The sequence below is a fragment of the Varanus komodoensis genome, unplaced genomic scaffold (assembly GCF_004798865.1).
Source record: "Varanus komodoensis strain SLA01 unplaced genomic scaffold, ASM479886v1 scaffold9, whole genome shotgun sequence".
Lineage (NCBI taxonomy): Eukaryota > Metazoa > Chordata > Lepidosauria > Squamata > Varanidae > Varanus > Varanus komodoensis.
The window spans coordinates 30,685,166-30,757,254 of NW_025336598.1; the positions used below are offsets into that span (position 1 = coordinate 30,685,166).

The following is a 72,089-nucleotide window of genomic DNA, read 5'->3' on the forward strand; positions in this document are numbered from 1 at the left end:
GGCAATTTATTTTGGAACACTGAGGGTACTGTGGTGCCTAGAATCAGTGACCAATCCATGTTATTTGCTCTCAGAATAAAAGCATCCAGCGTTTCTTTCTTCTATAGTGCTTCTGTATCTGGGTTCCCTTGAAGTCATACCATTAAAGCAAGAGATGCAAAGAGTAGGTACAAAGAAGGAACACTAAAGGCGAGCAACCTGAGTGGTTCCTCCCTCCTCAAACAGAGTATGCAGGGGTAAAAATTCAGTCCCCTTTTCTGTTCCTCAACCAGAGAACTGTGTGAGTTGATATGGCTCTGGGGGAACTGGGGCAGGGTGCCTTATTTCCTTTGATAAAAGAACTTCTTGGATCTTGCTGAGATTTCTATCAGTAAGAGTTCCTTGCAGACCTAGAAGATACTGTTTGCCAACAACAACAACCTTTGAAGTACAGGCTCTAGCTGCTACTGATTCTGTGGTTGGATAATTAGGTGAAGAGGCAAATAGATGTTTTGAGAAGTGGAATGGAGAAGGGGGTGGAAATGATGTGGAAAAGTACAGCTGCCTGCATGGCCAGATGTAGTACACTTTTCCCCAAAGGCTCACATAAATAATCCCTTAACCTTGGAAGTATGGGGTGGGGAGACTTGTTGCTTCTTCATGGGAAGAAGTGGTTCTGCTCCCCCAGCCTGACTCTGCCTTGCGGGTCAAATGTCCAGGCTGACCTGGTGCTCCTAAGAGCCTAGCTCCTGTTGCTTTTCATTCCTGCAGTCTAGTCCTTTTCCCCTTCTTTCCCCTCTCCTCTGCCCCAACCCAACATAGCAAGACACTCCATGCTCCACAGGGTTTGAGGTGGAAGTTTGTTGCCGCAGGTGCCTCTCCCCACCACCAGATCAGATTACCCATCACAGCAACAACTCTCACAGCACACTGGCTCCCCTCTCTGCTCCCTGGGCCAGCTGGGATCTGGAGGGAATTTTGCATGGAGCAGCCAACAAAAGCAATTTTTAAATTTTATTTTGTTGAAATGGTTTAAAAGCCACCCATGTCCTTCTACCAACATGGCAGGGAAAGAGAGCAGTGCCCACAGCAGTTACTTGAACTTGATCACCGTGGCAGGAAAGTGCACAAACTCTCACTAGGCTTCAGAAGAAGACTAAATAGATGAAGTGGGGACTTGCTCAAGAACACATGAAATTGGCACTGTATCAACAAGGGGCACCAAGTCTTAGAAGGGATGAGGCTCAAAACTAGCCACCTCTACTATTGCAGACCTCTCAGCGGAGGAAGCACTAAGCCAGTTTTCTGTGTGGGTCCAAAGGGCCCTGCCAGATTCTGGAAGGGAAGACTCCTGGGAGACTTGCGGTGCAATCCCATAGCTAGGTGTTGTAGGCCTTTTTCTACCCAAGTATGCCAAAGATTGTAACTTAGGTGACTTCTCTACTCTGGACAAAAAGCAGTAATGTGGATTTCTTTCCAAATATTTACTAAGCATGCAACATCTGGATGTAGATTCTAATACCAAAAGTCTCTTGGAACCCCCCTTTAAAAGTCACTTTTCTCTGTTACGTCCCAAGGTCAGGAAAGTCCCTCCATGAGCTGGTAGAGAAAATAGAAGTTTTATTTACTAATAATATCTATTTTTGTGTCTTACAACACAAAAATAGATATTGTAATAGATATTGTTTTGCCTGGCCTTTCTTTGGGAACCCACACAGACTTTATATGTGGGATTAGGTGACAATTTCAGCCAGCACCAAAAGTGATGGTGGTTAAGTGGAAAGCCCTGGGATGAGTTTGCTCCCATTCATGTATGGTTCAGTTTGCTAGTAAACAGTACAGTTGTGTTTGTTTTCAGCATGGGGTTGAATGGCTGTCTACCAGTCTGGGAATCCCATCAAACTCAAAGGAAGAAATTTTACAGGGATCAAAGTCACATTAAGCATTCTATTATGTTGGATGGCTTATGAAATAAGAAAACAGAATTGTCAGGCTGAAGATGAGAGTAACCAAGGTGGCGATGAAGCTTGGGTCCACAACACAGTGATTCTCCAGTGGACCCATATATTGGATATAACTTTATAATTTACCAACTGCACTGGTTACCAGTTGAAGTTCAGGCCCACTTCAACGAGCTCAAATTGAAGTATAAAACCCTAAATACCTTAAGGCCTGGATATCTAAAGGAACGTCTCCTCCCATAGACACCTACCCAAACCCTAAGATCATTTACATCTCTGTGAGTCACTGCTAAAAGAAGTAAGGAAGATGGCTATGAGAGGAAGGGCCTTCTTAGTTGTGGTACCTTCTTCGGAACCAACTCTCTAGGAAGGTGTGCTTGACACCAACATTGTATACTTTGTGGTGCCAGGTCAACCCCTTTTTGTTTTCCCATTATTTTAATTGTTGAATAAATGGTTATGATTTTATATTGGTTTTTATTCAGATAATGATTAGTTGTTGCAGATTAGTGTCTTGTGTATTATTATTTTTTCCTGCTAATTTTTATTATTTTTGAATTGTTAAGATTCCTCTGGATATGTCATTCACTTTTATGCTGTAAACCATACTGAGAGTGTTTGCTATAGAATGGTCTATAAAAACTTTAAATAAATAAACAAGGGTAAGCAAATGATTGTTACCAAATTCTGCTGTGCCATGTAAAGCCTTTTGATTCCTGGGACTTTCACAAAGGATTTGGATAAGGAGGATTGGGATTTGATGTAGCAAGGCACTCTTAGTATTCCTACATAGGAGTGCTTAGGATCAGCTGTATTCACTCAAAGCAGTAGCTCTGTTAAGAAAGAGATACCTCATTAATATTGTAACTTAAGAAGGTTTAGGATGTGTGCACAGAGTACAAAAGAGACAGAGGTTGATGTAACGTAGAAACTTGATTTATTTTGTTGCAAACAAATGGACAATAAATATATATTGTACAATATATAGTAAAAATACAGCATAATACGAGTGCCACTAAGAAAAAAAATAACCTAATTTTAAAGACTTATAAATGCTTATTTTGTAATATATACATTGCAGAAATAAGCCACAATAAATACATCAAATTACATATCATTCATCATAAATATTGAAAATATAAATACAGAAAGATACAGTTAAAATAAAGGTTACAGCATAAGGTCCAGGTTAAAATTTTGTTGCCTACGTTACCCTTTTGGTATCTGTGAGGTTGCAACTTAAAAGCAAATTGTGTCAGCACATGGAGGGTATAATAAGACGGCATGTATCCTTTGCGGTTCTTTAATTTCTAGTCCTTTGCCATGAATGTCCCATGGGAGTGCAACAGGAAATGCTCTAGCAACAGAAATCTGAAGTGACCGCCAGAATTTGCACCATGGAAGGCAGGGGTAGGCACCAAGTAGCCCAAAGGCACCTTCCAGGGCTCCCCCCGGGTGCCCCCTCCCTCTTACTAACACAGCAACAATACATTTGCTTACTGGCAGGCAGAAGTGCTGTGAAAGTTTTCTGTGGGTACTGAGCCTGGGCTCCCATAAATTGTTTAATCTGTTGGAGCTCAGCGCCCACCTCTGCCTTGTCCTCAGTCTGTGGGGCAGCTCACTTGTCCCTTGCCACACTTGGCACAGCGGCCGTTCTGTGGGGGTACCCTGGATATGTTCTCAAATGGCCAAATGTGCCGACTCCCCAAACAGATCGCCTAGGGCTGATGCCTGTGATCATCCTGCTTGGAATAGGGATCCATCACCACTGAATGGAAGCTATGTTGCATATTGTCACTCCGTAAAAGGCTGCAGGGGGAAGGAGTGCGTCATGGATGCATTAGTTTTGATCAAATAATGGCCCTATAACAGAATGAGCATACATATCTGCTTAGAAGGTAGTGTGGCCATTATTTCTAATTTTCCAGTTGCTGTAATTAAACAGAATCTGCACCTCTGTCTTAAAATAACATTTTGAGCCATTCTCATTCTCGAAGGACAGCTCAGTGGGAAAAAAAAAACTATTGGACCCATGGTTGTATGCACTATTTATTTCATTTATTGAGAATGTTCCAGATCACAGAGTTACAGATGAGCTTTATCAATTTCTTTCCATACATCATGGGCTATTGAAAGAGAAACAAAAGGAAGGGTGTAAGGCAAATGATGTACATCACACACAGCGCTTATCTGTTCAGAGAGATTTCTTTTCGGAAATGTGCCTTTTGTGACAACTGTTGATTGAGTTTGTTAGTGTCCAATGTACAAGCCAGTATAACCTACATCATTCTAACCAACAGCTGTGTTGCCTCTGTGGGTTCGTTAATGCTTTTTGCCAAGCTGTTACAGCAGCAAAACAATTAAATGAAAGGGAGTAGGAACAGGTTAGTTTCATGATACTGAAGATCAGGTTCTTGGGGATAAATTGGTGTTGTACCTTTACGTACTGTTAAATTTCTAGTAAAAAAAAAAGTCCATACAATAGTTTACATGTGTTTTTACAAAGTCTATTTCAGATTCATTTATCTGGAGACATCTGTAATGAAAAAATTTCACTGAATGAAAATCCAACTAAGATTACTTAGCATGGACGAAAGTACTCTGGCAGTCTTAATGAACCAACAGGTATGAAAGAGTAAAAGCTTTAAACTCCTTTATAACTTTAGGCACTGAGCAAATGTTTTTCAGGTTGCCTAGAAATTTTCCTCTACAGATAAAAAGAATGCCCCATTAACCCTATATAGTTAAAGAGTTCGGTTGGGAGGGGTTGGGAGGGAAGTGGTATTACCGCAAATAAAACACAACCTCCAGAATTAAATCAGCTGGCCTGCCATTCCAATCCTTTTTTTCTTAAACTGCAAAGACTCAGTGACCTACTTTGTACAACATAACAGCATCTAAGTCATCCATAGAGGCTGCTCCGTTGTGCCCACTGCCCATGGGTGCCAGTTGTGCACTTTCTCTGCAGGCAGTTGCCTTACTGTGGGTCATTGTGTCATGCAGGCGCAGACACCAGGGGCTACGAAGAACCCCTGGCTAGCTGCCCCACCCTCAAGCAACGGCAGCAGCTCCTGTGGGTAAATTAAGCCAGGGTGGGCTGTCATGATGTGAATCAAGCCAATTAAAGTAGCTGCATTGCACTAGCTGAGGCATGCTTCTTTCAAAGGGGATGTTCCCAACCAGATCGCTTCCACTTCACTTATCTTTTCCTTTCTTTTCAGTCATGGCTCATGCACTCTACCCATTCTGTCACCATTTGGCCCAACGAGCCATAAAAATAGCTTACAAAGCATGAGATGAGCGCCTATGCTGATTTTGCACAACTAGTAGGGTGGGGTGAAGTAGAAATGTTAAAAGCACTTGATAATGCTGATTCCAGGTATGTAATACTTGCATGGAAGTACACGGTTGCCTTAGGCACTGGTGCTAGGATGCTGAACGCTCACTGTAAGATAGATCTCTCTCTTTCTTTCTCTCTCCCTCTCCCCCCCCCCACTACAGTAGGAATATGTCAACAGACATCAATATTGATATATGGAGATAGTCCTGCTGCAGAAATGACAGTATTTGCACTAGCCAGACAGCCATAGAAAACCATTCTGCTTGCTAATATACACATTTTTCCTCTCCTGCATAATCCTGCATTCTCTAACACGGTGGTCAAAACATGTGGCGCCATGTGCCCCATTGCTGTTTTCGTGTCTCCCCCCACCTCCAGTCCCCAATGAATTTGCTGTGGAAGTAGCAAAAACATGGCAGCTCTGCAAGGAAGCAAGGAGCATGTCTTGATTGCAAGCAGAAATGCAGCCCAGAATCGCCCAAAAACATGATTCTGCTTGCAAACAAGACGGCTACCTCACCAGGGCGAAGTGCACTCCCCAACATACCCCTGTTCTAGACAGTAAGGATAATACCAGCGTTTATCTTCAAGAGTGCCACTATTTTCTTTGACAGGTACATGCTTCTGCAAGAAGTCTGAACAGAAAGTACTCAGCAATGCTGTGCAATTTGTGCCTCCCAGTTCCAACCCACACTTCCCAATCACTGTCAAGCAAGATAAATTGCATTCAGTCTGACTGTAAAATGTTGTTCCCCCCACTCCCAATATTCTCCTTCAGGGCCTGCTTTAAACATGATCCTATTTCCTGTGCAAACTGACAGGTAGACTAAAGGAAATGTTTAAACAAAGGAAAAGTAATTATTATTTGGATTGGATTTTTTTCCCAAAGATTTACAGTATTCCCTGGTTTAAGAAAAATTCAGTCATTCTCATCTAGGAGAGTAATCCATATGCAGAGCGCTTTCACACTGGACCCCACTGACAGAAGGATGCAATGTACGGAAAAATCCGAACCAGCTCTTTCTCACACTTCATCCGTGAATGGGCTCTGATATGAAAAGGGCCCCGTGGGCAAAATGTAGCTCTCCATGTTTTTTTTTAACTTAAAACTCCAATATTCCTGACCATTACACAGGTGGGAGCAATGGGAAAGTCCCAAACATCTGGAGATCAACCTTCTGCCCAGCCCACTTTACTGGATCATGACTCCGACAGTAGCAATTGCCTGTTCGCAATCTACTACAACAGTGAGTTTACAGGGTTATCTAAAAAGCCATGTAAAAAAAAAATGAAAAGTCACCACAGTGCAAATCCTCGTGCTTAAGGGTTTATGAAGTACGACATAATCAATGCCAGATAGCTCCTGTCCACTGCAAAACTTTCACTAGGGCAAGCTAAACAATATTTTTCCAGACTCTTTTCTATTCAAGTGAATAACAAAACAGTTAGTATTCACCTGGAAAAGAGTGTGACTCACTCTCATTACATTAAGACTGCAGTACTGACCCAACTTCTCTATTTTAGCTAGAGAGTCCTCCAACTAATCTGGGCATCCTGCTGCACCAGCATGGTATGATTCAGTCATTCACAGGTTTCTTTCTTCACATGTCCTCTAATGCCAAAGAAAACCTCTCATAACACCAAGAACCACTGGATTATAGTAACACAAAATCATAGGGAGATTCCGTAATGGAAGAATTCAGAATAGAACATTCCAATCTACCATTTTTCCCCTGGAGCAGGATCAAATGATTCTATTCAGCACTGGCCATCTGCCAGCAGAACAGACTTCCCCTCCCCTGTGCAATCTCGAGTCTCCAGTCCTCTTCCTAAACTGTCCCATATAGTTGAAGGAGTTTTTGAGACACGGGAGAAAACCAGTGGGAAGTCTCACTGCACAGACAGATGTCTGCTCACACAGTGTTGGATTTGACACAGTCATATATGCAGGCACAATTTAATTGTATGGGACAGTGCCTTCCACTATTTTTCTTCCAGCCAGATGACTATAATGTGTTAAATGATTTGTTTTTAGACAGGAATGGGCACCAAGAATGTGCTTTTCCAGTAGTAAAGTTGTATTCTAACTTGCTGACTAGCAGCCAAACCTAATTGGCATCAACTATCTTATTATGCATGTAAATTTAGGATATCTTCATTATGTGTGCAAGAGAGTCATTGTGAAAATTAAAATATAACATGCAAAACTTGCACAAAACACATTCACTGTTATTCGTCATTTAGTCACAAGAATTCTTTTGGCACACAGAGGTAAGTTTCACATATATAAAACCAAAGGCTAATAATGCAAGAAGTACAGCATTTAATTAACTGAAACATGGGAGTTTAATTCTTTTTTCTCTCCCATGTGTTGTGCTATAGGTGGCCAAAGGGAGACAGGAAAATAAGATTCAAAGAAATCCACAGAGCTGTCAAATACAAGAGGATTACAGATAGGATGCAAGCTTGACTTGTTTCTGACATCCAGGCATCTCTTGGCCTTGCTGTGAGGCTGGTGGAAAATGCAGGGGAGTTAAAATCAGGAACAAAACTATTAAGGAAGCTTAAGGCTTCATGCATTTTCAAGGCATTTGCCTTCTTGGACCACGAAATGGTTGACAGAAGGGACAGGTCAACCTTCCCAGGAGCAGCCAGAAAAGTGTGCTCTCACTTGCTGAACTGTGGAAACATCTTGGTTTAAGACCATACTTGGTTTAAGTGAAGTGAAAATGCATTTGTCTACGATATGTACAAGCTTGATCAACTTTCTGATAGGGCTATAATTTAAATATTGTTATTAAAAGATTAATTTAGTTAATTATTTTTATCACTCTGTCATGCAAACAAAGGTGCTTCCTCAATAGCAAGTCTTTTTCTAAATTAGGCATTTATTTAAATTGGTGCAATTATCCAAACAACAGAAGGGATAAACTGTACCTTAGATCACCATTTAAATTTAAAACGTTGTGTACAAACATTTTAAAAAATGGATGACCTCGTAATTCACAATTCTACTAAAGTAAAGATTCCAAAGTTTTCTTTTTAAATGGACAACAGCACCAGAATGAGGTGAAACTCTGACTCAGCTGTTGAGCAGAAAGCCAGAGGTCAGACTTTTGTACTTTGGGCTGCACTCAGAGGCGGTGTCCTTGGGACATAATGGAAGATCACGTACTGATGTAGTCCATTTGGATCTACCTGATCTGGACATTGCTTACTGGTTGGCACACAGAGCTAGACCCCGCCTGGAAGGAACCTCCTTCACTTTATTGCAGGAAGAGAAACTGGCCAGCACTCCTCTGCAGGCACAGAGCCTCTCCCTCCACAGAAGTCAACGGATGATGCCTGCCCCTGCAGGAGCACCCCACAGTGCTGCACCAGCTGGTCAGTAGCAGTGAAGAGTGGTTGCCATACAGAGCATCTTGTTGATTCAGTCAACATTCAGTCAAAGCTTTAACATTTATATATCACCGAGAGTGGATGCTTCACCTGCACCAATATGAACAGCCAGATGGACACAGCCCCCTGTCTAGGATCCGTTTACAAGTGCTCAGCGCAGGCCATGTTCTCAACCAACAGAACGGTGCTGCCCCTCACTAGTGCCTTGTTTAAGCATTCAGGACATGGCTAGGAGAAGTCGGCAGAATCTCTTCTGGTAACTTTTGCAAGATACACGGTACATTTGAAAGATGATGATGATGGTGGTGATGGTGGTGATGACGACGACGATACCCCACAGTCTGGCATGACTCCAAGACTTTTCATAGCCTCCACAAGGAAATGGAGGCACTAAAGTGCATTAGTTAGCTTTATGCTTGCAGGGCAACAAAGAGATGCATATGCCCACACTACAACTTTGCGCTCAAAAGGGAGCACAGAGGACACAGTCCACCAAAGGGTAGTTGCAGCTACGTCCCGCTGGAAGCAATGGGGTGAGGCTTGCAAGTAAGCGGAGCTTCACTTATTTCACTGGCATTGGTCTGCCTTTCCATTACCCGAGTAATATGGTTTCTATTTCCATGTGGCTGCTTCTCATATCATACCAGCACTCAAGGTAACAGGGAGACGATATGCAGGAACTAGTGAAGAACCAGAGGGCCACTATGGGGTGGCAATTAATGCAGGGTGGGCAACATGCAGTCTGCAAGTGGCCCCCAAAACCCCAGAGGATGCCCTGTAGCCCCTTGCTGTTCCCGTTCAGCTAAAATAAATGGTGATAAAAACACTACTGGTTTTCCAAAGATTTTGGGCGTCAGTCAGCTGCACGGGCCACGTACAGCTTATTTTCAAACTGAATGTGGCCGCCATGGGGTTCTGTTGTGAAAACCCGCCCCGCACCAGCACAGAATCCTGCACGGCGGCAGCTCTGTGAGTGCAGTCCGTGAGGGGACAAGGAGGCAAAAATTGCCCTGACTTCCTAAAACTGCCCACCCCTGAATTAAGAGTGCCGGGCCAGTAACTGCACCACCATATATTACTCATAGGGCCCAAGCCAGTTCTTCCATTAACAGAATAAAGAGTCTCTTAAGATGGGAAGGAGCTACTGGGACCAAGGGGCTGGTGGTAAGCAAGTTCCCTGCTTGACCAGTGTGTGTGGCAGACAGTAGGAGAATGATATGAAAGATGGTTGGATAGTGGTCATTTTTAGTATTGGGCATTCCCTCTGAAGAGGAAATGGAATGATACGCCCTCCATAACACATGAACTAGAAGCAACTAAATTTTGTTGGACTCTGCCCAGCTTCCTGATTATGTGGGTGTCATTATTTGAAAACAGGATTGTCCTACGTTTCATCTTTCTCAAAAATGTACGTATAGAAGGTGGAGCTCCTGCATGCCCTTTACTCCTTTCTTGGAAGATTAAGCAGGAACTCCGACAAGAGCTCCACAGACATGCCACTGAAATGAGAGAAGCTGGCCCAGCTGACAGTCATTCCTGGGCTGTCCCTAGGTTCACAGCTGTAAATCTGAACAGACCCTTGGGAAGGCCAAAGGGCGGGTGAGTTCATGGCAGCTTAGACAGCCTCACAAAAGGTGTACACAGAGCTTGCCTGAAGAAAGTTGCAGTGGCTGTGCTGTTCTGCTCAGAAGGTCGGCTCCAATGAACATGCTGTTCATTTTTATCAAGACAGGACTACTAAGCTATAATAAATAAAATATACACTAAAACCAAACAATTCAGGTTTTCTGTCATCACATCTACATTTAAAAAGTCACCATATCGTCAAATAGGTGTGAAAATTTAGTACTCTAAACATGAAGTATAATCGGTTCATTATCTTGCACAGGCCCGACAATAAAATGAGAAGCTTGGTGTAGGAGAGTCCAGCTTCACATAGTTTGACAGGTAGGCTGCTGTCTTTTTTTTAAAGTTTTGCTTTTGTTTTTTTAAATCTAGGTATTTTCTATCAAAAGACCATTTGATTTTTTTTCCTTTAAATTTTACTTTGTACACGAACTGTGTTTGTGCAATGGCTACAACCAGTATAGCTTGAAAGGGAAAACGAAAATCGAGACATTAACCACAGTCCATCCCCCTCACCTACATTGTTAAGGGGGGGAAAATGGTTCCAGGGAATCCACTTCAAATAGAGTGCATTTAAACATAGGGAGTCAGTCCTAAAATAATTTAAACAGGTACCGTTTCCATGACAGGTGATTTGATACACTCGTCATGCAGTCTGCTCTTTTCCGAGAGGCTGAGTGACTTCTCGGCAGGATGGTCCTGCAGGTGAGCGCCACCATTCAGAGCGGAAACAAATCCATCTTGAGCAGGGCCTTTCAAGTACGAGGGAAACTCCACTTGGGAGTGCCGTGGCCGGTGTTCCGCGTATAAACCGCTACATGGGCCGGCGTTATCGTTTTCTGAAGATGAACAGCACACTATGACAGACGGATTCAAAGAAGGATAAAGTGAGCTGCCGTAACTTTCCTCCGATTGCCTTGTGTAGTCAATAAACTGTTCCGAGGTGGGATTATAAGGCACCAGGGAAAGGTTACCATTCTTAACAGTATCCCTTTCAGAATAAGTCTCGCGCATCTGATTAGGCGTGCCCGGGCCATGGTTCTCTATTTGGTAATACAGCGATGAAGAGTTGGCGAAGTAGGAGGAGGCCTTGGAGTGGTTTTCATGCATGGTGGTGCTATCGGAATAGCAAAGGACGGAAGGAAGTGCTTGTACCATGTCGGTATGAGCACCCAATCCTTCCACAAATTCATCAACTTTTTCTTCCTCCTCCTCTTCCTCCTCCTCCTCCTCATCTTCCTCCTCCTCCTCCTCATCTTCATCTGTTTCACTGGGCGCTAAACTCTGTGTGCTGGAATCAGTAACTCCACTGCAGAAGCTGCTAGCATCTTCCTCCTCCTCCTCTTCCTCCTCCTCCTCCCCTGGGCAGTCCAAGTCGTCAGCTGACTGCAGATGCATCACTGTCGCCCGAGGTTCTGCTTCCATTTCAAAGGTGTCTGGAACGGAATACTCTCGTGGGTGGGCGGCGGGCCCCATTGAACTGCTGTGAGCGCTGATCTCCCCATGGCAGCCATTCAGTGCCGGGACTTGCTGCTCCCTGTTTTTCTCCAGTTCAAGTTTCATGATGGTGTGCAAAAAGTGAGTCCGGACACGGATGGGGTTGAATTCAATCCTGCCTGCTGTATTGCTACATCCTTCTTTAGTGCAACCACATGGGAAAGACATTCGATCCACCTTTAGAAAAGAGACCATGGATTAACAGGGCGTGCCCTGGGTGTGGAGAAGACAATCATACGCCAGGCCCTGCACAAACTAGAACTTGGCCATAAAACAAGGGCCTTCAGTTGGCAACTTGGAAGCATGGCTGTAGGGCATTGTATAAAATAGATGAAATAAAAACTGCTCCAATGTCTGGCCGAAACTAAGCCAAAATAGGAAAATCCTTAAAATCAATAGCTCTGTCAAAGGCACAGACAACAATGCAGATGTAAATGCTGACTGCTTGCTTGAGAGGCAGTGAAGTTTTAAAGGGAAAATTACGGCTGTTTTCCCAGGCTTTCACAGCATAAAGCCGCCAGATGCATAGGACGCCACAAAGCTCATTGGCCTGTGAGGAATGCAGGGATATCGTTGACTGAACACCCATCTCTGAGATCTAAAACGCCGTAGAAATTTGGAGAGGAACATTATTTTTAAAAATTCAGATAGTGATATTGCACTGTTATGAATGTGATCGCTGTTTCCAAAGCGAGGTCTGTCAGCAGGCGGGGTTCAAATATGATAGGCGGCAGAGCAGTACCGTGGTGGGGGCATGGCTGCTGGGGAGGCCCTTGTTGCACCCATGGAAAGCTCTGCAGACAGAGAGCTACCACCAGCAGTAGCCCCCAAACCAGGGCGTTCTGAGGGTGGGATGGGGGCAACTCTGAACCCACTAGATCTGACATCCCTCCAGTTACTAAAGTGGTTTCCAGAACAGCCTCTCACTGCTTGCAAGGGTGGGGGTTAAAAAAAGAATGATCCACTGGAGTAGTAGCTTTTCTAGAGGAGGTTTTTAACCCACAACTTAGCCATTTCTTCTGCTTCCAGATTCTTACAGGATGGAGGCCGCATCCTCTACATACTCTTTTCCCAGGCTTTTCCCTTCTCTGACTTTCCGTATGCTCTGCTATATGGCCTCTTGGTGGTGCTGTGATATCACAGAATGACACGATTATACTAACATTTCATTTCACCATTTCCCGAAATACCAGATTTTCCCCAATCAGTCCCCAAATGTCTAGGAAGCATGAGTGAGGCCCTGAGGGATGCCATAAACTAAATCACCAGCAGGCACAAAAATAAATGCCTTGTGTAGAAAAGCTCCCAAAATTCCAGTAAAGCCAACTCCCTTCTCCCACCCTAGCCAGGGAAAACTAGCAGGGCTTTTGAAGTGGTGGACAACCTGGCATTTTACTTCCCCAACCCACCCTCCCATGTAAAGTGGCTGTCAATTGGGCATGAGCTGACCAACGAGAGATTAAAAGTCTAAAATAGCTAGAAATCACTGTCTGCCTGTGGAATGACCAAGTGGGAGGAGCGGAACAATGGCATGTGGCCATTTGAATTCAGGCAAACACACAAGGAAAGAACTGGGCATTTAGCTGTACTTGCTAAAATAGGGATATACAGCTAGGAGCGCTGGGCTCCAGGACTTTGTTACGGTTCTTAGCAAGCCTTGTCCTTCCTACTTTAGGAATTTGTCTGCTTCCAACATCCTCTGCCTACATATTTTCAAGTGGATGGATATTAATAAGATGTCCTCCATTTCCAGGGTGCTCCCTCACTAGCAGGAAACCAATATTATAGACCAACCTTCCCCTCTAGATATTCTGTACTACAACTCCCACCATACCTGACCTCTGGCCACACTGGTTGGGGCTGATGGGAGCTGAAGTGCGGAACATCTGGAAGGCACTTGGCTGAGGAAAGCTGCTATTAAGACGTCACTCCTCCACTTTCTGATTGTTTGGGGAGGCCGGGTCACATGTAAGGACAGCTCTTTGCCCTGCTTTTCAACCCAATCTCTGGAATGATGCTTCGGTGCCCCTCTTCTCCGCTCCCACCCCCACCAGTCAAGTATCTCAGCCCAGCTCTCACCTGGCATTTTATGCCTGCAAGGCTGCAAGTGCAGGTTTCGGGGTCACAGAAGACTCGGCAGTCGCAGCCGCAGTCCTCTCTCGAAAGGCGGATGGCTCGCAGCTCGTGCTTCTCCTCCACATCGATCTTCTTGACGCCAGAGGCCCGCAGCAGCGCCCTTCGCTTCTTGGTTGGCAGAGGTTGTAGAAAGAAGTACTCGTCTACTTCTGTGTTGTCAAGATCTAGATCATCGTCAGAAATGTCATCGAGCGTCAAAGTGTTTGCTTCCTCTGATTCCACTGTGCCATTTTTAGTCATCTGTAAGACACGGTTGTGGGAGAGGCGTCAGAGCTTTGTTGGGAAGAGGCATTCTTGGCTCAGAAACCATTTAAAAACGCAACACAGCCACATCCTCCAGAGTCAAGGGGAATGTGCAGATCTCTGTGGAACTGCCTTTCAGCTGCTCAGGAACCCACAGAGATATTTAAAAGGACTAGTTTGTTTCAAGAACTCTTGCTCTTTCGCTACGTTTGAACACAGGATGTGGCCTTCTACTGTGTGAGGCCATCTGCTCACATAGCCCAATATTGTCTATTCTAAGTGGCAGCAGGACTTTAGTCTATTTTTTGGGATGAATCCAAAATAAAGTTCCTGCTTTTCACAGGGGATGCTTATGCAGGGATCAATGCCCTTGTCTGAAGGTAGCTGAAGATACAACAGCGACTCACTGGAGCAATACTAATGAAGTTTCAGTGGATGCAAGTAAGTCACTAACATATTGCAGATATTTTAGATGCAACTAACACAAGGAAGGCCATGGCAGGTAGGTAAATGGATGTGACATCTCCAGAATCACACAGAAAGTTGTACAAGAAGTTATCCAGGGTTGTCTCTTCCTTGCTTGCTTATTATCATATTTCTGGAGACAGGGGCCAATTTAATCTAATGCTTAGCAGTGTCTAGACTTTGAACTCAGGTGCCAGGAGGAGAACAGGAAATCACTTGTACATCCTGCCAGATTACTGTTTGGCTTACAAGGAAGATCTACCCAGGCCAGCTGTGGCCAGGCAGATGTTCTCAGGATGCTCACAAGCAGTGCATACAGGTGGTGGCTTGACCTGTTGTTTCCCCGCAGCACCTCACTCAGGTATACGGCCTCTGAACATGAAGGTTCTATTTATCTATCACAGCTAATAACTGCTTGAGAGATGTACATGCCATTTATCTATCTACCTGCTCCTGCTTAAAACCAAGATGACGGCCATTTCTATAAGTGATGGCATTCTTTTAGTTAGGCATTTGAAGAAGTATTTTCTTTCATCTATCTTGAATTCTTCTCAAATCAGTGCCACTGGGGAGGAGAGGGAGTTCTTTTATTTTATTTATTTAAAACGTTTGTATGCTGTCCCTTATGCAAGGCATCTCGGGATGGCTCACAATAAATAAAAATCAGATACATTAAAAACAGTCAAGAAAATGAAATACATTAAAACAATCTGAGCAATAAATGACATATAAACAATAAAACGTGACTGTTACATTAAATACTAGTTTTTAAAATACCAGTTAAATAAAAAGGTTTTGACCTGGTCCCGAAAGGAGTATAAGCTCCTATTCTGAAAGGGAGAACAATTACCTAGGTATATAACCTCTATCATACATTTGCTTTATTGTTTACTTCCCCCCTTTAAGATCCGAACACCTTAGCCTAGAGTGAGGTATATGCAACCCTCCAAATGGGCCATACTGACTGGGGCTGATGGAATTTGGAATTCCATAACCTCAGGGGGGGAGGGGTGTCTAGGTTCTTTATCCTGCTTTAGTCTTGCTTTATTAGTTGGGAGCTCCAGCCTCTAGTGGGGATAATGGAATGCAGAAAGCTGTCTTGCTGGAAAGGAGTACTGTACAGTTTGAAACTTGAGTAAAAATATTTTTTGATTCATCCACAAAGGTGCTCTCCTTTCTATGTGTCATGTGTTACATGGTCAGTAGGGGGCGCTCCCAAACAGTCTGCTGCAGAGAAGTGATTATAGTCTGTAAACAACTTGGAAGTTTGTTTTCTGATCAACTTTTCTCCCAGCATTGCCAAAGCAGCGGGTCCAAGCGATACAGACCATGTAGGGTTGATTCTGTTACTTCTGAGTGAAGCGAGCAGATAGCCAGCTTCAATTATACTTTGGATGTGATTTGTTTCAAAACAGTTTCTGAGAGCAGTGCTTTAAGTACTACTGGACTGGTTCGTGCTCAGCTGTTGTGCCTCTCTTTCAGATTAAGCACATGAGGAAAAGGCCTTCCCCCTTGGATTGCGCTTACATTTCTCATCTATCACTTGACATGCAGCCCTGCCCAGAAAGAAGGGTAGAAGGGCACAGAATTACAAAACGACAGGGAATTCCTGAGAAGGGAACCTGCGTCATACAGGTAAGGGCAAAAACACACAAGAGACACTTCAGAAAAGCAAACCGTCAGGATTCTTGGCAAAGTCATGCTGGTGAGGGTGACAGAACCACTGACTGCCTAGCCTTCTTCCAGAATGTGAGGATGAGAGTAAGCCAGGCTTAAGCCACTGGTGACCCACAGAGCCCTGAGAGGAGTGCAAAGCTACTTTTAGCATGAGGAGCAAACTTCATTCTGGAGCAGCTTTCAGGGCAAGGCTCCAGTGGAGGCAGCAGATAAAAATGTCAGTGTATTTAGCTTAAAACCAGTAAGTATTTCTACATTTTAAAATGGGGGGTTTGGTGCAAAGAAGGCAGGAAATCATCAAACCTGGGTGGAGGGAAAGAGCCAACACCAGGGAAAGGGGCAAGGCCCTAGAGAGCTGTCCAGGGACCCCTGGAGAAGCAGCCTGACAGCCTGGCCTGAAGTTCTGCACCCTGGTGCATGTGACTTGCCTCTAGGCCTTTGCCACTAACCTGGGCCTGCAAAACAATAGACTACAGGAACACAGGTGATGGAGGTCCATCCAGACAACAGTATCTCCCCCACATGGAGGGATGTCCATTACTCATAACCTCCTAGAGGGTGGGAAGGGACCCTGGTAAAAACAGACAGGAGCAAGCCCACTTCAGGGTTTTCTGCAACTCGGCTTCATGCAGAACACGTACAATTGGCCACTGTATTTCCTCAGCAGCAGGCTGCCCCCAAGTGCCACTGATCTGAAGGGACGGAAAGCACTTCCTTCCCCTCTGCCCCAAATCGCTTGTGCAGAAACCACCACGCCCAGCAGCTTGCTAAACCACATTTGAATCCCGACCGAAGCGGGAATGTGGATGGGGTTTAATGAATTGCTGCCATAGCAGGACAGAGGCTATCGCCTTAAAGAGCTCAGGTGGAAGCCGATTAACAATCTGATGAGTTAATGTGAGAAGCAGGAAAGGCGCCAGCTTGTTTGGACAATGGGACTGCGGCCATATCAGAAGTGGAGATGCAGCCTTGCCAAGGCTGCTGGGTGCCAATGGCACTGTTAATGCTCCCTGCCCAGGCCGCAGCTGACACAGGGATCCTGAGCCGTGTCTTTACCTTGAGTTTTAACGAGTTCAGCTTCTCCTCTCGCAGATGCTCCCGCAGCATCTCTCGATGGAGCCTTTCTTGCTCCATGGCAAACTCTCCAAGGGAATACTGGCGCACACTGTTGTGACGCGTGGACATGCCCAGGGTGCTGCCTCCTTGGCTAGGGACGCTCGTGAAGCCCTGCCGTCTCGTAAAGTAGTACACCGTAACACAGTTAAAATGGACATTCTTCGTCCGCTTCCGTTTCTCTCTCTTCAGGATCGATGAAGCTGGAATGAAAGCAAGTGAGAAGCCTGAATACAAGCCATGCTCCCGCCTCACAGATTTGTCTGGTGCCGTCCTCTATGCAAGCTGAGGCAGGGCTTCTCTGCATGGGGAAAGGGCTGCGGGGTGAGAGTGCAGGTGGTAAGAACAGGCCTAATTTCAAGGGAGGAAAGGCAGGGCAGGGAATTATTGGGATATTAAAAACTGCAGGTGGAAGGTGCCGTTTCAGAAGAGGCATTCCCTTCCTTGAGACAGATGGGAATGCTCTAAGTGAAGCCTGACATGACAAATGCAGACATGTAGATGCATAAGCGTACGTGTGCACACACACACACTAAATCAAATTAATAATTTTCTAAAAGCAAAAAGATACACCGTTTTAAAACTCTCATGGTTCATCCATTATTTAATGCAGCAATCAATGTTGTGATTGTTGTTGTTCCATCAGCACACGAGGCTGTCTTCCAGAGCACTTAAACAGACAGGACTCTTCCCTGAGGAGCTCAGTTGACATCCTGACAGCATGAAGGCAATGCATGGAGGGGCCAGGGCAATAAGGAATTGTTCAAGGTCTGCGTGGGTAACTGGAAGTGCCCTGGCCTGAGGAGGCGCATGGTGCAGCGGCTTAATGATGCTGGATGCGCCGACCAGAAATGGACGGCACTCCGGTGGTCTGAGCCCAGCACACATGATGGTGTGAGATCCCGTCGTTCGCCTCTAGCTCCTGCCCAACCAGCCGTTCAAAAGCATGTACGTAATACTGAGGGTAGATAAATGGGTGGGAAAAGCTAGCTGCGTTTGGGAGGAGAGCAGGAGCTGATGCTGGACCTGCCCAGGTGTGAGGCAAGGTGCATTGATGGAAGAAGCCCGGATGAGCTGACAACCCGAACTCCAGCTGGTCTGCATGTGCGTGGAGCTGGTTCACCCTCTGCAGTGCACACTGGATAAGCGTGCAAAAATGAACAGAACAAACTAGCAATTGCAAGCAGCCAAGCATCTACTCTGTATTAGCACTGTAGATGCTTAGCTAATTGACCCATCATCATATACTAAGTAAAGGAGTAATAATAATATGATGGAGGAGGAGGAGGACGACGACCCTGGTGAGTTGGTAGCATTTTCTGCCGCAGGTCAGGCCTGTCTCTCAAACAACTAGACTTTTTTGGCCTGTCTCTCAAACAACTACAGGCTCCATCACCTACGTTAGGATCTTTTAGATTCATGGTGTGCCTACAAACATTGACCAGAGCAATCGCTTCCTTTGGGTGTCAGCAGCTGTTCTCACAAATACTGTCTTCCCCTGAAGAGCAACCACAACTCAGAAGCTGTTCAGCAGCTCACGTGCTAGAGAATTCCACCAGCAACAAAAGAATTGTGCTGTGGTGTAGTAAACGGAGCCTGTGCTTCTAAAGGAAGTGGCATACAGTACATCAGTGACGCTGCTGTTTCACCCATAAGATGATAGCTTGCTAAATACCCCAGAAGTTCTTAAGGGAGAACAACACTTCCTTTTAGATACATAATGCCAAGCATCAGTCAAAGTTCATTCACACATCCATCTTTGATACCTCTTCACCCAACAATTCCTCTGTGACTTGCCTTCATGGAATATAATCTTTTGCAGGAAAGCACAGTGAAAGTTCTTGGTATGGTGTTTGACCTATTTTGGCTGCATCAATTGAACCTGTTGTGACTGACGGATGAATAAATTTTAAGCTTACCTTATAATCAGGCTCATTCACACCCAGAGCACTCTGGATATTGGGCAGTAGACATGGGAAAGAAAAACACACAAACAATATTTGGGGCAAAAGAACCATGAACCAAGAGAGTGGAGCAATCTTTCCATCATGTCAACATCCTACTGATTATCAAGCTATCCTATAAGAACATAGCAACCAGGCCTGGCCATTCTATGATCCATTGAATGAAGTCATAGCATGTACTGTTTTAAATATGCAGAATGGAGGAGACAGAATGGATCACAGAGATTAAGCAGGACCCATATATTGAGCAAACCACATCTGAAACGTGCAATCTTATGCACGCTTAGACAGGAAAAGTTCCAGCAACTCCCAGCATCCCCCAGCTAGCATGCCTAGGTAGTAAATGCTGGGACCTGTAGGTCTTTTGTCAACAAAGGACAGTATAAACAGCAATAATAAAGGGTGGCAGAGACAGAATGCAGTTTTTGCACCACTACAGAACCAGGACAAGTTCTGGTTTGAGCGTCTGGAAACGATCTTCAAAGTCAAAGGGTGCAATTTCTAAGCAGCACAATGACTAGCTTTAGACCCAAAGTACTGATCAGGCTACACTCCAGAATAATCCTCTGGTACTTGCTCATCCATAGACCTGGACTGGATATCAACACAAATACCAGATTTAAGCAAAGCAAACTTAACTATCATAAATAGTTTCTCCTGGCACACTCTTAGTTTGATTGGGCCTAGTTCCACAGCGCATTAAGAAAACAGGAAGGGCCAATGTGTGAGAAATTAATGCTATCAATGTTGAGGACAATTGGACAGTAATTTAAGTAACACTCATGCCTATCTTGTTTGATTGTCTCTTCTTCTCTCCATATACTGCCTTATCAAGTAGACTTGTGCTGCACCAGAAATCAATCAATCAAGGCCAAGGCTTCCCCACACCTCTCACATAACTTGGATAGTTCCCCCTTCTTAAGGAATTGAAATGCACTTCTAAGATTAATTTTGAAACAGTGCCACAAAACAATACTGAATTCTCCCTCTACAGCTATTCAGAGATGCTTCTTAGTGGAACTCGGGGCGCTTTTGGCAGCCCACACAATTGGCCTGCAGTGCAAAATGTGTGCCTCACAAACACGGCAGCTTGACTCTAGAAGACATGAGAGCCATCCGTCTGATTCACGGGGCGGTGGCACCAGTAAAATGATGAAGCCAGATGACGGGCCACGGCTCTGCAGTGTAGGTGCGACAATCACACAGGTGTGATGAGAGAAATGCAACAGTTAGAAGGGGGGAAACTGGAATGACGGTAAAGGATGCTGGCAGCTTTTGTAACATGAAACCGTGTATCTTAACAGTGGCAGCAAACGGGTGTACAGAGAGAGTGAAAAATGGTTTCACGCAATTAGGAGTCACGTCAGACCTTTCCTCCTGCTCCATAGGGAGCAATACCAAATTTTTAAATCTTTAGATACAGGTAGGTTTCACCCTCCACTAAGCAACAGGGTGAAAGCTTTGTGATCAAAAGTGCTAAACACCACACACAGCAGTGATTTTCAAACTCTGCTCTGGAAAAGGCTGCTGTTCTTTTCAGGGGCTCCTCGATGAGAAGATCACCAATGGCGGATAGAAGTCTCTGAAAGACCGCATGCCCACTTTTGCTCATCTGTTCCTGCATGGGCAATAACCACCTGCAGAGGAACAGTAGATGACACTATACAGGTGGGATGGTGGAAAAGGAAAACAATTCCTTCAGTGCCATCACCAACATGGATTAGGCCTTACAACAGGCTCTGTCCCTACCATGACTACATTGCGCTTACATCCCATTTTTTCTTCTCCTGAAGAACCCAAAGCAATTTACATAGCTTCACTTTATCCACACAACAACAACAATCCTGTGTTTGGTCAGGTCTGTCCCAAGTCTCCCTCCCTTATGCTCAAGCCATCTACCTATATGCTTTGTCACCCAACACTGAGAAAATCGAGGTGACTGAGAACCACAGGACAGGGTATTTTGGAAAGACTGTGTCAACCGGCTGAGGCATCTACCATTTCACAGATCAAGTGCAGCTCCAAAAGGACTGCTAGGGCTAGGAGCTGGGGGATCCCTCAAAGTGTCAAGGAATGCTCTTAGATCCATCAGTCTCTAAGAAGGGACCATTTTGAAAGCTCGGGCTCAAGCATCCAAGAGCAATTCTTACACCATTAGGCAATGCGCTGCCCATGGAGTTCTAGGAAACTCCTCTACCCAGGTCACTTTCTCCTTGGCTTACCACAAGCAAATTAAGAGTGCACCCTGCCATCTATGTTGTGCCACATACTAGCAGAAACAAGTCCATGGTTGTTATGTAAGGCATGAAACCTACCTGTTGGGAATGAAAGAGGGGGTTGGTTTTGGCATGCATTTCAGGGCCAGGATGAGGCCTGGGAAGAAAGGCCTGCAGACCCAGAGATGGAAGGAGAAGGAGAGTTTCTCAAGGTTGCAGTCTCCAGTTGTTCAAGCAAATCAACAAGGTCTGAAAGTGCTCAGTGGAGACATGAGAGAAGAGCCGGAGGAGTCTGGTCCGATCCTTGACCCCATGACACAGCATCAGGAGAGAAGCAGTAGCCAACTAGAGAGCCTGCATGCAGCCAGGATGCTTGCCTGTCCCCAGAGGGGCAGGTCCAGAGGGGTGGGATCCAGGTTTGTTCAAAAGGAGGTTTCTTGGAAATTGTTTCTAGTTTGGGTTCAACAAACTGTTCTGTGCATGTGCAGATCTTCTTTCTTTGCTGACTATATCTGGCTGGATATACACTGAAAACAAAGAGCTTTTGTCAAAGAGTTGTCTGTAGTCTGAAAGAGAGAGGGGAGGAACCTGAGCTGCTTCTGAAGCATGGGCTCACCCTCCTGCCACACTCATGCCACAGGGCACAGAAGATCGGCAAAACTTGGTAACAAAAGTGAGGAGGGCGTGAAATCCTCAGTTTGACCTTCTCCCATGTATTCAACACAATCCAAGGCAATGGCAACACAAGGCAGAATATAGAACTTCAACTCTAGACAAAATTAGTGTAGAAAACCACTGTTTGTCATGTATACATTTTTTCCTACTTGCAGCACAGCTGAAGTCCTGTTTTTTTGTACCAATAACTGAAACACCTTCCTAAGCCATAATACTACCACAATACAATATTTTCTAACTACAGGAAGCAGATTTCTTTCTAATATATAGGTTTCATTTATACCTCCAGGTGGCCTGTTTCATTAGCGTCATAAAAACTGAGCACAGTGTCACAGAGGACCTATATTACATTACAGCCACTATTTCATTGCTTTTACTTTTTAACTGCAACCTGGAACATTGTCTTTACACACTTGCCCCGGTTCAGCAAAGGACAACTGTGAAGGAGCAGAGCTTCCGAGTGTACAAGCAACAAGCATCCATACTGCTACTGAGAAATTCACGCTCAGCACAGGTTGTGTTATCCTCCAGCGGTGGGGTGTCTCTGCGTGAGCTGCCATGAAACCTGCTGGGATGTGGCCATTCCAATTACTTACTGAACTTCCCGGAGGAGCAGGAGGTCTGAAGATAAGCACACAGAACACACGGCAAGTGTTGGATCCTGATGACCTCTCGGATCTGGAGTGGGCAGTGGCAAAAGAGGACATGGCTCCTGCACCTCTACGGGTTCTGTAGGAAGAGGAATTTCCAGGGGGTGAGGGGACTGGCCTTCTCTGTAGTTGTGCCCCAACTCTGGAACAGGCCCTCCAGAGAGGTGTGCCTGGCGCCATCGCTCCTATCACTTCGGCAGCAGGCCAAGATATTGTTCTTCTCCAGGTATTTTAACAGTTGATTTTAACAGTAATTTTGATTTTAACTTGACCCAGGCTTTTGGTTTTATTTTAGTTTGTATTCTTTATTTTAAATTGTTCAATCGAAATTTTGCTGTAATGACCTTAATTAGTTTATGTTTTGCATTATTGATGTTTTGGGACTGTTTTTAGTATTATTAACTTTAGAATTTATTTTGCTATTGTGGTGGCATACAAATAGAAATAATAAATACACAATTAATAAATAAATCTGTTAAAGGTGGGAAAATCCTGCCTGTTTTTCTGTCCAGCCACCCTCCTGAAGGCAGAATACTATATTATATAAGCAACCATACACTGATCTTTTGCAGAGTCTGATAATGGACTTTGCCTACCATGTAGGTAAATGCGGAAACTTGCCATCTGGCAAAATAGTCCAGATAAAGACATTTGTGACAAATCAACAACCTGGAACAGAAAGAGGATCAAGCCTCTTCCAAGTTGCAAACATTTCCCGCCCTGTCAGCTGGAGGCCACCACCATCTGCCTTCGGGGACCAGGCAGGCAGCTATTTGTTCCGGCTCACAGCTGCACCATGACAGCCGGCGGTGCCCTTGGTCAGTATAAGGTTCCACTGTTTGGCTCTACTGCCAAATCAAGGCTCTCTCGGATCCCTTCCTAAAAATGCAGGTATTAGCTGTAGGTAGTGCGGCTCTTGGCATCTTCCATCCAGACTGGTGTGGTTTCCCACTTTATTAGCTTCACCAAGCAACTACATCTGCCATTTTCAAAACATCTACTCTATTGAATTGATCTTGAGAAAGATGCCTATCTGAGATTCCAGGTGTTAGCAAGCTCTTTAGTCAGACTTCATGGAAGGAAGCTCCTTGCACATAATCCTCCTTAGGTAAAATCTTTCCAAAAATAGTTCAGGGAATTCCACAACTGGGGAGTGGGGGTTGTGGGGAGAGTCACAGTTCACTTAAAAATAAATCTGTGCCGGGAATGCAAAGCATGTTTGCTTCATTTGCACACATCTTAGCATGAATGACGTGTCAAGCCTTTTAACCTTTTTCAAGCACCCGTTTTTACTGTAAAAAGAAGTCGCTCAGTTAGCTACAGAAACTGCCCTTCACCTCCCTCAGCACTCCTGGCTACTGTCCTCATGTCAAACACACATTAAAATGAATATGAGACTTATGAGTACACACAGGTTTACAGCCAAGAGGGCAAAGCAATCCCTTTATCACAGTCTCCAATGTTTTAGGGAGGTAAACAGCATCAAGGCTAGAGAAAGTAACCCTGAGCAGCTGTGGATTTATCATACAAGCACTGTAGCAGGTGACCATGTGATTCTTGTAGCCACTAACCCATTTCTTTGTGTTCTTCCTTAACATCTCCTTGGCACTACAGTGAAAACAATTACCGCCATTCTCCACCTACTCTGTGGGTTTCACACACAGTATCCATCAACTCTGTTGAGCTAGAACTGTCACAAGTAATACATCATGGTAATCCAGATCAAAACCGCACTTTTCAAAAATGGCCTGGTTTAACAACCATCCTAGAAAGTAAAGCTTGGGTACAGGGGACACCACTAATAAACGCTACCATTGTACACTAAATTAAACAACAACGGAACGCTCAAAAACAGATACCACCTTAACCCTTACTCCAAAACAGCTTTGTTCTTTATGTAGAGACAGAGACCTTCTATTGAGACAATTTCCCCATCTAGCCCAGGTCAGTCTACCCCAATCCTCAGCAGAGACCTCTCCCACCCAAGGTCCATTAACCGAAGGATGCAAGGTGCAGAACTCAGGGCTGTAGCGCGTGCACTCCTGCTGAGCTCTGTGCAGCTCAAATGGAGCAGCTGCTTTTATTTTGGATCCCTGCAACTCAAAATTCGGAGAGTGCTTACAGTCCCAACCTAACAGGCACTGGCTTATTCAAGGATGGAGGGGATCATGTTATCCATGAACATGGCCCCTTTGACAATAGTTTGCGGACAAAACCCTCTTCAGATACCATCTTGAGATATCACTGAAATATTAGATGGTATATAAATGATAACAAAACACAATTCAATTAAAAAAAAATACCATGACCAAGGATCTGTACCACTGACAAACTTATGGCACACATAGGGAAATGTTTATGAACCGGAGAACTGACATTTGCAACTGTCCTATAAGATGCATGGAAGAAGAAAATAAAACAAGGTGCCCATTCCACAGAAAATTTATCCCTCTGTACTTGCTAATAATTCTTGCTGTTTCACTTCCTGTGTGATGTCAAATAAATAGTCATTTTTCTAGCCTTTAAAATAGTTTATGTATTTCTAACACGGCACAACCATTAACATGTTTACTCAGAAGTAAGTCTCACTGAGTTCATGTATGCCTAGGCTTATAGCCAGACTCCAGACTGTACAGCCCATGGGGGTTCTTTTTAATCCCAGAATTAGCATTTCATCTAGAAAGATGTTTATAGTCTGCATGCCAATCAACTTCATACACCCCTCTTGCAGTTTAGTGACTTCATCCCCTTTTCACCAGCGCCTTCTCTGCTCACTTGGAAATCCTAACTCGTGCTTCCTTCACTGTCAATGTTAGGTATAGTCTGCTGGCTCAGTGCTAGGGTATGGTATATTAACCCACGATTATTTTCTGTACTCCTCTGCAGTCAATTAAACCTTGCTGTGTTCACTCTTATTCTTTGTCAGTGTTCCTATGCTAATTTCTTGCATTCGTCTCACACAGTGTATAATCTACCATGCGAGTGCCACACATCTACAAATGTCCCTCATGTATGCATTGCACTTCTATCCCACCCTTTTTCTTCTTGCGATGAACCCAGGGCGGCGCACATGGCTCCATGTTGTCCTCACAACAACCCTGTGAGGTAGGCTGGGCTGGGAATGACTGACCGACCGCAAGTCACACGGTGAGCTTTGTGGCTGAATGGGAATGAGAGTAGCAGAGGAACGGCTTCCAGGTGTGTGCACGATGGTAGTCAAGGGAGAACTGAGTGCTGAGTGGGAACCCCTCCCTCACGCCTGGCTGGGGCCGGGGAGGGGCTCCTGGCAAGTAAGTCTTAGCTATGGAATCATCCCAAACAGGCTCCATGCAAGCACAGAGACCATGAAAAGAACCCCGACCTCCCGGGTTCCCAGTCCGACATTCTCACCACTGTGCCACAGTGGAGCTTCCCACGGAAGCCCGTCTATAGATGCACACAAGCAAAGGGTACAGTCCCAGTAACGCAGTCGTAACCTTATATCTGTGATCGCTCAGTCACCACTCCAACTGATGTCTTGGCGTGAGGAATGCAAGAACAGCAGTCCTGGATCGGGCGGAAGGGCTCTCTAGCTCAGCAGCCACCTAGTCGCCAATGCAAAGCCCGTGAGAGTGAAAGCACCTCCTGCTCATGCTCCCCAGCAACTGGCATACGCACCAGCATGTTGCCTCTGATCCTGAGGTCATGCATGACTCTTAGCCTTCTCCTCCACAGATTTGCCTAACAACTTCTGAAGGCTACCTAGTTGGGAGTCTGAGCTGCAGTCCTCAAGCGATGTAAGCATGTGAGAATCAAGTTTTAGCATTAAAAGAACAGCTTTACAGTGCTGTTTCTTTCCTTGTACCATTTCCTACACTTTCCTTCACTTTCCATAAATGCACCACTTAAGTTTTGTTCTCTATCCATCTAAATTATTCTAGCTTTTATTATTAATGTTATTACATTTATACCTCATCTTACAGGAACCTGAGGCAGCTTACATAGTTCTCATCTACTCCAGTTTTATCCCCACAACAACAACCTGTGAGGCGGATTAGGCTGCATTTTGACTGGCCCAGAGTCACCCAGTGAGCTTCTTAGCTGAGTGAAACCAAAACCCGATCTCCCAGTCCTGGTCCAACACTCTAACCACTGCACCACACTGCCTCTCGGCTATGCCCCTCATACTTTCACATGGTTTCAAAGAAGCTGGCACAGCCAACTAATTACGACAGGCAGCACAACTGTTCCTGTTTGGCTTCTCTTCTCTTTTTGTGCTGTGCTAGGATTTTTCATGTTGAATCTGAGTGTTATAGCTGTGTTTTAATAGGTTTTCCATTTGTATGTTGCCTAGAGAATTCTTTTTATGAGGTGGCAAATAAATATACCTAATAAAGCGGCCGACTGAAGTGTGATCAAGCCATGTTTTCCTCTTTTTCTTTTTCTGAATGAGAAAGACCCTATGCAGGGCTATTATTCCATTAGGCAGATGGATGAGGTCAGAAGTCGAAAATACATTTCAGCACGCCTTATTATAGAAGGATTTACTTTGCTACTTACCTAGGCTAGGCTAGCTTTGCTCTTGTTTATCAGGCTACTGTTCATTAATTGGAGGGCTTTGATGGCTCAGCTGTACATTTAAAACGCTGGCATCGGTTGGAAGTCATGTTAAATAGAAGCGACTAGGTCAGAGAGTCGAAGTGCTTCAGTTCACTTATGCAGGCTGCGTTTCACTCTCCGAGTTCAGGACACAGCCTGCTTTGAAATGCAATTGCCACTTGCACTCGCATCGCTTCAGTGCCTGAGGTTTGTAACTGCTTCCCAGGAGGGAAAATATCTCTCCACTGTCTGCTTTAATAACCAGATGAGCCTCCCATTCAAGGCCCTTTCTGAAGCAGCAACAGCTTTGCTTTAGCACTAGGCAGGCTTCTGGCTCAGTGCCAACTCCCCCCCAACCTCATCACCAAGGTTATTTCCTGACAGAGCCAGAATATGTGAAAATAAGAGGGATTATTTATTTGTTTTCTGCGCAGCAAATCTGAAACCTGGAACGTGTTGCCTTATGCAAATCACGCGCAAGACCTAAGGATAGAAAACCTGGCTTTGTGGATGTGCCATTTAAGCAACAGAAAGAGAAAACAGTAGGTGTGAGAATCCAGACAAGTTATTTCTTTTCTGTCTCTGCCTTGCCTGGACTTCATTTGCAGTGTGAAATGCTGTTGTACAGTTTTGTAAATTCTGGTAACAGAGGATACTAACCCGACCTCAATTTGACATGCGTTTTTTCTTTTAAGAGATGTCACAATTTCTGGAGTACCTATTCCCAGGACATGGGATGGATCCCTTGTTTCAAATATCTGTTCTGAGTCCCCATGTACAGAACATTAGAGGGGTGAGACAGAAGGGTCCCTACAAATGATGCTCTTCTTGAGGTTAGTAACAGCTTCAGCTATTGGGTACTATAGAAATATAATTAATAATCATAATAATTAATAATCGTGCCTTCCAAATGAAAAAATACTATTTGTTTTCCCTAGTGGTTAATTAACACCAAGATTTGATTTCATTTAGGTAGTAATTTTCAAGCCACATAGCAACTTCTCTTAAGAAGATGCCTGTGTCATGAGAGGAGGGTGTTGTACAATATGTGTTTGTGCAGTGTGTGAGAGAGTTGTGGAGTGAGTGAGACAGATAGATGGAGAGCATGGGTGTAAGAATAGATGGAGAGCCAGTGTGGTGTAGTGGTTAAGAGCATGGGGCTGGGACTCAGACGATCTGGGTTCTAGTCCCCACTCAGCCATGGAGCCAACTGGGTGACTTTGGGCCAGTCACAGCCTCTCAGCCCAACCTACCTCACAGGGTTGTTGTTGTGGGGATAAGATGGAGGAGGAGATGTAAGCTGCCTTGAGCCCTTTGTAGGAAAAAGGCAGGATATAAATCAAAAAATAAATAAATAAAAGAATAAAAATGAGGAGAGACAGTGAATTTACTTTAAACCAAAAAGATTCACGGAGATCTCCCTAGGTGATTTTCCATTCAGGTGAAGGTTTGATGGTGGCCACTAAACACAACTGTATTCTCCTTCCACTTACACATCCACACACTTATTTATATTTCTTTACACGAATATTACTTTTGAGTGAGCTAAACCAACCACTTTAAAGTTACGTTACTCTGAGGCAAACCCTAATCTCTACAAAACATCATCATCAACAACAACAACAACAACAACAAATTCTTGTCTTAGAGAAGGGAAGCTTTTCTGGATCCAGTAGCAGAAATCACAAACAAAACCATTTTGTATTTTCATTACATTATATTCTCCATTTCCTCTTTAAGGAGAAAGCAATTTGCTTTGCATAGCATATGTATTTTGAAGCTACAATATAATACTTTTGTTTTGCAATATAACCTGAAAACACAGCTGGCGGGGAAAGTAGCTGTATTCAATTTGGTGGTAGACAATAAGCCTTCTGGTACTGCACCAGAATATGCTGCATGATTTTTAGATCATCCCATGCGCCACTACACTCGCTTGGTGTTTATAAAGATGTCTTAGCAGCACAAGAGGATCGCATTGCTTTACTCACACCCTGCTAACATCAGTGTGCGCAGAATACAAAGAAGCCTGGAAGTTCAGAATTCACTGATTTTACTTAGCAAATTATCTCCAGGGTCTCCAAGGAAAAGCAATACAAAATACACCAAAACCAGTAAAATTTCACAGAGTCCCAGCACAGCCAGCAGGTAAAACTAAGCAGTCCTATATAAATGCCAATCTGAGGATTCTTCCACATTTCTACATCATCACCCAAGGACCCTCACAACATGATCAAGAGCTATTCTACATGAGGCTGATCATTAGTTGCTAATGCATTGTATCTGCTTTGGGTTTCATCACATAACTGAGATTCAAAAGCTACATGAGGAGCACCATTTTCCCACAAAACCTCTAGGGGGCATGGTAGTATTGTGGAATAACACAAACACAAAAGAGAAAATCACACTTCCTTTCTCTTTCATAATTAAATTCCTCATTTTTCCTACCCTAAAGAAACTCGGTGTGCTAATCAGACACAGATGCAAACCAGATGAGAATAACATGGAGAAAAGGAGGAAGATTATGTAAACCACCTTGAGTTTTTTTTGGAGGAAAAATGGTGGGATATAAATACATAAAGCATCAAAATGGCATCTGAAGGAAAGCATTCTCTTTAAAGCAGTCAATCAACAACTGAACATTTATTGAAATGAGCAGGTCAATGGACAAGCAATGAGCAAGTCATGCAACTCTCCCTGGGAGGGCTTTCCATAGCCTAAAGGGGGGGGGGGGGTGGAGTTGCCTAACTGTAGAGAAGTCCTTTCCTGGTGTCTGCCTGCCCACAATTCATTTAACAGCAACGCGACAACAGAGCTGGGACTCTGCTGCTGATCTGAATGCTCCGGCAGGTTCATATGGGAAACAGCATGACGGCATCCTGATGCCAGAGCATGCAGTGTTCTAAAGCTCAAAATCAACCCAGGCCCAGTAGAGACTTAGGGCCATATCCTGTTGAACACTAGTGCTAACACGATGCATTACGGTGCACTACTGTCAGCACAATGCTAGCACAATGCTAGTAACCTGTTGCACAAGCAAAGGCGATTGGTGTTGTGCTAGAGATTGCTGGCACTAGCACAGTGTAATCTAGGTTAGCACTAATATCAGGAAGGATGCCGCCCAAGATGTTCCACAACACAGACCTTCACATTATGTATTTATTTAATTAATTTGTTTTTCGATTTATATCCTGCCTTTTTCCTGCAAAGGGCTCAAGGCAGCTTACATCTCCTCCTCCATCTTATCCCCACAACAACAACAACCCTGTGAGGTAGGTTGGGCTGAGAGGCTGTGACTGGCCCAAAGTCACCCAGGTGGCTCCATGGCTGAGCGGGGACTAGAACCCAGATCGCCTGAGTCCCAGTCCCATGCTCTTAACCACTGCGCCACACTGGCTCAGTATGGGGACCACAACCACGCTTGGCACACCCAATGCTGTGCAAATGACATTGGCCTCACTGTATCCCGTGAGTGTATTTCGGAGGCTACAACCAAAACTCAGAATGTGAACTACCAAAGTCTGGGGCCAGACTGGTCCGTTGACTAACAAAGAAAGGAGTTTATGCTCTACGGATCACTGGGTTTAGAGAGTTAGAAAGAAAAGATCTCAGCACAGAGTTTGGCCGTAACCGTCTACTGTGCATGGTTATTTGGCTGTAGTACTTACGGGTAAAGTGATTTGAAGTGGAAGGGTTGACACTGTCACCACTGTCAGCACTTTCACTGCTAGAAACGTCATCATCCGATTCCCGCACGGAAGAGCAGGGCGAGGAGCCGTCGACTTCTTCAAATTTCCTCTTTAAAATTCCACTCATAGCTGCAGTGCTGTCACATGTACCTGCAAGAGAAACAGGTGCAATGAAGCATGGAAACATTTGACTGCAGACCAGGCAATCAAGGTCTTTGGAGTCATTCTAAGATGGGCTTTTCATACTCGAAACCCCTCGGTTTCTCATGATAAGTTGCACAGAAAACAGGACAGATGCTTTAATTCTTGAACCAAAAAAGCTTACAGGGTTTTTTGTTTGCTTCTTACAAAGCTTAAGGGGTCACAAAGAAAATCCAGATACTGAACTAATCACTGTAAAACTTTTTTTATAATAAGTCTGGAAATCTTTATCAAACCTTATGACTCTATCAGTAATACTTATACAGTTGTTGAATTATCACAGAAATCAATCTTATACATAACAGATCTCTGAGTAATTTGGCACACTCCATTAAAGGTTTTCATAAAACTTCCAACACAGGACAGGAAAGGATGAGAAAGCAAGACCCAGATATGGGAAACAGTACACATTAACAGAAAACAAAAATCCCCATGCCAGACTAGAAACCTATTTCCATGATGAAAGAATATGATGTTAAAGCGTAGCTGATGTCTGAGGACATTTATGGAAACCTGATTCCCTGTATCTGTATGTCTATCAAAATCTGTTGGATCCAATATAGAGCACAGTTACAGCCAAGGTGGTTTTGACTTAAGTTAAATTGATTTAAATCATGAGTCAATCAGACTAGATTTAAATTGTGGTTTTCTACATAATTTGCGCACATGCCTGCTTTACCCGTAGGTAGAACTTCATTAAAATATTTCCAAACTGGGTCTCTTTAGACAGCCTGCTGCCAGTATAGGTCTTCTCATCTGGAGGAAGAAGAATATGATAAACTTCAGGCTGTACACAAAAAGATCCAAAGACTTGTGGAGTATTCTGCTCAAAAAGTTTCACTTTCATTTTCATTGCTGCTCCTCCCTCCTCACACTTAACTTCTTGGTCCAGATCTATTCCACTCCCAACAATCTTCTTCTATTCATTGAATTTTTTGAAACTTAGTACTTAAGAGGAAAAGGGGTTGATTCCATGTACATAGATTTGCAAAGGAATGATGGGACTGAGGTCCTTTGTATGCTTATTTTGTGACATTTTTGCTGTGAAGAATAGCAAAGAATAGCATGCAATAGCTGCCAAGAAAAAGTCACAGTTTGCAAAGGCCTTTCTGCAGTCTGGTTCAGTCAATACACTAAGACCAAGCAAATGATTAAAAAAAGCAAACAGTAAGGCTCTTCTTCAGGCTACATGCAATCCTGAATGAAAACACAGCAAACTGTAGCTGCAGACTTAAAATATAAACTTGGCTTCTGACTTCCAAGAGTGCTTGAGTATTGTGGAATTGTAATGGAATTGTGGCATGTGTATAAAAAGATGCCCATTGTTCTAGGCCTTAAAAATTATGCTTAGTTAGGCCTTAGCAGGAAGCGACGCATGTTTCCAGCTGGTCAATAAGGCACATATCAAGCAATGCAAGAAATGCTGTGCAAAAGGGCAAGTACATCCCTGAGGCAGTGTAATACTGTGTGACCAGGAGTCAGCTTCTGTTCAGTTACAAAATCTCTGTCCAATTACAAATCTCTCCTTCAATACTCTGGGATTTCAGGGGGATGCTGTGTGCATAACTGTGGTTTTTCATTGTTGGAGCGGACTGCACTACATCCTGGGAGCTGGAGCTCCCAGCTGCCGCCTATCTTCCTCTCTTCTCACAGAACTGCAAATCCCAAGAAGCACTGGGAGGAGGAAGGTGCGTAAAAGTGTTCCAGCAACTTCCAGCTGGTCATTCAGGACATAATCCTATGCATATTTAGACAGGAGAAAGGTCCTACAGTTCCCAGCATGCCCAAGGCAGCAGGCTCCCTGAAGAGAGATGTTCTTTTTGAATCTAAACATGGAGAGGATAAAAGACAGACAGAGGCAGCAGCATGATTGCTTGCAGAAATAGTTGCAATGCTTTCACCAGATCCTGCAGAGCGCATTGCCTGCCTACCCTGATACTCAGACAGCCTGAGGGATTAAATATTCTCTCTCTCTCTCCCTCTCTCTCTCTCTCTCTGTGTGTGTGTGTGTGTGAGAGAGAGAGAGAGAGAGAGAGAGATCTTTCCTCAACTTCCCAGACATTAAATTATAACTTATAGAATTCCTATTTCTGTGGCTGTTCAAAGGTGAAGTTCAAAACCTCTAGGGAGCAAAAGGCTGGGAAAGCCTGGTAGAGACAATAAATGAAAGGTATGCGAGAGCGGGAGTAAGAGAGAACAAAAGGGAAAAAGGAGAAAGGCAAGCAAAAACGGAAGGAAGGCACTAATTTTGGAAGGAGTGGGAATGGTACCTAGGATACACTGCCATTTTGGGCAAATATTTGTCTTCCCCCTGCCTTGCTCTTTTGGTCTGGGAGCCTGGAGGCATTTTTGGAAATAAAGATGATACTTGTATCCAGGACTTGGCTAGTTGGGAAACAATTCGGTTATGTGAACTAAAAGAATATATTCCGTCACTACTGCCAGTGAGGGAAACAGAACCATGCTTGATGGTTCTGATATGGTCCCATTTTATAAGCTGCTATCACATAAATCAGTGTGATTCATTAGTCACATATTTTGTTGCTGAGTGGGATCATCTATTTCTCCCAGCAATAAAATCCCCCGTTTGATTCTCTCACCTTGCTAGCACCCTGGAGTCCTGCCCATGCCGTTCTGTGCATTCACACTGCACAGTATGTGGGGAAAATGTATGGCTGAATATTCCAATTTAAAAGTTAGCTCCACCCACACCGGGGAGCATTGTGACCTCATACCATGGATGAGTGCAGGCTACAACCATACAGCTACTGTGCCATCTCAAGCAGAGGCTTTTCCATGCTCACAACTGGCCGATTTCCTCTGTATTACCTATAAATATTATGGGATATTGCAACATTTATAAGCAAGAAGAGATCGCCATCAGTCAAAAAGATCTGGGGATAAGAAAGCTGAACACTCATCATCTTTTTCTGAAAACAGTATCCTTGAATACTGTTACTCAGGAACTTTAAACATCAGCTGTCTATTCACTGGGTCATCCTAATTCAATTGCACTTTGACTCTGTCTAAGGCTTGCTTTGGTCTCAACCTTGAACAGACACAGGATGAGATGCCAGATCTGAATGCATTACCATACATAATAGATTTTATTTTGCAGCCCTCTGTACACCTTTCCCCAAGACAAAACCTCTGCCGTATGGAGAGGAAGCATGCAGTTTTGAATAAGTAACACCATTTGAATAAACAATACTTTCCTAGGCTAAAACATCTTATACATAATAGGGCTTACTTCTGGATACATATACCCACAACTGCATTGTCAATCAACTCATACAAAATGGTTGCCAGTGTAACTAGAAACTCTCAAACCTTCGTATACTTGCAAATCTTTACAGAGAATTACTAGTACAGTAGGTCGTAAACACTGGAGTTCATCAAAGCATCCCTGTACCAAGACAGAACCTTCTTACACAGGCCAGAACACAGTGAGCTACAAGCGAATCAGGAGAAAAGGTGTGACACAGAGAGAGCACATGCACAAAATGTAATCTAACAACAAGTGGGGGAAAATCTGTTCTGGGTTTTTTTTTTTGAAAGGCAGAGCAGAATAACTGTACAGTGACTTGAACAGTTCTCTCTCTCTCTCTCTCTCTCTCTCTCTCTCTCTACACTATTTCTATGCCACTTGATATATTAAAATACTTAACTAGAGTAATAAAGTCACTAGTCAGGTGAAGCCTGTGTAAATAAACATATTTTCAAGAGACATTTAAACTTTGCACAGTTTCTGTCTCTCAAATCATACATGGAAGTGTTCCAAAGGATGGGTGCCACCACTGAGGAGGCCTGCTTGTGTACTGCTACCAGGTGACATGCCATTGGTTTCAGAACAACCAGTAAGGTCTCCTCAGATACGGTCAGCTAATTATTCTGTTATGACCAGGTTTCCATGATCATTTGTTGTTACTTCCTGTCTCTGCCCACATTCATACCGGTCACTCAGTGCATGATTTGCCCAATTACCCTCATAACGTGCCCCTTCCTGTGTCATCCAAACCCAGAGAGGGACATGAAGAGGGTGCCTTTGAAACCACCCAAGTACCCATGGCTTGTTTTGGGGGATGGGCTTTGAAGACCACCCCCACCAAACACATCCCATTATTCACCTTGGCAAGTTTGGAAGACATGAGAAGCCATGCATTATGAGGGTAATTAGACCAAATTTGTGGCATGTGGCCAGCACACCGGTAGTAAAGCAAAAACAGCCACAGCGGTTTCCTTTCCCCCATAATCATGCAAACCTACTGTACATCAGCAACAAAACCTTGTATACGGCTCAGTAGCAGCCAGCACAGAGATGCAGTATATGTCAGCATGCAAGTTACACATGGAGGGAGAGTATACTCGTCCTTGCTTCTCCATCTTCCTTGCAGTGAAGACATCTTGCCCATGAGGGTAATTTCCTGAATTACAGGTACTGTGTGGAACGGGAAGGCAGTAGATTTGTGATGTTCCCAATCCAGGCTGTCCCCACTAGGCTCAACCCCTACATAGATACAATTATTATTACAATTATGCCCTGCCATTTTTCCACTTGTGAGAAACCCAAGGCAGTTTACAGAGCTCCATTTCATCCTCATAACACAAACAACCCTGTGCGGTAGGTTGGTCTGAGAGTGAGTGACTGGCTCAAGATTACCCACTGAGCTTCATGGCCTATAATATCACTGTTATTATTTATGGTTGCTATGGTTGTTTTATTTGTCTCCCACCCACACACTACAAGGAGTACTCAAGCAAGATAACATTAGAAAAAGTTAAAGCATGTGCCGATAACACAATTTTAAAATGCAACAACCAAGCATGAAAGGCAGCAGTGGATCGCTAACCTAACCTCACTACAGAGAAATAACAAAGCTACCAATTCACCGAATCTGGAGCTTGTCGCCCACAGGAGGCCTGTAGGCTGGGAATTGGCTCCGCGACTGCCTGAAATTGCCTGTCCCAGCCCTAGAGCTATCTATTTAGCAGGTTTACTTTGCTTGCATTTAGTAAACAACAATGTAGAAAAATGCCTCATGTTCATTTTTTCTCTCAATACACTCCCAAGTGTTTGACCTGAAATACTGAGGGACAAAATTAAAGCTCCTTTCCTTACTGGAGCCCTCCGTCTACTTGAAGGCCTGCCAGCAAGAGGCAGATAGAGCCGGCGGGATGGAAATGATTTTGTCTCCTGTTCCTCCTAAAAAATAGCAAATCCAGCGAGAGAGACCCCTGAGCCCATCCAGTTGCAATCATGCAGATCGTGGCTTCTCCTCTCCTGCCCGTCCCACCCCCTTCCTTCCTATTCAGACCTCATCCCAGAACTCGTCACTTCGGAGAAGTTGCTGCAGTGCTTCCCAGGGCAGCTGCAAGGGAGAAGGAGCAGGAGAGCGGAAGTCCAACTATGGGTCTCCGAGGACCCACGGGTCATCCAATATCTACATCCTCAGGAGTGGTAAATGGATATATCTTATGATCCCTGAGACACTCTCCCAGCTCTGACAGTGTCATTTAAATGTTACAAGCTGTCACTTTTTTATTAGAATACTTGCAAATATTTAGAGACAATAGCACATACTTCCCTTACATTGGGCTGGTTTGCACACTGTGTGTTCCTGGGCATCTTTTCTCCCCTTGATCCTCCTAGGGGTATCCCAGAGGATTCCACAGGCGTGCCAAAACTTCCCTTTCCCAGCCTCTGCTTTAAGCCGATTTTGGTTCACCATGGCTTGCTTCTCAGGATGGCTAAATATTTTTATTTTCCTGTCAAAATTAAGTCTTGCAAATATTTGCCAAAAATATTTTCTTTTGTTCCTATGTGCAACTGAAGGCAATCACACTTACCTGGGATGGCTACTTGGGAGGAGGGTGCTTGATGGCAAGGTCCAGCAGGCATCTGTCAACGCCCCCCTCCCCGAAGGATGCAGATAAGTAGCTCTAACTCCGGCATCCTTCTGAAGCATTTCACATCAGTCAAGCTGAACTTACAGATGTTTTAAAAGCCCAGGGAGACTGGTGCTTGCAAAAAGCGGGCCTCAGCCTCTGCCTTTTGCAGCAAGATCCCAAGGACTGAGAAAATACAGAAAGCTGCTGACATACTGAAACATTTTAGAGACCCAAAGAATTGTGCCTGAACTGCTCCACTCTGATTTTGAAACCACCAATGCTGCACCTGCAGTTGGCATCCATTCATCACCACCAATTAACATAAAAATTGTAAAGTTTTCCATGGAAAAAGAAAACAAGACTGTAAACATTAATTTGGGAGGGAGAGAATCTGGAAAATTTTCTGCTTCACATCACCTCCCATAAAATGCCCCTTGCCATTAGGATTGCAAAGATAGCACTATAGCCACAGCTTTCTGTTAATACAGGGCTGTCTTGCAAATAACTAATAATGGCCTGCATTTTAACCCTAAGTGATTATTCCTGATACCGACAATCAGTCTGTATAATGTATTACAATGCAAGACTGGAACGCACCTAATCCTTTAAACAGCCAGCCAGGCATTTACTATTTGGCCTTCTGAAACAATCCATATGGTAACAAAGATGGGAGGAGGAAGGGAGCACATGAGAATATTAACTGTTTTATATTATGTTCTGATTTTAAATTATGGATAGTGTCAATACAGATTTATTGATTAATCAAGCACTGTGGTTTCCAACCTGTTTTCACCTGTATACCCCTTGACAGCCCATTTCTGTAAACTGTACCCTTCAAATTAGCAAAATGTTTGTAATTAATATGGTTGCTGTTATCTCAAATTTATATGTTGTAAATAAATAGCCCAATAATGGGATTAAAAGGCAATGGAAGAATAAGGTGAACACACGGTGCATATATATTTACACTCAAACCTTGAAATGAATTTTCCACCATTATTCAATTTTCTTTGCATGTTTTAAATGTCCTAGTTTGTACCCCTGGTTAGGAATCACTGATCTAGCATGTCTCTCTATTCAGTAAGATCCTTGATTAATTAAGCCTAGGTGCCCCCTGACTCTTCCATGTCCCAGCCGTATTTGTAGGCTTGAGGTCCATGGATGCTTTTAAATGCCATATCAGCACACAGTAAGACTTCCCTCATCCGTGACTCAACAGAGGATGAGGCAGCCAACCTGACATATATAACGGAGGCCTAGAAGGGTGAACAGGGAAGAGTTAGTCTCTCCCAGTTATATCCACCTGGATGACCAGAGGGGAGGGGGCGTTTCTGTGTTTGGGAAGTCTCTCCCTCCTTCCACACACCCTGCCCATCTCTTTCCTAGTCTAGAGTGTTTGTATCTTGTTTTGGACTAGCAAGACACACTGGGGATTCTGCTGGTATACTTGGTATACTTTCTTCTGGACAGACTGGTATACTTTCCTCCACACAATCCAACAGTCTTCTTACCTGAGCTGACAGATGTTGGCCGGGTTGTGATGTTCAGGTCCCCAAGACTGCTGATCCTGGGGAATGTTGGCATCCATGCCAAGGGCACCCTAACTGGAGATGCTCAGGATTTCATGGACTCCATGACAACCACGGGGCTGTCCCAATATGTCATCAGCCCAACACGAGTAGCAGGGCATAGTCTATATTTGTTTTTTGTTTTTCAGGCAGGCATGGGGATAGTGATCTGAAGGTAGGGAACTCTGAATAGATGGAAACGATCCTTCTGTCATGGTTGGATCACTCCTGCTGAAATGTAGACTAACAGTGCCTTTTCCCCCTCTACTGGGATGGAGGACCTATTAAGATAGTCTGTTCCTGGAAGCTGATAGATTCAGCTGGTTTCCAAAGGGATCTTGAGACGTTTCTGGCTGATATAGCTGGTGGTTCTGTCAAATCCCTGACTGATCTCTGGAATGCAGAAATGACCTGAAAAGTTGACACGACACAATCACTCCTGAATGCTGTCTCTGTAGTGAATCTTGTATAGCTTGCTCCATGCTGGAGCTGACAGCAATGAAACATAACAGGAGAAAGCTTGAGTCAGATGGAAGAAAACTCCTATTGAATACAACTGAACCCTGGTATCTGCCTACAGTCAAGTATATTTTACAGTGAGGCAGTGAGAGTGGCAAAGCAGCAGTATCTCACCGCTTCTAGGCAATCCTTTCTTTGCCACCTAGAGGAGCTCTCTAGCGTTGCAACCTGGGGTCTACTACATGCTGGCCCAATGGATGATGGGGCCCACTGGAATGTATTTGCTTGACACTTTCAGGATAAAATCTCTTGCATCTGCTTTGACTTAGACTTCAATGGCATCACAGAAGAATCAGAGCACATACCTGGGGCATAGTCCAGTCAAGTTTTCATGGAGGAGTTCCACTTAGTACAGCTTGAGGACATTGATATGGGTCCTTGCCTCTCTTGGCTAATAGAAACTAGAAGTGGGGGAACAGCCAGCCGGGCCAGGGAGTTGATGATCTCCTGCTACCATAAAGAGGAGGTAGTGAGGCCAGCCTAAAGACACCCTCTCTGGACTCAGATGATCTAATCACTTCTGGTCACCCTGTATGCCAGGAAAGAGACGGGGGAAGATACTCTCTTGATACTCCTGGATCTCCTGGTGCTTTTGGTACCATTGACCATGGCATCCTTCTGGGGCAGTTGCCTGGGAGTAGGGGCTGCTGCAGTGCAGTGGCTGCACGCCTACTTGGACAGGTAGCTCCAGAAGGTGGTACCTGGGGGATACTGCTGTGTCCTCTCCTGTACGGGGATCTTCAGAGCCAGTCTGGTCCCCCATGAACAGGTCTCTCCCTCCTTAATTTCCTCTCCAGCAGACTCAGATGAGACTTTAGAAGTACAGTCCTTTTCTTACAACTTAACATGTTACAAAGCAGTATAAATCAAAGTAGCATTCTCCTTGAGATGTAGGAGAAGCATCTGCCCATGAATGGTTGAATCCTGAGACTTGCCCTCCTTACCTCCCTTTCAGCGAAACGTATGATTCCACCCTCAGGGTGGGCTCTTGCTGCTTGAGGGCTAGACAGTGGCAATGCCAGACACTTTGCAATTGGTCCGCTGGCTTCACCTGTTGTCTCCTGACTGAGGCAAGGTGGCACTTCTCCACTGCCTCCACCCCCGGCTCTGAAACATGTCCCTCCTTTTCCAAGGCAGGCTGCTTCTTACCCTCTGAATATTTACTAGGCGGCCTGGAAGCTGCCAGGTCCTCTACCCACCTCTGTCCCTCCACCTACTCCTCAGATGAATCTATCTGAGTGGACTGTAATGTGCAAGAACTGAACTTGCTTCTCTTCAACCTGTGTTATTGGACATCTACATGAAACCACTAAGTGGGATCGACCAGAGTTTTGGAGTGTGCTGTCATCACAAGCTGATGACAGGCAGCTCTAGTTCTCCTTTTCATCTTCAGCAGATGAGGATGTGGACATGTTAAATCAACTCCTGGCTGCAAGAAGGGTCAACTGAGTGACGCTCAGCCCAGAAAAGACTAAGATGCTGCTGGGGAATGGTTCCTCTGTCTGGATGGAGGGCTTCAACCTCTTCTGGATGGGGTTGCATTCCCCTTTGGAGGAGCAGAGTCACGGGCTGGGGAGGCTCCTTGAGACCTCTTTGTCACCTGGAGCTCAGGAGGCCTCAGTGGCACAGAGTATCTTCCTACCTTTGGCTGGTGACCAACTACACCTGTTTGGACACAGATAGCCTGGTTTTAGGCATCTACACTCTGGTCTTTTACATTGCATTTTTATTATATGTTATCTGCTGCTGAAAGATAAGCTTCACTTATGTGCACTACATAAATAAAATGTAGTAACTACTACTACTATTACTAATACTACTACTTAATAATAATAGCTGCTGCCATTTGACAGGGAAAATGGCACTTTGCTAAACACTGCATTGTTTCCTTCAACATTTTGTATAACAATTAACATACAGTGGAAGCTGGTAGATGTTCCACTGAGATTATGCATTCAAACATTGACAGTTTAAAATACATTCCACATTTTAAAAGACTGCAAGTCAAACATCTCCTCATCCTTGTTATTGTCAATTTTATTTGTGCAAGTCAAAACCTACTGAATTTAAATCTAATGTGCCTCTGAAATATTAAAATACAGACCTGCTTAGATTTCTGTGAACAGAAGTTTAACACTGGATATTGTGAATAAAACCACACTTCTAAGAACTATTCTTCTTTTCTCCTTCTGTAAACAATGAGTTTACTGTTACAGTGTGCAGATGGGTGTCTATTTGTGTCATCTATAACTAGAATTCTACTTTTTATGACTTCCTGTGAAAAAGCCTAACTGTCCAGGGGCAAGTGTGGCTTAAGCACTTATGTTTAACATAAAACCCTCGCTGGGTCAGACAAAGGATCATCTATTCCAGATCCTGTTTTCAAAGGGGGGCAGCCAAAAGCAACAGCCCTCCTTTACACCCCATCCCCAGTTTCCAAAAGTACAATGCCTCTGCAGAGTACAGTCCTAGGAACCACTTGTCAATGGCAGGTTGCAACCCACTTAGGGAGGCCACTTGTGAAGCACCAAAAAAGAGGAGATGCATCCCTCAAAAGAGGCTTACTATATTTGAATAATATTGGCAGATGCTCATTTGTATTTATGGATGCAAATGTAGAGATGGTTATTAGAATTTAAACAGAAATTCAGTATGTGTCATCATAGCATGGAAGACCCGTGTGTCTGCCTGAGCAGTCTGCAGCCCAGCTGCTTAAGTGATCATGGACCACCATTTTATGGCTCTTGATCTGAAAGCCCTTCAAGAAGAAGGTGGTCCTCTGGAAGCCACTTAAATCAAGGAAGGTCTTCTGTAAATAAGAACACACGGCCACTGTATGCGCATTCCAAGGCTCAGCGTCAAATGCTATACTTCAGCCATTGTGCCCACTTTTCAGACTGAGCACCTCTGGCTTTCGACATTTATTATTTTCTTAGTCATTGTAAGGGAAGGGAAACTTAGCACTATGAAGAAATGGTTTCAGTGAGGCCCATAGCTCGGCTGGGCAGCACATACCCTATTTTAAGAAGCATCCTGAAATTCTGGATTCAGTGCAAATCTTAACATCAGGTGGGCTATGATGGAAAGAGGTGAAGACAGGGGCTCGAATGGTTCACCTGCTTGCACTGCTGAGGTAGGACACATTGTTACTTTCATGTTACACCAGGATGGGAAGGGAAAAGATGTGTAAACATGAGCTCCCTGCCAGATGTGCCTGCAGTTCTACACGACCACTGGCTGGCTTGTGAGAAGCCTGTATAATGGTGGTGACAGCTGACTGCTACTCAGTGTCCCAAAATTACAGATACCAATAGCTTCCCTTCTCTCGGCTGGTGCATATTCCAACGCAGGGAGGCGCTATTTAAGAAGCCACCATCAAAGAAGTCCTTCAGCAGCAATGACACGACAATGCCCATTTACAGAAGAGGTTCTACAAAACCATGTCCCATGCATATTTGCAAAAATACTGGTTGAGAAAGTACTTACATTGCTATAAATGACATTTGTAGCACAACAAAAAGGCATTACATCCTTTCAATTTTGTATGTTAAATATATTCAGAGAAAAAAACTTAATTCCCTAACTGCTCTAATAAGAGAATAAAATTTAAGATTAACTTGTCTAATACCCAGTCAACCTTTAATCAAGAAGAATTGGAAATATTTTGTTCATATTTGATCAATGAACTAAGAACTTCAAGTATAACAATGACAAAAAGAGATTGAGACAAGACTGAACAATGTGAGCTAAAGGTCTGGAAAGTGACTAATGCAACCTTTTACAAACTTGATTTAAGTCACTTTCAAAGGTAGGGGGAAAGAAATACATTGGTGGGAATGAGGAAGGAGGCCAAAGAAGGGAGAGAACTGAGAGGAAGGAAAACAAAAGAAGGGTAAAAGTCAAGCCAAGGGTAAAGGTATAAATTAGCACTGCCTCTGGCAAGAATCAATTAGTGCTGGACAATTCAGTCTTTACAATATTCTTTCATTGTCTGTTTTCCTTCCTGGTTACATGATGTATCCCATTCAACAAAAATCTCCCTTCCACATCTTTAAACCTAGCAGGAAAGTCCACATTTTAAGCAGCTATTTTAAGTTGCAAGGTATTATTACGAACAATAGTCTAGAAATAAATAAACTACGAAGCAACCACACAAAATTAACTTTCTGGTAGAGCACATACATTACCAGCATGATTCCACAGGCACATCTAATTAATTTTTTTTTTTCAATTACAGCTTCCTGTTCCAAAATAGATAAATCTGCAATAGGTCCAAGTTTTGTCCCTGAGGTTGAATGTTGCAGTAGCAGAACTGTGATCGTGTATACTTCAATTCTTAAAGCGTCACCAGGAGAGGCAATAGGCTGAATCTTCAATGGTGCCACAACAATCCAATCATTTACTGGATAGAGCCCTACCATAAGCTTCCAAGTCCAGTATCTGTCAAGATAGACTACAACTGATTTCCTTTGGTAAGCAAATGGATCAAGAACAGGTTTACAACTCACCCTACAAATCAATAGAGCAAAGCACCTTAATATAAGATGAATTGTGGGCTATACAGATTGCATGAGATACTGGTGGAATTTGAATTTTGTAAATTCTGAGCATATCTAATCCTCACTCCCCAACTAATGTGCAGATCAGACCTTAAGTTATCCAGCTGCTTACATGTTTTCCAAATGTCACAATGCATTTCTTGGCTGCAGAACATACCAAATGTATGTAAACATAAGCACTTTGAAGCAAAATTTAGGAATGCAAACTTTGAAGGAAAATACATTTTAAAATTATATATTTAAAATTGCATTTAAATGCAAATTGTGTGATCTTTAAAATGCTCATATTAATGCAGAAATGAAAAGAATGAACTTTTGAGTTAATACATGTAGACATATGGACTTAGACTAGAACTGTACTGATTCATTCATCATGACTAACTGATTAGACTTATTCATCTATCAATCGTGACTACCTTTTTATACTCACCCATTAGTTGGGTTCAGACAATATGGCAACCCTTATTCAAGGGTTCAGTATGGTTTGAGTGTGGGTTGTTGCTGCAATGTGGCTTATCTGCACCTAGCTATGTGAACAAACCATGAAAACCCATGAAAAGAATCAATGGCTTATTGTTGGGTTGTGAACTGGGGTTTGTTCACCATGGTTTGTTGTTTTAGCAGGGTTCACACAACACGATGACTTGTTTCAACAACAATCCATAGCCTAACAATAACCCACACTCAATCCATACTCAATGCTTGAGTGTGGGTTATCATATCAGAACCCAGACAGAGATTTCAATGGGGCTTATTTGAAATTAACTTTGCCTAGATTCATTGTCCTATGTTTGCCAGAATATGTGATCAAATCCAGTATGGAATCTGCTTATCCAGGTTTCACAGCTGATTGTAAAAATCAGGTATTTAACACCCCTGAAATTTATTTCAGTAAGGAGGGAAACAAGAAATATCTTGCTCCTGTTTACTATTCTGTACATGCTTGTTTTTTTTTTTTTAAAGCAAAACAGGTTTTCCCATAAGAAGCAAGAACAGAAGAATGCATGCTTGAGAAAAGAGATACAGCACAGAATGAATACAAAACAACAGCAGAAGGAAAATCTGATGATTTTTAAAGATTGTTTTTAAGGCTATTATAGAGAAGGTTATCCAAATAATCATTACCATGCTGCAGCCATTTTCAAGGAGGGTCAGCAAAAAGAAATGCCATGTAATTTTTCTACTCAATTAAATTTAATCAGGCGAATTATATGAGCTCCATGTGTATGACTAGTAACAGAAAGTTATTACTTTACATTCTATTCAGTCATACTTTGGATTCAAGGACTGCTGCATATCATTTTAAAAAATCTACTCAGTCTGCACTACTTGTATGGAATCTGCAGTGCTTGCATTTAAAAACAAAACAAGACAAAACAGTATTCCCTCCACATTCAAGTGGCATCCTTATAATGTGATTTGCCTCAACTTTATAATTGGTTCTGAGCAAAGACAAAGACTGGCAGCTGACAAACAGTGAACCAATTAATCTTTCAAAAAAGCATTCTTGATCTCAGAACAGATTACACCTGTCTCATGCAGTACAATTGGCCATCTGGTCCCTTCCTTGGGATGGGTGCTTACACTTCAAGGTCCAGTTATTCCAAGTACCCTTTTAGAGCACAAGTGTTACTATCTACAGCAAATCTATTTATCCTTTCTATTTATTTAGAAGAAGCACCTTTGGGTCAGGTAGCGACCTTACAGGGAAATTTTCAAAAAACCCTGTTAAACCCTTTTAAGCCAGACACATATGAAATGGGAAGAGACATTAACAATGCAATTATATTATCAGTTTCCAATACTGTGGCTTAAACATCGCTTGGTTTTCACTGATTGGATTTCTGTACCCATCCTGCAAATAAAACAGCTGCATACCTAAGCGGCATTCTTCAATTTTAGTCCATCTCTCCCCAAAGAAAAAAAAATAGTTTTGCTCAAAATCTTAAAAAGCATAAATATTATGGTTCTGTGATAACATTGGGGATGCACTTATATAGTAATGTTCCCCCTGTTATAGTAGAAGTCATTAAATTTAAGTATATTTTTACTGTAAGCATTTAACAAGCTCATATATATTTCATATTGAAATCTATAATGCTTGTTTTACACAAATATGCTAATTAAATGAGTGGTGGCCACAATGAGGCTTTTTCTTGGCTGTTTCAGCTTTGAGAAACAGATTCTTGAATATTGTACAATTACATTTAAAAGTAAACTAAATAGCTACTGCCTCCCTCTGCATTTTAAAAAATATGTCACTTTATAATGTCTATGGTCGAAAGTTCTCAGAGTAAAAATACATCTAACCCATGTATCTTTCTGTACATTCATTTATCTTTCCATACATGCATTCATCCATGGCTGGCTACTTGTACTGCAAACAAATAGCAGCCCAAGTATTTTCAGATAGTGAAGTTGCTCTTCCCAGTGGATCATAAGAAGCTTGTTGGGCTGCTTATAGCAATAGCCATTTGATTTCAGTTTATAGTTGGGGACAGAATGAACTGGAGAAGGGGCAATCAACAAGCAAATGAGCCTCATGTTTTTATTGCTTGAGAAATATTGTACAAAATATAAAAGGAAAATGAAGTTGCATAGTAGAGTTAAAAAGATAAATTAACATGTCAACTATAAAACATTTAGTCTAATTTTTAATAGCTGTCTGAAGTAATGCTTTGCATCTTACATTTCTGCAGTATTTAAATAATTTGTGGACTTCTTACAGAATCAAAAAACACAGATTTTCAGGGCCACCTTCAATATGCAATGTCAGCCCATATTATAGATGGAAGATATAAAGAAATCCAAAGTTTATTATTAGTGGGAATTCCCCATATGCTTCAAAGGACCAGAGCTACACAGTTTGGAACCAGAGACCCTGCTCTTGATGGTACCATGACCTCTACAGTTAGTTTTCAGGGGAATGGGGAACTACAGATGGGGTGGGGGAGCAAAACCCAGAGTTAGAAGGATGCAGACAGTCTTTAGAAAATGGTGCAGCACTGGTCCTATCTATTTCTGTGCCATCCTCTTGAGTTCAAAACCTTTTTGTACAACAGAGCTATGCTGCACAGCCGGTTCTTCTGAGAACAGGATGGCTGCTACAGTTCCAGCAGAGAAGCTGCAGACATATTACAAACTAGGACAAGGAGATAAGAAGATTAGAAGATGGCCCTGTGGGAGCAAGCTGGGATTTTTTTTTAGCCAACCTCTTAGACCTGCACCATCAGATGTTTCCCTTGTTAAAAATGTTAAAAATCATAAGAGCTTTAATTATCAGCTGCCACCAATTTGAAATAGGGTTTGCATATTTTTACTTTAGCTTTTACGAGACTTCCCCATCTGGTGCCCAAATGGTTGGACTACAACTCCCATCAGCCCCAGCCAACATGGCCCAAATATTTTAAGCTTTTGGCATTGCTCCAGTTCTCCAGATAAAACCAAAATACCTGCTTTCTAGTAACTTACAGCATTTGAGCAAAGGCAAATTAATGCACTACAAAATAGATTCACGTGCATCAAACTAAATCGCTCAGCATTAAAAGCAGGACAAAAATGTATTTCTAAGTATAAGTAAAAACTAGCTTTCTTTATCTCATGATGGTATAATGGGACAAGGCACACACAAGCTTTAGCTACCCATTTTCTAAAAGTTCTTGTTCAAGTGATCTCAAGGTTTCTAAAATAGGTTAAGTACAATGCCATGACCAGCCTGAAGCTGCTTCTGTCAAGCTGTCACCCAGGAGCAAGAAAAAAAAGATGGAAGAATATCAAAAATAGCTACACCCATCCCACCTGATACAGATAAATCACACCTTACAAGACTGCATAACACAAAACTTGTGAAAAGCCAATCAGGGAAATCTTCTAAGATGACATTTCCATTCCTCATGTCAATGAAACTTGATCTGAATCAAACCTGATCTGAATCAAACATTCAGAACCTTGTGTTGCAATAGCCAGGAAGTGGGAAGCTCCCCTAAAACATTTCAGATTGAATTACTAGCTAAACATTAACCAGACCAGATGAAGGGGTGCAGGAACAGCCTAATCTTGTTGCCTGGGTGATTGGCAGGAATACATCTACTCAACAAGACAACTAGCACTGCTGACTTCCAAAATGGAGCTTCTCCTTTTAAAATGGAGGCCAGTAATGTGAAGCTGACCATTGCGAGTCAGGTTTATCATCGCAGACCACCTCTCATGATATTGATAGGGTTTGCTCTGCTGATATGGGAAATATATATCCTACAGGCACATCTTGAGATTGCTCATTTGCATTCCACAAGGACTCTGGAGTCTGGCAACAAATTTGCTTCCTCTGTAATCTCCATTTGTACGGGGGGAGGGGGGTTAAGAGAGGGAGGAGTTCCTAAGCATCATTTAACAGTTGACAGGATGGCTGTAGGCAGTGACTGATGAACAGTGAAAAGACCAAAATGATGCTTTGGAAAGAGGTGTGTATGCGTACTCATAATTTATCACAGTTTTGTGGCCTGCACTCTGTCCAAAAGAATCTAGCCTCTGTCCACCCTGATAACTGCTCTAGCCCAGGATATGTCTCTACATTTTCCATACCTTTCAATTTATCTTTCAAAATCTGCAATAACCTGTATGTTGCAGTCAGAATATATTATGCAACTCTGTATCATTTGCACACTTATTCTGAATGTAGAGTTTAGGGGTCTTTTGTTTAGAATGTAGATTTTCTAGGTACCGGCCCTTGTGAACTATTTGCCCTAGAATAGCCCTAGTTAAATCAGAACATAGCAATCCCTGCAAAACTGGGATTAACTACCATCAAGATTTCAATGGCCTGCTCCTTTGAAGTTAAGGAGACTGGTAGGGGGCTCAGAGTGCAGATCTGTAGTCACCAAATAAAACTTACGGCCAAATCCCATGTGAGAGGTACACAAATGTCTGCGATCTTAAAACTGGCCACCGAGAACCCAACAGAGCAGGAGGAACAATTACGGTTTTTTTCAGTCCCTCCTGCATTTTACTTAGATACGTAATAAATTAATAGTAAATATCTATGCCACCGTATACCCAAAGCTTTCTGGGCAGTTCACAGTTTTACATGGGTATCTGAGCCTGTCTACCTCACTCACCTTGCTGGAACAGGAACAAGAACTAAAAGGTCTTTGGTCCTTCCCCCTCCCCACCACTGGCCTGCCCCCAACCCACACATTAAGGAACTTAGGAAGAGCCACACTGCATCAGACTAAAGGCTCATCTGGTCCAGCATTCTGTTCACACAGTGGCCAACCGGCTGTCCACAGGAATCGCCCACGCAGGACATTCCATAGCATACGGACATCATGACTTTATAGCCATTGCAAGCCTTCTCCATGTATCTGTACCACCTTCATTGAAAGCTAGCCATGCTGGTGGAAGTGAATTCCATCTCTGAACTATGTGCTGTGTGAAGAAGTGCCTCCCTTTATCTTATCTCGAATCTGTTCCCACTGAGCTTCATGGGATGACTTCATGATCTAGTAGGAAGGAGAAAAATATTCCCCAAGTTCCCCACACCATGCATACAATTATAGATTTCTGCCTTTGCTTCCCTTACTCTCCATTTTGCTAAGCTGAAAAGTCCCCAAATTTTGTAAAAATCCTCATAGGAAAGTTGCTCCATCCCCTTGATCATTTTCCAACTCTACATTTTAGGTGCAGAGTGCCAGAACAGTGTGGTCACACCACTGATTTATATAAAGGAGGCATGATATTGGCAGTTCAGTTTTCAGATCCTTTCCTAATTATGCCTAACGTGGAACCTGCCTCACACCAGGTCAACATTTTCATCAAGCTGTCCACTACAGCTCCAGGATCTTCTTGCCTCAGAGCCAAGCACGAGGGAGGAAGCCACCTAAAACTTTCAGTGGTGGCTGGAAGGGGTGGTTTGTGCTTTCTGAGGTACAGTGGTCAAGTCAAAATGCATAATAACAAAGACCAGGCTTGTTATTTTGGGACATTAGGCAGAAAATCCCATAAGCCCTTCTCCCCATCCTTGGCAGTAGACATACATTACAAATTAAAAAGCTAACTATCTTTTGCCCTTGTATGACACCCAGAACCTGAGGTTTGAGGCAGTCACTTCACCCTGCCTTGTGGTAGGGACACCCTGTCCTGCAATTAAATGTCCCTAGATGTTCCTTCCTTTAATGTCTATCTCTTATCAAAAAGCATTATTTTTATAAGATAATTACATCTACCTTTAACACAAAGATGGCATTTCTACAATATTACACAGAAGTGATAGTCCAACCCTGAAGGGTTCCTTGCTTTTCCAATTATCCTAAACTACAGCCTGTTGAAAAATACTGATAACCAGCCAGCTTTAGTGAGGATACTTGGCCTGTGTGAGTACTACCAAATAAGTCCATAATACATGCAAATAAATGTAAATTAGATGGATTTTAGTTCTGATACAAAACTCTTGCTTTTAGGACTCAATGTAAATGATTTTGTGGCAAAAATCCAACTTCTGGAGGAAAAAAATTCTTGCACATTATGTAAGGTGTGCTTGTAAATTCAAAATCAGAACACAATCCAAAGTTAAGCACTTTTAAATTGCTTTAATTTCATTGGAAAATTCAAGCATCTCTCTCTCCCCATGTCTCTCTCTCTCTCTCTCTCTCTCTCTCTCTCTCTCTCTCTCTCTCTCTGGGATTTTACAGCATTTAATTCTGCCTGGATTGTGCCATCAGTTCTGAGTTTCTATTGCCTTTATTTTTACATCAAATATCCAGTGTGTCATTAAATATGCTGAACTGATACAAGGGCCATCAGTGCCAGAGGAGCAGCCAAAATAACAATTATGAGACTACTAGTGTCCTGAGTGGGGTGGGAAGAAAGAAATGTTGCTAAAGACAGATGATTGCATAATTAAAATAAGGTGCCAGACGCAACTATCTTTAGGGGGTGGGGAATTGATTTAGCAGAATAACAATCACTACCATGCACTGAAGAGACAGAATTCTACTTCTGGTTTGCATGTTTTATTAACTGTCCTTATGTTGGTCTAAATAATTCTTCATGCTGAAACAGAACACTTCCAAATTAAATATTTTTGAAAATATTAGAAAAGTGCCACACTGTTATTAAACAAAAGTTTTCCATAGCTTGATTTATTGCTTATTATTTCATTACAGCTTAAGATCTTAACATGCAGCTAGTGAAAACAAAGCTTCCAAAACGCCTTTATCCAGGCTGGATGCTAGAGGCGGGTTCCAAAGGATGATGCCAAGCATACAAACGCACCTTTAGCACTCAGGTGCGTATGCTTCACATGCAAAGCCCTTCCCCTCCACTGCACAACAAGTGACTGGCACTGTCACACCTGCCGTGCCTCCAGTTTGTTATGGGATGGACAGGGCAGCCTCATGGGAAGCCTACTCGTTAAAATATACGGACTGGGGCAAACAACCTGCAAGGAGTCAAGTACATCACATATGGTCATGTTAAAGTGTTTCATGATTTTTGTTAATCATGTGGAATGAAATCATGTTCCATTCAAATTCGTGTTTAAACTTTCATGAAGGCTCAAATTACCACCGTTTCATTTTGACAGGCCCAGCGTTTAAAAATTACGCGACAGCGATCAGTCGCGGAGGAAAACACAATCCCTCCCTGCGCAGCAGAGAACAAATCGCGAGCCTGCCGTTTTCCAGCGTGAGCCATGCAGACGCAACCCCGGACGCGTGATTCCCTTCCCAGCGCGTTGGCCAGGACCAAGAACAAACAAGAACGCAATCTTAGCTCGTACCTGAACTGCGATCTGGCCGCAGATAAGCTGCACGGTCCTCCCCCGCCAGGAAACAAAAACTCGCCTTTCTCATGTTGTGCCAGGAGAGGCTCACTGCAGCAGCGCCGGTCCCCGCCCCCTCCCCAGGCAACTGTTACAGCCTTCCACCAGCTCCGCGACCTTTGAACCCGTCTCCCCCGCTCGCCTCGCCTCGCCCCAGCCCGCCTTCTGCAGCCCGCGCCAGCAGCCGCTACCGTGCTTGCTCCATTTGCATAGGGCTGAAGAAGGGCCTGCCCGCGGCGGCTGCAAGGAAAAGGCTGCCTGGGGAAGACCCCGACGAGCTGCGGCTCAGCCGGAATAACCTGCAGCGCCGGGGGGTCCGTCGAGGCGGCGGGGAGGGGGGGGCACCCGGCTTGCGCCAGGCAGGGCTGCGACTCGCGCGGGGTCAGGAAGCGACGCTCTCGGCACAAGTAGCAAGAGGGCAGCCCGTTTTAGTCGCGGAGAGTCAGGAACGGCGCACTGCCGTCTTGCAGGATCACCCATGGAAATCACGCTCTAGTGGCTGGTTTCCAAGGTGACCAAAAGAGTCAAATAAATCCGGAGAGGAAAGTGGTTGTAAAAATCTCTACCGCTAGGCTCTGCAGCTAGCCAGATATTTTGAACTATGGCTGGCTGGCTGGCTGGCTCTCTACATGCACACCTATAGTGATTATCTTTGCATTTGAAATATACTTGCTTCATGCAGCCTCATGGTGCAACAGCTAGCTAGCTATAGCTGAAGAAGCATGTGGTGCACATGACGGTAAAATGGCATGAATAAAAAGGGGAATGAAGAAGTGTTGCTCCTATTTTCACATCAGTGGCACAGCTTAACAGCCCCTACCAAAATAACACTGCTGAGCTCTGAAAACCCGGGTCTACATTCAATACACAGTCAAAAGGGTAAGAAGGAAAGGAGTTGTCATTGTCTCACATTCATTCAGTAAAACGTGTCAGGAAGTGAATGTTTCATTTATTTAGAAAAGTGATTCAGTATTGCTTTCTTTCCTGCTTTCTCCCATTTTGCTTCCTGTAGGATACATCAGCCCTGCTCAAAACTGCTGTTTCTCTATTGCTGAAATACATATTAAGGATAAGCAGTTCCATTTATTTCAAAATTGGAAAGGATGTAAATGTCATCTTTTTTCCAAAAAGCTGGGCCAGCATCTCTGTAAGCCTGCTAAACGTTATCCTGTATACAATTTCTCAAAATCAAATATTAAACAGTAGCAGTATTTAATTTTACATGATACAAATAATCACTGAGATCTTTCTTTGTCAAAGGGAAATATGTATCCCATAGAATGAAAGATTATTAAAGAATGAAAAACACAAAGGAGGAAACAGTTATGTATGTTGTTCTTAAAGGCTGGTGGGATGTGTTGAATGCAGTTTCATTATGTGTGTGTGCATGTGTGCATCTGTCCTTGCATCATCACCCCTAAAATATTTCACAAAAGACCATATTAAAACAATCGTATGTATCTTAATTAACATTCCAGTGCATGCTACTTAAAGCATAAAAGAAAATTGCCATCATTGAAACCACATGGTATCTTCTCAAAATAATGAGGTTGACAAGACATCAGCATAATAGATTGTTGCTATATTAAAATAATACCGCATTTCAGAATTGGCCACTGATCAGTGTTAGAGGTTGATTATAATGAGTGGATCTTCCATTACTCATGAATGTATAATGCTGATAGCTGAAAAGGTTTAAGACGCAAAAATATTCAGTACATTAACTGATTGCTATACTTTGCACAGTTTATTTAGCCAGGCATTAAACTCATGTGCATCAAATAAGCCACACCTTACTGAATTCATAAATAACAACAAATCATAGTAGCCAAATACACTACAGCAAGAGCATTGAATTATATTCAAAACATTTACACCCCTGAAAAATGTGAACCAGAGAAAAACTGACCTGTTCAAATGGTTGCTTTTCCAATCCATGCGCTTTTCCTAATAATTATGCACCAAAATAGGCTGTCATTTGGTAAGTGTGTGACGTATTATCTGCCTTGCTAGTTCCAGCGGAATCTTCTTAAATTTCCCAGCCCTGTGTTTATTGCCAGTGCCATATGCTTTATTGTTCAGCGACAAGAGCTACACTCTGCACAAAGACTCATTACCTACTGCTTGCTTAGCAGCTTCAATCTCTCTGACGCTGCCTATGTGATCACATGGGAGTTTTGTCTGATAAAACTGAGCATACTACTGATTTCACTGTCTATGGATATTTTTATCAGTTAAGGTCTACTATGAAGCAAGAACAACAAACGATAAAGCTGCTTTAAGTCATTGGTGCAACACAAATTATGGAAATCCCTTTCCAATATCTTTCCATGCTCATTACAAATCCCTTCACAACCACCTTTGCAAAGCATAGATTCATTAGAGATTTGAAAATATGATTAATACTTGTTTTGTGAAGGCTAATGACAGTATCACAGTATACTATCTTTATGCAGGACATAATCTCCATTCCTGTTGCTAGTCATAAAAAGGAAGAAATGGCATGTTGCCAGTGAACTTATCATGCAGTATTGCTAATATCACATAAAGGCTAAGGTAATCAGTGTGACTTACTTCTGAATAAACGTCATTAGCAAGGAAGACATATAAAAAACCTTATTTAATTCCCAAAGGTTTGGATTACAGTTTTCCCTCTTTTGTTATGTTAATACTCTGAGCTAAATCCCAGTACTCCGCTGAACAAAAAATGCTCAGCTAAGTAAAATCTGGCCCACTGGCTTAAATTATGTAATGGACATGGATTAAATTGCATACCTGATAAATATTTTTGTATAATGTTTTTGAAATAGTGAGGTTTAAGATTGTAAGATCAGGTTTTAAGATGTATAAATGCAATTAGAAGTCATCAGTTCCCTTTATTTAGTAATTAGCTTGAAACTTGCTGAACAATAGTTCTCTTGAAAGATGATAATTGACAAGTACTTCCACAAAAGTATTGAAAATAACTGAATACCCCAGAAGATGTTCTGTCATCTTCAAGGGGAAAAGAATGGCTAATTCTATGTAAAGAATATGAGATCTCCAAATAAATATTAAGCAGTTTTAGTTAGAAGAGCTTGATCACTATTTATTGCTCTAAAACACACCCCAGCCTTAATCATGAATTCTTTTATCACTCCCTGCACAAAACTATACTAATTCATGATAAAATGGTCATTGCTAAAATGAGCATTGCTAGAATTGCGTTTAAATTTTGAAGTAGACAAATTATAAACAATAATGTCATTTACTCATTAACACCCTGCAAATTTTCTAAAAAAAAAAAAAAAACCAAACAAAACAAAACCCCCTACTTTTTATGCTTTTCAATGGTTCACTGATTAACATAAGTAATTGACAGCTTGTTGCTCATTAAGGGCATGATAAAGCCCCACAAGTGAAGTCAGTAGAAACTATGGTAGTGACCTCAGTGGACTCTAACAAAGGCCACATACCAGAGGTTCAGTTCTAAAGTCCATAGCACAGCTCCATCTTTGTTTGACGGAGAAGTGGGCATAAGCCTCCCATGGAACAGACAAAAGCCTACAATATGACAATTAAGGGGTATCCTCTTTTTTAAATATAAATGAAAATATAAATGGATAAAGTTGTTTAAAATTTGACTAATTTTATAGTACAAAACATATAACTGTAATCTGGTGATGGAAATCATGTATTATATGCCTTACTCCATTGGTCTCCAGGTAAGACAAGTAGGTTAATCTGTTAAATTATCTCTACGTTCTTTTCTTTTATATCCATAGTTACATAGATGATAATTGCTTTCCGTTCCACCATTTTGGAGGAAACACATCACTGATTGAGCAGATAGTTCATGGTGAGAATCTATAGGTGCAGAGATGATCGTGTTATATGTTGATGCGGAAAACTATCAATTAGACATCTTAGTAATGAAGAGCTTCTTCAGTCATCAGCAGAGCTTCTTAAAAATTGATGATGTCATAGGATACTAAGAGAAAATAAATAAATAAATAAATGGTAGCCATTTTGCTGCAGCAGACAGAGACAGCAGCAAAACAAACCCTTAGCAAATGGAGGAAGATGAAAACAGATGAGAATAAGAAGTGAAAGGGCCATTGCTACATAGTGTGATAAGATGACTGATTGACAGGTAGATGGACGGACAGGAAGCTGAAGGATGTTCAAGAAGCATTGATTCAAATATTAGAGGTTAAACATGCTAGCACTGAAATCTGTTCCTGCAAGGCAGTCAGTATTGGAGGATCAATTTCTTGATATACAAAGTTTTTCATTTATGAAACTTAGCATTTCCCTTACTTCATCCACTATGTTACAAAACTCAATTTCCTAAAGAAAGTCTTTAGCAAGATTCCCTTAGAGTTAATTTTAGAAAATTTAATTAGGAAATACGTTATCTTCCTTTATCATGGTTTTTGATAACTCACATCCTTTCTGACCCATCTTTAAAATGTGAATGTCAACATCAAGCATGAATACAGAAATAATCAGGTAGAATTATATATTTGGATTTCCATTTTCTCATATAACTTTTGCAGAAATGTAGTCTTCATGAGATAAATATATGGATCAGTAACCATTCTAAAAAAGACAGAGGTTCTGAATAAATAGAGTTTTCACAATGGAGGCAAGTAAACAGCGGGATGCCCTACAAATCTGTTTCACTGATGAACATTAAGAAATTATCTGGAGAACTCTTCCATACACAAGAGGCAAAGTCCAGATCCAGTCCATTATGAACAAGTGTAAGTAGGTACATTGGGACAAAAAACCAAAAAGAATTCTGACTTCAGATATACACTGATGGTATCTGAAAGTGTTGTGACTTTCAAAAGAAAGTCATCTTGAACAGGTGGTGGATAGCTTTCAGTGGACATCAAATTTGTGTGTGGTACTGTATCGAGAGAAGTTAAAACAGCTTTCACCAAGCTGCGGTCCTTTAGATGTGTAGGGCTACAATTCCCATCATCCTGAACCAGCATGGACATTCATGCTACCTGCAGGGGACATAGGAGCTCTAGTCCAAGTACATCTTGAGAAGCATAGGTTGGGGAAGCCAGAACTAAGGGACTTCAGATAATATTTAATTTAGGAAAAAGGATTGCTAAGGAGAGAGTGACAGAACTTTATAAAACGATAAATGGTGTTGATAGAGTGCATAAAGATACATTTTCTCCCTCTCTCATAATAGTAGAACGAGGTCACTCTGAGGGCTGCTTCATTCTAACAGTCCTAGCGCTCCTAATACTAACAATCAAAAGGCATTGTTCAGCTGTTCTGCCTTACTCTCCTTAATGGATTTTCTGCAGTTAAAGAAAGAAAGAAAGAAAGAAAGAAAGAAAGAAAGAAAGAAAGAAAGAAAATACCAGAGAGTTACAAATGGACCCATAGTCACCAACACAAAGATTCCAAACCCTGGATTACCCATGCAATACTATGAACCAGGTCAGGTGAATGGTGGTGTGTTTTTGCCTTGATCTAGTCCTAGAAGAAAGCAAATGCAGAACTTCTTCCTGTTTGGAAGTTATCCTGGGCCAGGCTGGGCCTGGCCAGGCAAGAATCTCCCAGCAGGTCCTCATACAATAGCCTTCTTGTGACTGGAAAAGAGACATTTCCTGTTTTCCTGGCAGTCTGAATGAACAGGCTGTGGGACGTGCTATGGTGCCCATTTGCACATTTTGCCAGAAAAGAGGATAAAAGAGAGCACTGATTTGCATAACATTTTGCATACACTAATTTCTATGGGTAAAACCCTGTATAGAAACAATTTACATGTTTTAAACAGAAAGGCAAAATATTTCAGCATAGTGGGAAGACAGTAATCAGATACCTGCTCAGGTAAGAGAGAACTTGAAGGCCCAGTTCTTCTCTTAGGGTTCTTTATCTTTCACCAGATATGGACTTAGGCAGCCCTTCAAACAGAGGACACCTTCTAATAGAGAACTGTCCTCTTCGGCCTTCAAATAGAGCACCATCCTCTGTAAGGAGGGCACAAGGTCACCCTGGGACATGCTGCTTGGGGAGGGGCATCATGACTGCCATTTGACCATGGGGCAGAGGAACTGATTACCTGACCAAGAGTTCATGAGGTGAGGAAGAGGAATAAATCAGGTGGCTCATAGACCCAAAAACCAACATGCTTACATTGATGACTTCAGAACGTGCTATTATCAGGGAGCACCAATGGCCTGTTCATGCAGCTCAAATATGCATTCTGCCACCTCCCAGTAGGTAAAGCACAGCCTCCTTGAGGCCCATCTCCTCAGCAGCCCTGAAGTGCTTCCCACCAGCAGCACAAATGGTGCACAAATGCCCTCTGCACAATGGGAAAGACCATGCCATTATTTTAACCCTAACCCCCAAAAAGCTTAGCCAAATGGCCTGGACATATAGGGATATGGTGTGTGACACTAATTACAACCAAAGTAATATATAATTGCCTACAGTGAAAGGCATGCAAGATCATACATTAGTAATCAAAATTGCAACCAATGTACTATCTAAGGGAAGGATTATATTGTTTGTAAAGCTTCTAGATTATTGCCATAAAATATCATTTTGAGACTTTCTGCCTAACAGATGGGAAACTAAGCACATTTATGGTGCCCCAAGCTGGAAAGGCCCACTGTGTTCCTAGACAACCTTCTCAAACTGGGCCTGCCATTTACCATTTAATTGGACATGGAGAGCATTGTGCAACGTGGAGGGAAGCGCACATGTGCACACACCATCTTGAACATACAGTGGAAATGTCACCCGTCAGTGCAGGTAGTGCTATAAACTCTGCACACTGTTTATGGAGTCACAACTGATTCATTGCTTTAGCCATGTCAGTACTGCACAAAATAATTAGGGCATAATGCCCCCATCTGCTGTGTACCATATTTCATCTTGGCACATCGGCACTTCACAGAAGCTTTGCTAAATTCTTCTGTTGTACTGAATCTGCTGCAAAGGGTATCAGTTAAGGTATTTGTTCAAGTGTTGTCATGATGCGCAAGTGATAAGGAACCTCAGCAGAGCCTCAAGAAGCCTGTTTGTTCGATAAGGAGGAAGTGTTAGAAAGTTCTAGGTTCTAGCATTCATCAATTTACAGGACTAAGCATAGAAATCAGTCATTTGTCAAACTCGGTGAGGAGTCAGTATATTTGTCTGAAGTACAGTGCTTTTATTATGTGCATTTTTTCTGTCTGGCTATTATGCCCAAATTAAACTGTAAAGACAGGCCCTCCTAAGGACATGCAGCAACTTGCTAAGGAAGAAACAAGCTTCTTGTCAACCTGTGTGCCAGCGCTTTTTTGTGTTGTGACTGAACAAAAAGGCAGCAGGCAGTTGACCTGCCCTGCTCTCAAAATTGGTACAATGTGGAAAACACCATTTATTCTGCTGAGCCACTAGGCTTGGAACACAAAGCAATGCCTTTGTCATCATCTTTGTCCGCTGTGGCCTGCCCATTGGAGACACTAAATGTTTGCTTCACTAAAATGCAACAAGAGTAAGGATTGTCATTCTACACTGATCCTTCAGATAAAAGTCATTTATTTAATCCATTCTGCATTGCCTTTTTGCCAAGGCACCCAAAGCAGTTGGGGAATTTTTAAATACTGAAAGAAAAGATGCCAAAACAAAAATTATCAGAATGCCGTTCTCTCAGTCTCTTCAGGAGCTGATGGCATGAGCTTAGCTTTTCCTTGCCATCCTTTGTCAGATTACTCAAGTATTTTGTTTCTTTTCACTGTTATACTTGTTCTTTTAACTGTGTCTATGGCATACGGTGGCCAAGCTGACTTTGACAGCTCCTAAAACTGCCAGTCAAAAGGAACTGTGCATTTTTATCTCGTTAGGATGCACTGTTCTTTATTTGACATTTTTCGACACTGCCTTAATAATCTCAAGATGGTTTACAAAGTTAAAAGCATCAAAACAATTAAACACCCACAGTGATCTTGTACTTGATCTTACAATAATTAATATATATGATCTAATAATTGAAAAACTGGGTAAATAAAAAGGTTTTGGCCTGGCACTGGAATGACTGAAGTGTCGGCCTCAGGCGAACCTCTCTGGGGAGCGAGTTCCACAACTGGGGCACTGTAGCAGAAAAGGCCTTTTTCCTCATAACAGCCCTCCTTGCCAAGGCCTTTCAGAGAAGGACCTCCACAGATGATCTTAATGTTCTGGGCAGGCTCAGAACAAGTTTTTCTTTATATATCCAGGCCCTAAAACACACAGGGTTTCATATGTCATTATCTGCACTTTAAGGCCCAGACTCCAATAAGAAGCCAGTGTACCTGGTATAAGACCTGTGTGATATACTCCCGCCTACTGATCCCAGTCAGTAGTCCGGCAGCTCTGTTTTGAACCAGTTGCGGTATCTAGCCTAATTTCAAGGGTAAAGTGCATTACATATTTATTATTATTATTATTATTTTATTAAAACATTTCTATGCCGCCCCTTGCCGAAGCCTCGGGGCGGCTCACAACACAAAATAAAATACAATAAAATACAAAAATAACAATATAAAATAAATAACAATATAAAAGAAGTCGCCTATTCCTAACGGGAGGTCACCAGTGCATGAGTTACCATTGCTAGGGCTTGTCTATCCAGGTAAAGACGCAGCTGAAGGACCAGTCTCAGCTGGAGGAAAGTACCCCTTGCCACAGATGCCACCTGGAATTCCAGGGACAGCACCAGGTCAATGAGTACTCCCAGGCTGCATACCCTATCCCTCAGGCAGAGTGCAAACCTGTCTTGTTGCTAGTCACAAAGTCGTGTCCGACCCATCGCGTCCCCATGGACCACATTCCTCCAGGCCTTCCTGTCCTCCACCATCCCTGGGAGTCCACTTAAGCTCACACAACTGCTTCAGGGACTCCATCCAGCCACCTCATTCTCTGCCATCCCCTTCTTCATTTGCCATCTATTGTTCCCAGCATTAAGCTCTTCTCCAGGGAGTCCTTCCTTCTCATTAGGTGGCCAAAGTAGTTGAGTTTCATCTTCACTATCTGGCCTTCTAAAGAGCAGTCAGAGTTGATCTCCTCTAGGACTGACCGGTTTGATCGCCTTGCAGTCCAAGGGACTCGCAGGAGTCTCCTCCTGTACCACAATTCAAAGGCCTCAGTTCTTCAGCGCTCAGCCTTCCTTATGGTCCAGCTTTCACAGCCATACATCGCAACTGGGAAAACCATAGCCTTGACTATACGCACTTTTGTTGGCAGGGTGATATCTCTGCTTCTTAGTATGCTGTCTAGATTTGCCATAGCTCTCCTCCCCAGGAGCAAGTGTCTTTTAATTTCTTGGCTGCAGTACCCGTCTGCAGTGATCTTGGAGCCCAGGAAAATAAATCTGCCACTACCTCCATTTCTTCCCCATCTATCTGCCAGGAAGTGATAGGACCAGATGCCATGATCTTAGTTTTCTTAATGTTGCGCTTCAAGCCAACTTTTGCGTTCTCCTCCTTCATCCACAGCAAGAGGCTCTTTAGTTCCTCTTCACTTTCTGCCATTAGAGTGGCATCATCTGCATATCTGAGGTTGTTGATATTTCTCATGGCAATCTTAATTTCACCTTGTGATTCATCTAGCCCCGCCTTTTTCATGATGTGCTCTGCATATAAGTTAAATAGGCAGGGAGACAGTATACAGCCTTGCTGAACTCCTTTCTCAATTTTGAACCAATCAGTGGTTCTGTGTCCAGTTCTCACTGTCGCTTCTTGACCTGCATACAGGTTTCTTGAGAAACAAATAAGACAAGTCCTCATCACTGGATATGCTGTTTAAGCCTTATGAAACTTCTAGGCCAAAACATCTGGATGAGTTGCCCATCCCTTGTTGTTAGTTGCAAAGTCACATCTGACCCATCGCGACCCAAAGGACAACCTTCCTCCAGGCCTTCCTGTCCTCCACCATCCCCTGGAGTCCACTTAAGCTCACGCCGACTGCTTCAGTGATTCCATCTAGCCACCTCATCCTCTGCAGTCCCCTTCTTCTTTTGCCGTCAATTGTTCCCAGCATTAGGCTCTTCTCCAGTGAGTGCAAACCTGTCCAAGACAGGGCAAATATCACTCACCCGAACAGTCGGCCCATCACCAGTAACACTTCCATCTTATCTGGATTAAGCTTCAATTTACTAGCCCTCATCCAGTGCATCACACTATCAATATACTGGTTTAGAACAATCACCACCTCTCCTGGATTGGGTGAGAACGAGAGGTAGAGCTGGGTATTATCAGCGTATTGATGACTCCTCAGTCCCGGACTTCCAGATGACCTCTCCCAGTGGTTTCATGTAGTTGTTAAGCAGCATGGGGGATAAAATGGAACTCTGTCGGACTCCATGGGAGCACAGAGCCAGAGTTCCCCAGTGCTACCATCTAGAATCAGCCAGCCAAGTAGGAACAGAACCACTGCAGAGCAATGCCTCCTACAGCCAACCCAGCCAGCCTATCCATAAGTATACTATGGCTGATGATAGTGAAAGCTGCCGAGAGGTTCAGGGTAACTAACAGGGACGCCATATCATTCTCTTGGCAAAAGTCATCCCATGGGGCAACCAAGACAGTTCCTGCCCCAAAACCAGGCCTGAAATTGGACTGAAATGGATCCAGATGGTCAGTTATGTATGACCATTTCCATTATGTATGCATAAACAAAAAAAACACCCTACAAGTTCCAGGAAGCATCAGGGGATGCTGGGAGTTGTAGGACCATTTTCTGGCTAAAGATACGTACATCAGCTCGCACCCTTAATAGGTTTTTTCTGATTAGAAAAAAGGGAGGGAAGAAGTGGTAAGATAAAATGCGAGGGCTACAAATGAAAGACAAGGTTGTCTGGAATTCCCACATCTCCAGATAAAATTCTGTGAATGAGGCAGGGGGCTTAGAGAATAAAAAGCCTTGCCTGGAAGCACTGTATGAATGTTTTTGTCAACTTGTTCAGTGACAGAATGGAAACTGTCAATGGTGAGCACAATTATGACCTGACATTGGCACGACAATAGAATTTTAAAATATTATGCAATTAATCACGATTTATCTGTTTATTCCAACTAAATAACCCCAATCCCAGAGCTCAATCTGCAGATGGAGCTTTTGAATGAACAGGCTTTCCAGTGCCTGTAAGGAATCACCAGCTCATGGTGTCAGTTCAGAACACAAAACAGAATGCAACAAATGCCTCTAAGGCTGCAATTTTCAGATCACTTATTCAGGAATTGCCCCCCTGAAAGACTATTTTGCAGCATAATTATATAGGCACTCAGAACAATTTGCCATTTCACACGAGGCAAAGCAAAGTTATCCACACACAAAAAAGTACCTTTATCTTTTATCCAGCGTGGGGATAGGGGGAAGAAATAGAGTGTGAAGGTAGAAAAGAAGTATACCCAGTTCAAGGTCTAAAGTGTCAGTAAATACAGTTTTGTAATAGGAAAAAAAGTTGCCAATTCCATTTACGCTTGTGCTCCATAAAGCTGGTTAGGCCAGCAACACGCTTCCCAGTAGGAGACTTTAAACGGTGCCTTTATTTGGTGTGGCCAGCACCAGAAACTGTATTATGCTCCTTGTCAACGTGTCATCAACACGTTTCTTCTCCGGGAACTTTGCAGTGAGATAGGAAAAAGAAGAAACTCTTATCATATTGGAGAATGTGTATAGGTACCTTCTTTCCACTATAAAGCTGTTCCCCATTAGAGCTGACATGAGACTTTCCTGAAAGCAAATATGGGGATTCTTCCTGAGGTGAGCCATCTGAGGAATTTCAAAGGGAGACAACAATTTCACTGGAGCAGGAGCAACAATTTTTCTGAAGTTAAGGGAGGGGAGCAGTCATGCTGTGCATCTTCAACTTTTGTTTGTATTTGTGTTCGGAGATCCTTAGAGCCACTTGGCAATCAGTCTGGGCACCATGAAATTTGAAAAACAGTATATACCGTAAGCATGAGATGGCAATTCAAGCTCCGCTATATTCTGATTTCCATGTCATTACTGAGCAGTTTTGTTTCAGTGGTACAAGGCAGCAGTCTTTGCTATCCTTCAATGGCTCCAGTTTGGCTCCACACGCTACAGCCAAGGCCACTTGGAAGCCTTTCCTAGGCCACGGGGTCATCTCCCTCCCCGCTAATAGCTGGGGACTTATTTAGTCTTTTCCTTCGTGTTGTCTCAGTGAGGTCTCCTCTGACAGTCAGTGAGACCCCAGGTGGGCAAAGTCTGGTTTCTGGATTGGGATGGATTTTGCCTTCATCACTGAGAAAGTTAGCCTGCTTTACTTGGCGTTGCAGTCTCTCAAGCAACATCCAGCTTGCTCTCTTGCTCTGCCCACAGAGTCAGTTTTGCCACCAGCGCCTGCGGAATGGACCACCGCAGCAATGTCGTCCTTTGCTTCTTAGATGCTTCTCGAACCACAACCAGCTGCTCAAGGCCCTGGTACTCTTCACCCCACATCCCACCACTTTACAGCTGACAAGTGGCAGATCTCCTAAGTTCCCACTCCTGAAGGCTCCACCTGGTAGTCCACTTGTAGCAACTGACTCACCACTAAAAAACAAAACAAAAAACCAATGCACAGCTAGGAAGATCCTGCTGAGAGCAAGCAGTTACTACAGGGGTGGGGGCACAGGGGGGAGAGGGGGGGAATGTCACTTAAGCTTACTCAAACCCCACAGTGGCCCTTGAGTCTTATAAGGAAGAAAACCGTGCATGCTACAGTGATATGTTGATATATATCTTGCGTATATGAAACGTTTTAACATCGTACTTAAAATTCTTTTTGTAGGTTTGATTTTGAATCCTATTATTGCTCTTATTTATTGTCTTACGCTGGAAATAAATGGGCAACAGCACCAGATCCTTATCTATTCCCTTATCTGCCACCTTGTCTCCCACACTGCTTGCTATAAAGCTGTCATTAAAAGTTGAAAAAGATAGCACCATGTACTTTGATCATTCTTAACTTGCTACACTCATGGCTGAACATGATCCCTTCCCACAGCTTTGTCTATGAGAAGCTAGAGTTTCCCCTCAGTAATAATGCTGGCCATTTATCATTTTCCCAGCATCAGTTATTTGCCAGCTCATGCTTTTCCAGTGGAGGTTGAAATAAATGACAGTTCTTATTTTCTTGGTTGTTTGTGTGCTGTTCTCACAACTGAAGATCTGCATCATGTTGTGGCTCCATGGGGCTTGGGGTGGAGGGATAACTTCACCCCCTACACATTTCCATGCTGTCCTTTCCTCCCTAGTATCTCTGCCCACCCCCCACACACCATCCCTTCTTCTCCCCCACCACTTTGTGCTCTGTTCTTTCCTCCTCTATCTCTCAATTTCTCCCCATTGTTTACCCCCATTCTATCTTATTCCCATTCCAGAGCATTAAACTAAAATATAAACGGCACCAACAGTCCTAAATATGTAGGCATGTTTACTATTTTTAGTATCTCCCCCCCCCCACATTCCTTTGGTCTCACCCACCTCCACAAAGCTTCTCCCACTGAGAGCTGGTCCTAAATTGAATGGAGCTCATGAACTGAAAGAGGTTCACCATCCATGCTCTAAGGGGTGTTTGGGAAAGGGAAAGAATGTCTTGAGACCTACTGAGCCATCTTGAGACCTATTTTGGTATAGACAGAATATTAGTGTTGGTTGGAAGGAAGGAAGGATGGACCAAGGCACTGGTCCAAGGCACCTCACCTGCCTGAGGTGAAATATCAATCTCCCTTTCCATGAGCAGATGCTGGAATGCTGATGGGGTGGCATCCTCTGCCACACATGGAGGTACCGGACTCACTTAGGAGGTACTGAACAGACTGGGGCACTCACAGCTCTGTCCTGCAAGGGAAGCATGGTGGGGGCCTCCGAAGGAACAGACATGGCCATGTGAAAAGTAAATGATGCCTCTCTCCTCCCTCTTGAACATGGGTCCAGACCTGCAGAGGGGGAAAGTATTTCTTGGCTGATCGCAAGTCATGAGCTGCCTTGGGGAATATGAGAAGCACCTCCTATCATTCCCTGCTCCCCAGGGCTGGCCCACCTATAATGCGAGGTGAACGCCCTACTTCAGGCAGTGGGTCTGGAAGAGTGGCAGATCCCGTGGGTGAGCTGTCAGGATTCCCAGTGCTGCTGCCACTGCCCTGTGCCACTCAAAGTGAGGCAAAGGCTAAACAGCCACTCCGAAGAGCCCTGCTGGCCACTTTCCTCTGACAGCAAATGCAGCTGTTTTGGCTCCGGGACAGATGCTACTGCTGCCTACCTGGTGCCTCACTCTGGCTCGGGCACGGGCGGCACCTGCATGGCCGAGCCATCCCATCCGCTCCCCTGCTGGGGCAAATGCTGCAGCAAAGGAGCACCTGGAAAAGCTCTGCATGGAGCTCACTGAACCAAATGCCTCTCACCAAGAGTCCTTTTTTGAAGTGGGATGTTGGTAGGACGTGGCCTGAAGACTTCCTGGACTGGTGCACTTCTCTCTGAAAAGGATGTTGCAGAGTGAGGCGTTGCAGGGAAGGTGGGTGGCAGAGGGAGGACAGGTGAGTCATGCTTTCCCCTCACTGACAGCAGCTGCTGCTCATTTTTGTGCTCCCTCACACCCAGGAGGACTGTGCAGCAGCAGCAGCAGCAGCAGCTTGGCTTTCTCCAACCCCAGCGAACAGCAGCAGCAGGTCATCTTCAGCCAACCCTGCTCCTTTCCAAGCAAAATCCCAGATTGCAGTCAGGAGATGGGGAGAAATCAAAATGGCCCTCTTCGTCTGCTGCTCAGTATGCTTCGGTCCTCTGCAGAGCCAAGGAGGAAGCAATGGATTCTTAGTTCATTGCTTCTTCCCCTTCCCTCCCTGCCATTTCTGTTTCTTGGTGACATTGAAGATCAGCCTACAGCCGGGAGAGGCTGCTCAGATCAAGGGCAGAGCATCTGCTTTGCATTCAGAAGGTCCCAGATTCAGTTCCCGCCATCTCCAAGTGGAACTGGAAAAGAATTGCTCTGCTGCAAAAAAAAAAGGGGGACCCTCTGCTCACATTACGGGGAGCTAGCCGTTTTTAAAATCAACTCCAGGAACAAGTGGAAGCACTGGTTCATGACCTGGGACAGATCAGCTGAGCTACCTTCTGCAAGCTCTGCAGAGCTGCCCTGTTCCAGGAGGGACTGTTTCCACTGGGCTTGCATCCATTTTAGAAATGTGGCTTCCCTGAGCCACTGGTGATGGGACCCGTGGGTGGGAAGGCAGGTTTGAATACTGCCCATGGACTCATGGCTGCTGAGAATCCTTAGATGCTTTCTCGAAAAAGACCCAAGGCAACTTACAACCGAACTAAAGCATGCACAACGTAGAATAGCCCAAACAGCTACTTGTTGCTGCTGTTCCTCTCCTGCTGGAGGGTGGACATTATCCTGGCTAAACAATTGTTGGATGCAGTGGCTCTAAACTGTGATACTGCGTTGCCCCCACCTCCTTCTTCATGTTTTTTCAAGCAAGATGTTCTCCTTCCTGTACATATTCTCCCATTTATTTGTCCTTATATAATCAGCTGCCACAGTCTATGAGCAATTAACCATTAAAATATTGCTACCCCATAATACCTGGTGTTGCTGACAGTTGTAAGAACATTAAAATTGTGAGGAACCTCTGAGCTTTGTGGCAATGTGAATATGCCAAAGCTCGCTCTTGACCTTGTGAACAGCCATCTGGAAGCAGATCCTTTATTAATGAAGCCAAAACAGATTTTTCTACTGACCTTAGCCAAGCTGTTGAGCAAGAAGAGAAACTACATCTGGTCAGAATACATATACATTATTCAGGCAGCAGTAATCATGTGCGGGTCACAGATATCTTGCCATTTAAAACTTATTTCATGTTTCCAATAAAAAGAAATGGACTGCACTAAAATGCAGTAACGGTGTAGAGGCACCTAGACTTACAAAAGAGGGTTTTAAAATCTGTCGCATCCATAATACTTTATTTATAGAAACGGCACCAACTGGCTTAAAGTGTGTCTATCAGAGTGGAAGGGACTCACAGAGAGGGATATTTTGATTTCTTCCATCTACAGCCTTTCCTGTTTCCTGCATTCTGGCTGCAGAGGGTCAGAAAGGGGGGGAATTAGGAAAGGGGGACCTTCCAGAATGGCTTTTCAGGGGCACAAAGAGAAGAAATCGAGACTCATCCATCCCTGTCATAGGCAGAAGTTTTTTCCACTTGTCCAGAGGGATGACCAATGAATAAGAGCAGAAAATAATGGCAGAATTGCTGCGATCAGGCTAAACAAGTATCAGCATCATTATTATTTTTTTTGCTCAGAAAATATTTATCTTAAGAATGAACCTTCAGCCTGAGATCATCAAGACTGAAGCAAGGAGAGGCTTATTATGCGGAAAGAGCTTTACATGGAAGAATAATGCGACAAGTATGCACTTGAATGAGCGATGCAGCAAGGGCCCTCCAGGGCAAGATACTGAGCTTGGTGCCGCAGCACTGCCCCAAGGGCCACCTAGAGAGCAATAGGCAACCAGAGCAGTAGAAACAAACTATTCTGTTGTGGTTGTCCTGATTTAAGGGAGTTTGAAAAACAAAACTGCACATGCTCAGAGGTGCTTTTTTAAAAATCAGCACTGACCAACAGTTTTGTTTTTATCTGAACTTATTAGGAATGTAGAAGCAGTTGTTAAGCATGGAAGCATGGATCGGAGGAAAAAGTGAAAAAATAGCTTTGTGCTTTACATGGCCAACTAAAGCCTCCCTCCCACCCTTAAGATTGTTAATTGTTACATCCAGGATCTAAAACAACCTAGCTGCACTACGAATTTGGGAGAAACAAAGGCTTTTTTTTTTTAAACTGTCCTCCTCTTTCCCAAAGTAATCCTCCTCTATAAATGCTGTAAAAATTATTGTGTATCCTATAGGAAAGGGTAATGAAGACTACCTGTCAAATCATGCCATTATTTTGCAGCACAATGCAGGTCTTTTCCCAGCTGCCCTGCCTGCCTATCAACCCTCTGCTTGCACATCTCCGCATGCTGAATACCAACTTACAGGAAGAGCATGAATACAGAACCTCATGCTGACCTTTCCTGCCAGCTGGTATTGACCTTTCCAACCTCATTAGAGTGCTAGGTATGGAAGCCTAAATAAAGAGTTGTTGATATACTTGAGGGTGGATTAGGAGAAGCAGGAATTTGCCAGGCTAAGGCATAGTTATACATGTTGCTGAAGAAGTGAGTTATTGTGCTTTTCATCAGGCAGTCCAAGAGATTATCAGTCTTCCCTGACATGTGTGAAGAAAACCAAGGAATAAAACAAAAACAAAAAACTGAGACTTCAAACTGTGATCCTATTAATTCAGAGCAGATCCATTTACTTCAATAAGAGCCCCTCAGAATAAATAGATTATAGATGGATACCTGAGATTCATACCAAAAATAGTAAAACAGAGGAAGGTAACTATAAGAGGTCCAGGGGTCTCACCAGTGAAAAAGACCCACAATAAAAACAAAAGAATTGACATTGTGGCAACCTAATACTTGCAAGCTAATGTTGACCCTTTAACACACCATGGCCACTATGGGCACATTTTTAAAAACAGCAATTTCAGGGGTGCTACAAGGGCAGTGTGGATCACATGCAGCCCATTGGCCACAAGGAATCATAGGTTGCACTTTTGTATACAGAATTGTGTGGGAGCTTCTGTAGACTCCAGCAGTTAGTAAACACTTCCATGTAATGAAGTCTGAGATGTAACGGAGACAACAGGAACATCTACAGTATTGTGCTAGTTCATACGTTACTCTTCTAATAAGAGCTAAGGTGGGCAGGAGGTAGATCTGGATCTACTTTGTGTACCGCCCAGAGTCTCTGGCTATGGGGCAGTATAACAGTGAAACAAACACACACACACCTGGAGAGCTCCAGGTGATTCACAGGAGACTGGCAAGCATTCCTGACTCTCAACTCTTTAACAATAGTAGCAACACATTGATAACCCCCCTCACCCCAACAAATTATATTGCCAACATGAAGAAAGCTGGGGCTTGAACTTCCAGAGCTCCTGATGATTGACCAGACTACCTGGGGTTGATGAGAACTGATATTCAAAATATCTGCAGTGCACCAGACTGGGGAAGGCTGCTAAGCACAGTCACCTGAGAATTACTCCCATTGATCAGACCTGCTTCCAAGCATTTTTGAGTTGAAGGGCTACAAGGGCTGTCAGAACTCTGATAGTCAAAACAACTCTCTAGACTCAAACTTTGTTCATTTTCAGTGAATGTCTTTGTCACGAGGATGTAGTTGGAAGATATCAGGTAAAAACTAAAATTAAAAACAAAGTAGATCCCACCAGAGAGAAGTCCATCCATCCCTTCTCTGTGGCCAGGTCCCTTCTCAGCCACACTGCTGTCACCATGGATGGGTGGAGAAAGGAGCAGAGGGTAGAAAAAATCTTGCATACTTAAAAGCAGGTATGATCAATGGGAGACATTTTGAATATCAGTTCTCATCAACCTCAGCGAGTCTGGTCAATTGTCAGGAGCACTGGAAGTTCAAGCCCAACTGGAGTACACCAGACTGGCACATGACTTGCCAACCTAAGTGTAAGAAAGGAAAGGCTTTTGTTCAGGAAGTTTGAGAAACACTGTTTCTAGTCACTTTTCCCAGGTGAAATTAGTATATGGAATTACATTCATGTTAAAGGGCATGGTCATTCAACTTTCTACATTAAAGTAACATTGAGTTGGATCCATGTTTAATTATATCTAGAGTATGATTGAAATAAGAAAGATTTAAATTAGTAGTTGTTGTTACATGCCATTAAGTCATCCCCAATTTATGGCAAGCCAATGAATGAATGCCTTCCAAACTACCATGTCCTTGACAACCCAGTTCAGTTCTTGTAACTGTGGTTTCCTACATGGAATTGTCCATCTCTAATTTAGCCTTCCTCCTCTTCTCCTGCCTTCAACTTTCCCTAGTGTTACTGTCTTCTTCAGGGAGCCATGCCTACTCATGGTACACCTGAAATAGGACCGCTTCAGTTGTATCATTTCTGCTTCCAGAGAAAATTTAGCTTGATTTACTCTAGGATCCATTTGTTCATCTTTCTGTCAGTGCAGGATATTTGCAAAGCTCTTCTCCAGCATTATGTTTCAAGAACATCAGTTTTCTTCCTGTCAGCTTTCTCCACTGTCCAACTTTCACACCCATACATAGTGATGAAGAATACAATACTGTGAATGATCTCAGCCTTGGTCTCCAGTGACACATCCTTACACTTGATGATCTTTTCTAGTTCCTTCTTTGCTGCCCTTTGAAGTCTCCGTCTTCTAATTTCTTGGCTGCAGTTTTCCTTTGAATTGATGACTGAGTGAAGGTATATCAAATCTAACTTAGTAGTTAATCATGATTAATTCAAGTCCCATTGATTTCAGTGGATCTGCTCTGACTAAATCTGGATCCAACCCATTTTAATTAGTATTATATTTTAAAAAATAATAATGCAATATGATAAGACTCAGATATGGGTTAAATATAATAGACCCAGAAAAGGAACAGAATGGAACTACATAGACAGGGATTATTAAAGTTGCTTATATCCCATTCTTATACTGCCTTTCTACCCAATAGGTCCATTAAATGGCTTTTTTGGCAGGGAGTTGCTCTTGTATAATTTGCTTCTGCATACTGTGATGTCTCCATTGTAGCAATGTGAAAAAAGAACAAACTTATTCAAAGCTCCCTTTATATCACTACAGACCTATATAATGCTACATCTTCACATTTATACATCTGTGCTCATTGCTTTCAGACTGTATCCCCATCCCAATAACCTTCTACATTCTAGAGGTGGGAGGGTATCAGCTTGCCAGCTGCAAGGTCAGGGACCTTATGATGCTTGCTATTCAGCTGTCCTCACTGCACAAGCAGGATTAAATGACACAGTGGTATAAAACAGCTGAGTCTCATCGTTACTACATTTTTCATTGTTGATACTTGGGCATAAATAAATAAGGCATCTGATATTAGCCATGAAGTAACAGCCGCTTAAAGAATGAGGTTACAAGCTAGAAGCTTATACTATTTTTTTCCTACTCCTGATTAATTTTAGAAGCATCTGCTTTTTAAGTGGACTTTGTTGTGTTTTGTTTTGCTTTTATCTTTTAAAGCTTGCCACTTCAGTGGAGGAAAGCTCTTCTGCTGCTGTGACCAGCAGAAACTGAGAAGTAGAATTATAATCACCTAGCAATTATTGCCTTTTATGTGGAGCAAAGGCAGCACCTGTATAATTAACTATACGCCACATCATTCAAAGACAGAAGATTTCCACCAAATCTCTCAATGTGCCACCAGGG

General features: G+C 43.2%; 1 protein-coding gene across 1 annotated transcript; it reads right to left on the reverse strand.

The window, feature by feature from the left end:
* Positions 1-10,908: 10,908 nt before the first annotated feature.
* On the reverse strand, positions 10,909-31,365 carry CSRNP3 (cysteine and serine rich nuclear protein 3). Its single transcript, XM_044418404.1, has 4 exons — positions 31,188-31,365; positions 17,380-17,639; positions 13,882-14,178; positions 10,909-11,979 (listed from the first exon to the last, which is right to left on the reverse strand). Exons 1-4 carry the CDS (start codon positions 31,333-31,335, stop codon positions 10,909-10,911), a joined length of 1,776 nt encoding a protein of 591 aa, XP_044274339.1. The 5' UTR covers positions 31,336-31,365.
* Positions 31,366-72,089: the final 40,724 nt, after the last annotated feature.

Excerpts from the sequence above, each read along its gene's own strand:
- CSRNP3 (XM_044418404.1), bottom strand. The coding sequence starts at position 31,335 with ATGAGTGGAATTTTAAAGAGGAAATTTGAAGAAGTCGACGGCTCCTCG. Across the intron at positions 17,640-31,187 it reads CACTTCAAATCACTTTACCC|CTTCATCGATCCTGAAGAGA; the intron begins GTAAGTACTACA and ends CTTTCATTCCAG. Across the intron at positions 11,980-13,881 it reads TTGCAGGCATAAAATGCCAG|GTGGATCGAATGTCTTTCCC; the intron begins GTGAGAGCTGGG and ends TCTTTTCTAAAG.